Raw genomic sequence first — 72,089 nt, 5'->3', positions numbered from 1 at the left:
ATCACATCTGGGGATCAAACTGTCAAGCGATCTTTCTCAAATTGTCAATACAAACTACCGCTGCTTATTATCAGAACTAAGATCTCTTAGACAGAAATGGCACTTCAGCTCTATCTCCTGGCAGGGGCGCATTGCCGCCTTTAAAATGAGCTATCTCCCTAAATTGACCTATCTGTTCCAGTGCCTCCAAGTTCGGGTACCCAAACACATGCTCGTACAGTTCCAAAGTGAATGCACAAAGTACATATGGCAGGGAAAGCCCCCTCATATAGCCCACAAAACATTACAGTATCCTAGATTGCATGGGGGGTTGCCTCACCATCCATCACTAGATACTTTGAGGCAGTAATGCTTACGCATATTACCCAATGGTGGCGTCAGGGGCTCCAATAGTAAGTGGAGGGATATAGAGCAGACCTCATTACCCTGTAACATCTTCTTGCGAGATCTTATCTTGAATCCTCCGCAAGGAATCTATTTTTTTATAATCCTATCATAAAAGAATGTCTCTCTCGCTCTCTGGGAGCAGCTTAGACACTATAAACAGGTAGCCCCCACCCCTCCCCTATAACTGCTATCTAGGGTCTCCTTACGGGCCTACCTGATTCCCATGCTGTAGCTTGGGCACGTTTGAGTTTTGAGAAGGTGGCAGACCTGTGGTCCACCTCCTTGCAGGGCCATTTTGTTACACTTGACCAGATTAGGGACTCTGTACACATACTTCCCTTCCTGGTTTTTGAATACTCTCGAGTAATCAGTTTTTTTTCTAGTTGGGGTTTCAAACCTTCATCCTCCCGTCAGCTCACATCGTGGGAAGCTAGATGGCAACAAGGGCTTAGACTAGGCAGCAAACCTTTGTCAACCCACTATAGCTTGATGGAAGGAGCAAGACCTGTAGATAAAGCCACCCACATCATGGAATGGTAACAGAAGCTGAATATTTCAGTACCCACCCGGATCTGGCAGCGTACACTCCTATTAACTGTTACCATATATGAGACATACTTTAAACTACTTACACATTGGTATTACGTCCCAGCTAGGTTAGCTAAATTATTCCCTACCGCTACTCCTAAATGTTGGAGGAATTGTGACCAGAAAGGCGATATGACACATATTTGGTGGAGTTGCCCGAAACTTAAGCCACTTTGGAACACTTGCTTCACCATACTTTCTAGATTAGGGATCTCCCTTTCTAGAACCCCCACTTAGGCTCCTGCAAATTGCCCAGGTATCAGGGTTACCTCTGCATATACTTCTTCTCAGCATCGCCAGAGCATGGAAAAGTTTAAACCCCCCCCTCTGAAATTGTCACAGTCATGGCGTATATATATTCTATGGAGAAAAATGTTTTCTACTACTTAGAAAATTCAGACTTGTTTGAAATTATTTGGGCTGTTTGGAAAGCCATGTTTGAAAGCCAATTGTACGGCCCCTCTGCGTTTCACCATCTCCCTTCCACTTAGCAACATTATACCAGAACCTCTCATATATGTTTATAATAGTAGAGGTACATTACCCTACCCACCCCTACCCCCTTCCATCCCCACCCTTTTCTGGTTTAGCATTATTGACTCATTAGGTTCTTCTGTATTCCCATAAGGGAATTGATATGTACGAGTCTTGAATGTTTTTAGTTTACATGCTTATATTTTTTGTGTTCTCTTTGAAATGTTGTGTGCTAATAGGTGCACTGTTGTTCCTGTATATTGAAAATTTCAATAAAAACTAAATTATATTGTTTTTTTTGGTGTTCTGACACACATTACATGATTGACATTTAACAGATATTAATTGTGGGTGTCTGGGGTGCTGTGTGGGTGCCTGTGGATGTCTGTTTGTTTAATTTCTCCCTGAAAGTACAGCTTATGGGTAATGTCAACACAATCTGATAATTAATAACCAACTTTCTTTGTTTGAATGTGAATTTTAATAGCTTCTGGGTTTTTATTTATTATTACATTTCACTTTTGTACTATTTAATGACAATCACCAGAAGCGTAACTAGCAACAACAGGGCCCAGGTTCAAGAATCTAAGAAGGGCACCCCCCACCATCCACCCCCCCTACCCCCCCCCCCCAATAAAAAAGGTAAATTTGATACATACAGAAGGGTGTTACAAATATTAAAGGGCAGATTAAGAGTTGAGCTCTATCGTTAACGTGAGGCGCGTTAACGAGATTGCAGTGTTCTTTACACTTGACTCACTATTACCAATGAGTCACTGTTTAAATTACCGCAAATTTGTTTGCGCAAACATGCTGTAATATACGCTCCCCATATTTCTGGGTGGCAGCATCTGCTCATATTACAAGTTGAAAGTAAATGCGATCGCTCAAATGCAATTGCATTTAACGCTCAAAGTTTTATTCGACCTGAAAGATGGTACTCCATCTTCATCCTGGCGGTGGTCCATCTTCATCTTGGAAGCGATTTTCTTATATACATCACGGCGGTGCTCTTCATCCATCTTTTTAGCTTCCGTCACCAACGTCCTCATCATGCAGTCACCAGCCGCACACTAAAGTTTTAATGCAAGGTACCCCCTTTAATATAGGGGTACCCTTGCATTCCTATTGGCTGATTATCAATTTCAAATTCAAATCAGCCAATAGTATTAAAGCTTTTTCTATTGGCTGATTTGAATTTGAGAATGAGCCAATAGGAATGCAAGGGTACCCCTATATAAAGGGGGTACCTTGCATTAAAAATGCAATGTGAGGCTGTTGACCGCATGAAGAGGACCTTGGGGACAGAAGATAAGAAGATGGATGAAGATCACCGTTGGGATGAAGATAAGAAGATCGCTGTTGGGATGAAGATGGATTCAACTTGGGTGAGTACCATATTCAGTGGGAACTCTTTTTTTATTTTTGGAAATTCATTTTTTATTTTTGGAAATTCATTTTTTATTTTTGGCAATTTGGAAGTTTTTATTTTCTTTAGAAAAAGAGCTGACACTTTAGGCCAGTGCCCTACAAAAGGCCCTTATAAGGGATATTGCTGTTAGTATAGTTTTTTTATTTTGCTGTGGATTTTTTTAAGAAGGGTTTTATAATAGGCATATAACTCTTTTTTAGTTTTGGTAATTTGTTTGTTGTTTCCAATTGTAGTTTTTTTTTTTTTGTTTTTTTTTAATAGTAGGGATTTTTTTCAGTTATGATAGGTTTTTAATTTCTTTAGGTACGTTAGTTTATTTTTTACAGTTAAGGTTAGTATTTTTTCGGGATAACTTAGGGGGTGTTTGGTTAGGGGGTTAGATGGTAATGGGTTACTTTGCTGTGGGGTTTGTGGCAGTTTAGGGGTTAATAGTGTAGTGGGTTACTTTGCGATGTGGGGGTGGTGGTTTAGAGGTTAATAGTGTAGTGCAGGGATGGGGAACCTTGGCCCTCCAGATGTTTCAGAACTACATTTCCTCAACTGGAGTTCAGAGTGCCTAAGCATCATGGGTAGTGTGTCAGGGTTTTTCCCTGTTGTGTTTGCCATGTGCTGCTGGCAGCCATTTTACTCACCTCTCTTCCTGACTTGGTGCATTGTGGTTGATGCTGCTCACTTCCTGCACTTCCTTTTATGGCCAGACTGTTGTGCATCATCCATGTGAGACAGGATGCAGTCTCAGAATTGTGATGTCATTATTTAAAGGGCCTCTGTTCAGTATGCTTTGTCCTTGCGTTGTCTCAGACCTGTTTGTGAGAGTTCCTGTGTATTACCTGGCTGCCTGACGTCCTTCCTGGTTCCTGATCCCTGGCTTGTTCCTGACTCTGCTGTTCTCCTTGTTCCTGATTCCGGTTTGTCTGACTATTCGCTTTGGCTCCTGATTCCGGCTCGTCTGGCTACCAGCTCTGGTTTTGACTCCTGGCTTGTTATTTGACTTGTGGACATTTTATAATGTTTTGCTATTAATAAAGGTGTGATTATTTTTGCACTTCTCGTCTCAGTCTGATTCCTGGCACCCTGACATAGTGTAGTTCTGAAACATCAGGAGTGCCAGGGTACCCTATCCCTGGTGTAGTGTGTTATTTTGCGATGTGGGGGTTTGGCGGTTTAGGGATTAATAGTGTAGTGGGTTACTTTGCCATGTGGGGCTGTGGCAGTTTCGGGGGTTGATAGTGTAGTGGGTTTTTTTGCTATATGGGGTGTGGTGGTTTAGGGATTAGTAGTGTAGTGGGTTACTTTGCAATGTGGGGGTGTGGCAGTTTAGGGATTATTAGGGACTTTGCGGTGGGCTATACAGCAGGTTAGCTGTTATTAGAGTTATTTGAGGTCTATGGAGGAGTAAGTTAACTCAGTCATGATATTCTAACTTCTGCTCTTTGCACGCTTTGGGCTAGTACGCTAGTGAAAAAGATTTACTTTCAACTTGTAATACGGATGCTACCCGACGTGTAGAGTTAGTGTGCAAGTGGGAATGGTAACTACCGCTCTACTCGTACTCTAGCCCTAGATGTTTTTGTAAATACAACTATTACATTATACCTGTCATTTTTGGGTTATAGTTATATCACAAAAGGGGCAGGAGTGGGCTCCTCTACCTTAAAACAAATGTGTTTGTCCCAGTCTGGCGCTGCTGAGTTCAGTGATTAGCAGCTACTTGTGAATTGCTACATCTGAATAACTACTGCTCATGTGGCAATGAAAGGGACATTTAACACCATAAATGGTAAATATAATTGTATGTTCAAAGAAAATATTAAACTCAAATTATTATTATTATTATTATTATTATTATCATCATCATTTATTTGTATAGCTCCACAAAATCTTATAGCGCTGGATTAATATAACTGCTATGTTACCTAAGTTTCCCCATGTTTAAAAGCCTTTTATGTTATCTAATCTCTTCTGCTGATGCCAGTTAGGGAAAGCTATAAATTAGGTACTGGAGCACAATTATAACACTTTTAATGTCCCTTAAAGGGACAGTATACACCAATTTTCATAAAACTGCATGTAATAGACACTACTATACAGAAGAATATGTACACATACTGATCTAAATATCCAGTATAAAACCTTTTAAAAACTTACTTAGAAGCTCCCAATTTAGCACTATTGATGAGGTTAGGCTGCGACACCCAGTGAAAGGGGCCGAGAAAGCAGGAAGAGCAGACCCTCCAGTGCATATGAAAAGACACATTACACAAACAGGAGCAAGCTGGAGCCTGTAGACTTGAGTATGCATGTGATACTTTGGGGCTTGGTTAGGAGTCTGAAAACCAGCACAATGTTATTAAAAATAAACAAAACTATACATTGTTACAAAAACACTCCCAGGTGGACTATATAAATGGATCATCTATAAAACATTTATACAAAAATCTAGTGGACAGTGTCTTTATAAAAGTGACAGCAAACATCACGTAATCTTGATATTGTTTTTCAATGGTCCACCCACAACTTTACTTCTTTGGAAAAGAAAATCTGTGAGTCCATCATGTTGCTTCAGCAGAAGTGGTAAGTTAACAGACTGCAAATTAGAATACACAGATATGTGGCAGAGCTAGGCTTGTGAAGTTCTCAGGATTTTCAGGATTTAAAGGGATATGAAACAGTGCTCATTACGTAAAAGAAGTAATTAGGGATATACATTAAGAAGTCTCATGAGGTTACGGCATTCGTCTATGTTTGGAGACAGATTTTGTCTTGTGAAAGTGCAACACACTAAGATCTGTGCAAATCCAGATCTGAGTGAGTTGCACACAAGAAATAGGCGAATGCCACTGGCGGACACCATCTTCCCCATTCATGACCTCACGAAACTGCCAAATGCGCCTCCCTAAAAATAATTATTTCAATGAGACTGTCATTTTAAACATATGGGGGTCAACCACAATCCCTTTAAATATTTAAATGAATGAATGAATTTTTATTAATTAAATTCTACAGGGATTTTTGTATGTTAATAATTGTATGCGTTTTTCTAAAGGATTGGGATCATCTTCATAGTTAGAGCATTTGTGCAAAAATAAAATGCTCAAATCACTATTTTGTCCCCTTAAGAGTTTGAAATCTGCTTTTGTTATTTGTGGTTTTACACCTCCAGTTTTATTTTGTTTGTTGTTTTCTTGGGGGGAAAAAACACTAATAATATTGTGAAAACCTCTCAGTAATATTACTGACCCGTAAACTATTATGTATTCTTTATAAATACTAATTACTAGTACTAATACATTTTCATTCAATAGGTGGCGCTGTTGGAATTTTCCCAGGCGTGACAATAATGGTTTGAACTTCATGACTTGCAGACTGTATATACACAAGGAAATAGCTTGATTTAATCAGATCATTGGTTCTTCTGTGTTGTGTTCTCTGTGGAATTCTTCTTCTGGCTTCTACAGCACAAACCATACATTCACTGGAATGAAACCTGCACTGGGAGGGAAGGCAGACATATAAATGAAGCATTTGAAGAGTGTTTATGTAAATAGACTTATTTATATTCCATTACTTCAGATTCCTCAAACAGAATATAACTTTGTAATATAAGTTTTTTTTACAGTAGAAATATGAAATATGCATTGCAGGGTTGTACATGAGAGAGTCTTATATTTCAATGTAATACAGCAGTCAGTGCCAACTCCATCAGATACTCTAGGTACAGTGATAAGGGCCCACAATACTTTTTTTAAAATCAGAAGGAAAATAAAACAAAAAAAAAAATTCAATTTTTTTATGACATGTGAAATCCCTAATCTAAACAGATAATGACTTACTGATTAAATTACTTATAATATCTCTCCTGAAGTCCTTAGAATACAATTTTAAACAACATTCCAATTTACTTCTATTATCTAATTTGCTTCAGTCTTTACATATTGTTTGTTGAAGAAATAGCAATGCACATGGGTTAGCCAATCACATGAGGCATCTAGGTGTAGCCACCTATCAGCAGTAACAGCCTATTTAGATCTGCTCTTCAATAAAGGATATCAAGGGAGTGTAGCAAATTTAATAAAATAAGTAAATTGGAAAGTTGTTTAAAATTGCAAGCTCTTTCAAAATCATGAAAGAAACAGTTTGAGTTTCAGGTCCCTTTAAATGGGCATTTGCATGTAATAATTAGTATATACAATAATTAGTGCTTCAAACAGGGCTCATAATCCGATGCGGTAGCATCTGGTCAAATCATCTAATATGTAAGTTAACTTTGAACACTCAAGTTTTATTTTTAAAACTTTATTTATAGTTGATCAGGACAGAGCACAAAATATCATCAATATAATGTCCACAAATGGAAAACATCCACCAGACAATGTCTAGTTTTACATATAATATTGAGCCTCAAATTTAAAGGACCATTATAGTAAAAAAAATGACATGCTCTAGTCCGTGTGTAATTTTAAGACTATAGACCCTACACTACTGGGTGTTTAATACCCCCCACATGGAGGTTAAATAAACAGTAGAAATACCGCTTGGGACTTATAGAGAACTGCTGGTCCTGATCCAATCAGCAGCACTAGTTACATATCTGAGACGTGCCTAGTACTGCTAATTGGATCTCCGGTGCTCCGTGAGTCCCAAGCAGTATTTCTACTGTGTGTTTAACCACTTTGTAGAGGTTAAACACACAGTAGTGCAGGGCCAATGGTCTTTAAATGATATTCTCTAATGGATTAGAGCAAGTCATTTTTTTGCTATAATCACCCTTAAAATAAATCTGCACAGCAATTAGCATGAGCTGATAAAAAAACATCTGTTAAACAGAAGAAGCTGAATATATATAATTCCTTTAGTTAATATGACTTTAATGCAGGAAGACCTAACACAGTGAGTATTTCAGCTACAAGAGAATTTAAAGTCCAGGGACAGAAATCACCCATTACATTTAGCAAAGGCATATAGATCTATGGTGTGTCAAACAAAGTATCCAATCACAGCAAATCCCTTACAATCTTTTAGTGACCCGCACTCGGTGGGAGGCAGTGAAACACAGAAATTAACTTATTGAGTTGAGAATGGAATGCCGCCATCATACTCATGTATGTGACATTTACCTGAGCCTGCAAAATGTTACACACTGATTAGTTAGCTGAGCATAAGCTTATCTGTTCTTATCTGGCCACAACAAATGAGAGCAGGGTCATGGATTCCACCAGGTTTTTAATGGGTTTATGGCTGAACTACTCCTGATTTGCAAAATCTTGTAAAGGGTACTAACAAAAGCTTAAAGGGACATGAAACCCACATTTTATCTTTCATAATTCAGAAAGAGCATGTATTTTAAAATCACTTTCTATTTTACTTCTTTTACCTAATTTGTTTTGTTGTCTAGGAATCCCTTGTTGAAAAGGATACCTAGGTATGCTTAGAGCTGATGACTGTTGGCTGCACATATATGCCTCTTTTTATTGGTTCACCGAATGTGTTAACTAGCTCCACGTGGTGCATTGCTGCTTTTTTCAACCAAGGATACCAAGAGAATGAAGCAAATTAGATAACATAAGTGATTTGTAAACTTGTTTAAAATTGTGTGCTCTATCAAAACCAAGAAAGACAGATTTTTGGGTTTTATGTCCCTTTAATTGCTGTAATATGCTTTGGGTTTATTTTGTGTGGTAAGGAGTTATAGGATCTAAATTACAGCAACATATCACCATTAGCATAGATAGTTGATAAGTGTCCAAAGCTCGCGTCAGTAAATAATAATGGAGCAATTACTTATCTGCTCTTTTAAATGTTTCTATACAAATCTTAAATGCACCTAGGCACATTTAAAATTTGACCCTTCTATCACTTTACATTTTTATTTATTTTTTCTTTGTTTATTAAAAACAACATGAAGTGTTAAAGTCAAATATTTTATGTCTGACTCAATCTTAAAGGGACAGTAATGTCAACATTAAACATATTTGTATTGGATAGAGCATGACATTTTAAACAACTTTCTCATTTACGTCTATTATCAATTTTGCTTAGTTCTCTTGGTATCCTTTGTTAAAGTGTAATCCTATGTGAATTCAGGACCGTTCAAGTGTCTTTAGCCACCTGGCAGCAGTGTTTGCAATAATGTTTATAGCAATGTTATACATAGTTGATAATATAATGCTACAGACTCTCTGTGACAGCAGAGTTTGCAACTATGTGTAACATTTTTTAAAGCATTTTTGCAAACACTTGCCTAATGGCTAAGGACACGTGCACGCTTCCGAGCTCACCTAGGATTACTCTTTAACAAAGGCTAATCTGAATCATGAAAGTTACATTTAGACTGTACTGTCCCTTTAATGCAGTGAAAATAAATTGGAAAAGTTTTTTTCTTTCTAATGTGCGTTTTGAAGTCCCACAGTCACAGCTCGCTGATTGTCAGTTTTTAGCCTCAAATCACATTGCGCACATTATCATATGCATACTTATTCAAACAATATGTGCTTGCAACAATGTATAGCCAGTACCAGGGACCTGTATATTGTACCTCTGTATTATGTCCACTACCACAGTGCCGGTAATGTTACATATAAGGTTACTAGGCTCAGAGCCACAATTAGCATTTGTGGGCCCTGGGCAAGTCAAATATTTAGGACCCTCCAGCACAGTACCCTTCTTCCCCTCCCCCAGCAATTTCTGCCCCCTGTATAGCTCACCCCTGTCCCAAAATTCAGTGTACTATGTAAAGAATAACTCTAAATATTAGACCTTTGACACCATAAACACTTCTTCATAAACTAAATACAAGATGTAAATTCCACCTTCTCATTTGCTCACCCCTGACATTGCAGGGCCCACCAAAGCCCAAAGGACAGGATTGACTAGGCTCTACTAGGGTTGAGACTTTTTTTCTGGAAGAAAAGATCAACCCTGCTCATTAGCATATATTTGCATAAATAATTACACAGCATAAATCAGGAAATAAAGCTGTTAGGACTGATCTTAAAGGGACAATCTAGTATAAATTAAACTTTCATTATTCAGATAGGACTTTTAATTTTAATCAACTTTCCAATTTACTTTTATCATCAAATTTGCTTTTTTCTCTTGGTATTCTTAGTTTAAACTAAACATAGGTAGGCTCATACGCTAATTTCTAAGCCTTTGAGGGCTGCCTCTTATCACATGCTTTTTAAATCTCTTTTCAACACAAAGAGACAGAAAGTACACATGGGCTATATAGATAACACTGTGTTCAGGCACAGGGGGTTATTTAAGATTTAGCACAACACAATGCTAAATGCAAGACAATAGATAATAAACAGTCACAGTCATGTGATCAGGGGGCTGGAAGAAGGTTCCTAGATACAAGGTAATCACAGAGGTAAAAAGTACATTAATATAACAGTGTTGGTTATGCAAAACTGGGGAATGGGTAATAAAAGGATTATCTATCTTTTAAAACAATAACAATTCTATGGTAGACTGTCCCTTTAAATGATTGGTTTATAATTAGATTCTAACACACTTATATGAAGTTTCACCATAGAATCTTTATTTCATTATTTAATATTTATTTTCAACTTCAAACTGAACCTTAAAAATAGCAGCTGTGTCAGTAAAGTACCCGGCTGTGCGCTGTGCGGCAGCTTAGGCTCTACTGAGCATCTGTTTCTTCTCACTCTCATATATACATGTGAGTAGGGTTCCCCTGTGAGTCTGGGATACACGGGAAATCTTTTATATGTTAAACAAATAAAAATAACCTGTTTTTGGCACATTTCAAAAGGTACATACAGGTTGTTATTGTTATATTTTATGCAGATTACTGGTTTAGCTTGTATGGTATGGTCTTTTAACATAGGAAAGGGAAAAGGTGTCTCATTAAAGAGATATTAAACGCAAACATTTATTTTTGTGATTCAGACAGAGGAAACCATTTAAAAAAAGTTTCCAATTTACTTCTATTATCAAATGTGCTTCATTCCCATGATATTCTTTGTTGAAGAGATACCTAGGTAGGCATCTGGAGCACTAAATGGCAGGAAATAGTGGTGCCATCTAGTGCAAATGAAGAACATTCTTGCAAAACTGCTGCCAAATAGTGCTCAAGAAATGGTCAGCTCTTAAGCATACGTTAAATAAAAAGATAGAAGCGCACAACCTGGGAATGAACAATAGCATAATAGCTTGTTCTATAGCTAGTTACCACCCAAGAAGCAGCCTCCTTTTGCTCAACATGCTGAACGAGAGAAACGGAAAAACCCCAGGCGTACGTTTCGTAATTCTTTTATTAGAAAAATAATCATATATTTATATATACAAAATAAAATCATAATAACAAATGCACACAAAATATCTCTTGTTACAAAACAACTGAAATATTGACCCAAACTTTTGTCATAAAAAAAAATAAAATAAATAAATTAAAAAAAAAAATGCAAACATAAAACTTAAATAATCACACAGAATAAAATTAAACATAATTCAAAAACAGACAAAAACAAACTGGAGAGGAAAAAAAAATGTAAAAACTAAATAATCCATTCCTTCCACTTCTTTGTCTTCCAGATGCCTTCAGAATCTAATTCCCCATATCGCCTCCTATCAAAACAAAAATACAAAAATACCTTCCCCACGGATCATACCCACACAATCACCTACAGTAACTACACTTTCTAAAAAATCAATGTATGACGCACATCCCACAACACCTCCTTCACACAACATGCTAACAACCATATCAATCTTGCTTTCTCCTTATCCACACCACTTCCACACAAACCATACATCATCATATTAAAAGTAAAAAACTGCACTCCAGTCAGACCCTTAATCATCCTTTTCAAACTTCTCCAAACATCCCTAGCATACTCACAATTCCAAAACAAATTAATAAAACTCTCACTTTGACAACAACCATCTCTAGGACACTTCTGAAGCCACTAAATGACGCACTCTCTGAAAATCCCTTGTCAGCAAACACTTATGCACACTCATCCAACTAATATCTTTCTGCCTATTCATCGAATGCTTATTACACACATTTTTCCATATCAACACACATTCATTTTCATTCAAACCCCCAATAAACTCAAGACCTTCCTTCTTCTCCAACATTTTCAACACCATTTTGTTTTCACACCACATCTCCCTACTAACATTCTCCAAACCATCGGCTAGATTATGAGTCTTGCGTTATGAGTGAAAAAGCAGCGTTATGGGTTATAACGCTGCTTTTTCACTACCGCTGCTATTACGAGTCTTGTCAAAAAAGCTGTACCGCACACTTTTTTGTCCGTAACGCAAATTAACTTACGCAATTTGCGTAACGTCTTTTTTCAATGGGACTTCCATAACGCCGATATTACAAGTCAGTAGTTATGAGTTTTACGCTACAAAGCTGTAGCATAAAACTCATAACTAAAGTGCTAAAAAGTACACTAACGCCCATAAACTACCTATTAACCCCTAAACCAAGGCCCTCCCGCATTGCAAACACTAAAATAAAATTATTAACCCCTAATCTGCCACTCCCGACATCGCCGCAACTATAATAAACATATTAACCCCTAAACCTCTGCACTCCCGCATCGCAAACACTAGTTAAATATTATTAACCCCTAATATGCCGCCCCTAACATCGCCACCACCTACCTACATTTATTAACCCCTAATCTGCTGCCCCAATGTCGCTGCCACTATACTAAATTTATTAACCCCTAAACCTAAGTCTAACCCTAACCCTAACACCCCCTAACTTAAATATAATTGAAATCAATCTAAATAAAACCTACTATTAATAACTAAATAATTCCTATTTAAAACTAAATACTTACCTATAAAATAAACCCTAAGCTTGCTACAATATAACTAATAGTTACATTGTAGCAAGCTTAGGGTTTATTTTTATTTTACAGGTAAGTTTGTATTTATTTTAACTAGGTAGAATAGTTAGTAAATAGTTATTAACTATTTACTAACTACCCAGCTAAAATAAATTCAAATTTACCTGTAAAATAAAACCTAACCTGAGTTACACTAACACCTAACATTACACTACAATTAAATAAATTACCTAAATTAAATACAATTACCTAAATTGCAAAAAAAAACCCCACTAAATTACACAAAATAAAAGAAGAAATTATCAGATATTTAAACTAATTACACCTAATCTAATAGCGCTATCAAAATAAAAAAGCCCCCCCAAAATAAAAAAAACCCTAGCCTAAACTAAACTACCAATAGCCCTTAAAAGGGCCTTTTGCGGGGCATTGCCCCAAAGAAATCAGCTCTTTTATCTGTAAAAAAATACAAACAACCCCCCAACAGTAAAACCCACCACCCACACAACCAACCCCTGAAATAAAATCCTAACTTAAAAAACCTAAGCTCCCCATTGCCCTGAAAAGGGCATTTGGATGGGCATTGCCCTTAAAAGGGCATTTAGCTCTTTTTCAAGTGCCCAAACCCTAAGCTAAAAATAAAACCCACCCAATAAACCCTTAAATAAAAACTAACACTAACCCCCGAAGATCCACTTACAGTTTTAAAGACCGGACATCCATCCTCAACGAAGCCGGGAGAAGTCTACATCCAAACGGCAAGAAGTCCTCAACGAAGTCAGGAGAAGTCTTCATCCAAGCCAGCAGAAGGCAATGCCCTGCGAAAGGCCCTTTTAAGGGCTATTAGTAGTTTAGTTTAGGCTAGGGTTTTTTTATTTTGGGGGGGCTTTTTTTATTTTGATAGGGCTATTAGATTAGGTGTAATTAGTTTAAATATCTGATAATTTATTTTTTTATTTTGTGTAATTTAGTGTTTTTTTTTTGTAATTTAGGTAATTGTATTTAATTTAGGTAATTGAATTGTAGTGTAAGGTTAGGTGTTAGTGTAACTCAGGTTAGGTTTTATTTTACAGGTAAATTTGTATTTATTTTAGCTGGGTAGTTAGTAAATAGTTAATAACTATTTACTAACTATTCTACCTAGTTAAAATAAATACAAACGTACCTGTAAAATAAAAATAAACCCTAAGCTTGCTACAATGTAACTATTAGTTATATTGTAGCTAGCATAGGTTTTATTTTATAGGTAAGTATTTAGTTTTAAATAGCAATTATTTAGTTATTAATAGTAGGTTTTATTTAGATTTATTTTGTCGGCGATGTCGGGGGCGGCAGATTAGGGGTTAATAAGTGTAAGATTAGGGGTGTTTAGACTCGGGGTTCATGTTAGGGTGTTAGGTGTAAACATAAATTTTGTTTCCCCATATGAATCAATGGGGCTGCGTTACTGAGCTTTACGCTGCTTTTTTGCAGCTGTTAGACTTTTTTCAGCCAGCTCTCCCCATTGATGTCTATGGGGAAATCGTGCATGAGCATGTAAAACCAGCTAACCGCAGCGCTGGTATAGGAGTGCGGTATGGAGCTCAATTTTGCTCTATGCTCACTTCTTGCCGGTTAACACTGGTTTTTGTAAACCTGTAATACCAGCGCTGTAGGTAAGTGAGCGGTGACAATAACGTGCAAGTTAGCACCGTACCCCTCATAACGCAAAACTTGTAATCTAGCCGCAATTTTTTTAATTCAACATTCCATCCTTACATAAAACCATGGAACAGCAAAACATACCGGTTTCTTTCTATCAATCTAAAACAAACCATATCGTCTTAAAATATTTCCACAAGCATTCTTTACCATACAACCAACTATGCAATCCTTACCACTTAGAACCACACACCTACTAACATATTTCACAGCCAAGAATCTCTCCACATTTGGAAAACCCTTACCACCAACATTCTTACTCTTAACAACAACATATCTTTTCAAATGCTCCATACTAGAACTCCAGAAAAAAAGAAAACAACACTCTCAAAATTCTCTGAAAAATCCTCTCAGGAGGCGGAAAAACTAACGATAAATATAACATAATAGGGATACAAACTGATTTAATAACTAACATTTTTCCTTCCAAAGATAAAGTAATTAAAGACCAAAACTGAAGTTTACTACTTACTTTATCAAAAACATTCTCCCAACTTTCCAAGCCTTATAAATCCACATCAAATTTCACACCCAACACCTCAATTGCACCGTCAGTCACAGGCCATCCACAGGAATCAATCTCCCTATCATTATCAAAAACTTTAACTTTACACTTATTGCAATTAACTCTAAAACCACTTGCCATACAAAAACATTCAACCAAAGTTTTCACTCTCCTCAAACCAGCCTGAGTCTCACATACCACACTCACATCATCCATATAACCAATCACTTTCAAACATCTTCCATTACTACCAGGAACAGTCACACCTCAAACTAATTTATCCTTCCTCAAACTAGTTAACGATGGGTCAATGACACATACAAATCAAACAGGAGACAAAGGACAACCTTGAAGCACTCCAGATTTAACACAAAATTCCTCAGTCAAAAAAACCATTAGCCTGAACTTGACTCACAATATCACAATACAAACATGTAAACCATCCAATAATCTTACCAGAAAAACCTAAACATTCTAAAACATGAAACATAAAATCATGTACTACCCTATCATACGCTTTTTCAAAATCCTCTATAGCAACAGCAACAGACCTCATCCTCTCCCTCACATACCACAGTACATCACGTAGTAACAACAAACTTTTAGAAATCTAATGCCCAGGAACAGCACACACTTGCTCTTCACCCACAACCTTACCAATCACTCCACGTATTCTATTTGCCAGCACCTTTGCAATAACCTTATAGTCAACATTCAACAACGTAATCGCCTCCAATTCCTCAAATCTCTCTTTAAATAACAAAACAATCAAACATTTCCTCATTGAAACAGGCTAAACATTCATTTTAAAAACAAACTTACAAACATCCAACATATCCACCCCAATCAAATTCCAAAAACAAAATTCCAAAAACAAGTATAAAATTCAACAGGCAAACTATCACAACCAGGTACCTTACCATTCTTAAAACTCCTAACAACCTCTGCAATCTCATCCAAACTTATATCCCTTTCTAACAAATTATTATCATATTTTTCCAACTTAACCTCAAGGTCTTCCAACAGCTCCTTTTCCAATAAAACACCTCTTGTCTTTTCTTTATACAGCTCACTATAAAACTCACGAACTTCACGCAAAACACCATCCGTACCATTAGTTTCATACTTATCAAAAACACGAACAAAACCAGTCGTTCCTTGAAAAGCTTTCTTAAAATAAAATATTTACTACAAGACTCATCCTTTTCCATTTTCTCCAATCTTGCCATAAAAAATTTCTTTCCTTTTTCATGCATACACTTTTTTAATTATCTTTCTTGCTTCAGCAATTTCCTCATGCACATCAATATCACAATTTCTCAATTCATACAAATACAGCAACCTCAGATACCATTTATCATACAACTCCCTTTCCATTCTAGCTTTCTCACAGCTTTAATAAAAAAACCTCTTTATTTCCACCTTCAACCATTCCCACCACATAAGCAAATTACTAAAATCACACTTTCTTTCACGCCACCTTTCATACATCCAAGCAAACTGACCCATAATCTTCTCATCTTCTAACAAATCCACATTCAGTTTCCAAACACCCTTACCATACTTGATCTTCAAATCACAAATCACCTTACACATCAAAAGGGCATGATTCGTAAAGGGAATCCGCTTCAATAGAAAAATCACCAACACCTAGAAATTTAGATAAAAAACAAAAATGAATTTGAGATTTTATCCCACCACTATCACTAAAGAAAGTAAAACCCTCCCTTGAAAATGAAACAGACCCGAAGGCATCCTTCAAACCGAAAGATTTCAGCAGATCAACTAAAACATTTCCTGAGCTATCCACCATACAATCACTCCCACCCTATCTGTCCCCATTCTTAATAATACAATTAAAATTAAACCTGGCAGAAAAAACTTTAATGTTTCAAAATTAAGCAAACGTTCTTGCTTGGAGAAGCATATACATTAACCAAATGTAAAACAGTCCCACAAAAACTAAAACTAACTACCTGGGACAATATGAACTGCATTTAAGGGATAGTCAACCCAAAAATTACTATTACTTATTTAGATCAGTTAATTAATGATTTTTACAGCCAACTGTAGCCCAATTTTCATCTAAATAAACTTTGCCAGTAAATACACTTACTAGTTCTCAACTGGCCATTATGAACTGGCCTGACCCCTCCTTCTCTGACGTCAATCCTGCACGTTTCTATGTCTCCTACATGCGCAATGCGCCATTTTCGTTCAGTTATAATATGTTAACTTAGCAGCGGCTAACCACTAAGGTGACCCCCCCCCCGGTTTTAAGACTAGAAAACAGATCGTTCTTCTCTTCATAACTACAGCTATACATCTTACAGTTCTTGCATCACGTCTCATACTATTTATTTGTAGCAGCACGCCCGTGTCCAGTTGTCTCGTGCCTTGATGCACACTTTTTTAGAGACTAGAAAGCCGGTATGCACTAGAGCAGGGATATTTACACTATACTGAGTGTACAAAAGAAGAAACATCACTTACCGCAATAACTATGAAATTATCTTTAAGTGAAGGAGGCCCAAATCATCTTATAAAAGATGCCATGCTGGATGTGGGTGCTGATAATGCATATACCGTATGATCCGAGGGCCAAGCTTGTAGTGTAACCACGTCAGGGTAGGTATGGGTTTCATTAAGCCAGAAATGATGGTGCCTTTTCCCATCTGCATGACGCTAAGGCTGTAAGGGTCTCCGTTATATGCATTATCAGCACCCACATCCATCATCGCATCTTTTACAAGTTGATTTGAGTCTCCTTCACTTAAAGGTAATTTTCATAGTTATAGCGGTAAGTGATGCTTCTTCTTTTGTACGCTCAGTATTGTGTAAATATCCCCGCTCTAGTGCATACTGAGGGGGGGTTGCCTTTGTGGTTAGCCGCTGCTAACTGAACATATTATTACTGCGCATGTGGGAGACATATGAATGCGCGGGATAAACAGGACCCTGTAGTGGAAGCTTTGGGAGACGTCAGAGAAGGAGGGGTCAGGCAGCCATTTAAAAATGGCCAGATGAGAACTAGTAAGTGTATTTACTGGCAAAGTTTATTTTGATGAAAATTGGGCTACATTTGGCTGTAAAAATTGTTAATTAACTAATCTAAATAAGTAATAGTAATTTTTGGGTCTACTGTCCCTTTAAGGATAGAAAAACAAAACCCCTTAAACAAACCCCCCCCCTTCCATTCCTATCAGAAGAACAAGACCATACTTTAGGACCATATTCCCAGTCAGCACATTTAGGATGTTCAGAGAGACCACATTCCTGCAAACAAAAAATATTAGCAATACATACAGATAATAACTTAAAAATTGCAGCTCTCATTGCTATAGTTTTCATATACCTGACATTAAGGGAAGAAATGGTCAGAAACATCACAAAAATAAATTAAAGAAAAACAAAAAAAGAGTTAACATCAGGACTCCTTCTTTCCTTTCTTTTTTCTTAGGACTTAAAAGGACAGTCTAGGCCAAAATAAACTTTCATGATTCAGATAGAGCATGTAATTTTAAACAATTTTCCAATTTACTTTTATCACCAATTTTGCTTTGTTCTCTTGGTATTCTTAGTTGAAAGCTTAACCTAGGAGGTTCATATGTTAATTTCTTAGACCTCGAAGGCCACCTCTTTTCAGAATGCATTTTAACAGTTTTTCACCACTAGAGGGTGTTAGTTCACGTATTTCCTATAGATAACACTGTGCTCGTGCACATGAAGTTATCTGGGAGCAGGCACTGATTGGCTAAACAGCAAGTCTGTCAAACAAACTGAAATAAAGGGGCAGTTTGCAGAGGCTTAGATACAAGATAATCACAGAGGTTAAAAGTATATTATTATAACTGTGTTGGTTATGCAAAACTGGGGAATGGGTAATAAAGGGATTATCTATCTTTTAAAACAATAAAAATTCTGGTGTAGACTGTCCCTTTAAAGGAGATCCTTTAGATCTGCCTCTGTGACGTTCCAACCTTCTAGGTTCCCCCTTGCCAGCCTCACAACCAGTAACTTCAGCAAGTTGGTTCACATCTCTTTTATCTAGATAACCAACAGAAGAGGCATCAGAAAAGTCACCAATACACTGGCTTGAGTCAGAGGGAAAGTCTTTAGTAGAGACAGAAGGAAACTCTGAAATTGAAGGGTTAGCATCACTAGCAGTATTTGGACCTGCGCTCTTAACTACTGGAAGATCCAAATCAGGACTCTCCCATCCATCAGAATCTGCACCTTTTTCCCCTGCAGTATCCATATCCTCCTCAGAACCAGAGGACACAACAGCAGACCAATCTATGTTCTCCCCTTCACCAAGAACAGCATCAGGAGCAGGATCAAAAGATGACTTATTGAAGGAAAAATTCTCCGTCCCAGGAACAGCAACAGTATCCTCCACAGAATTGGGCAACAGGGCTTCAAGAACATTGGAAGCAGCTAACAAATTAGATTGAGCAAGATCCACTTCCTGAAGATTAGATTTGGCTTCCTCCACCTTTTCAGCCACAGGAACCACCACAGGAGCATCAGACACCTCTCCAACAGGGACCCCAACTGCAGATTTCTTACACAAAAGAGGTAATATAGAGTTCAATGCCTCATCAGAGACCTCCTCCTCATTCACAGATGGCTCAATCACAATGTAAGATTTTTTTTTGCAACATCAGCGTAGGAGGGCTTCCCTCTATCAAGCCCCTGCGACAGATGACTTGAAGAACCACACAGGTCACAGGTCCGGCGTTTACTACAGTGGGCAACAAGATGATCCTCCTCACCGTAATTTCGACATCTGGCACCTGGGTAATTTTCAGCAATGTGACCAAACAGGTTGCAACTACAACAAAAAAGAGGCATGTCATCATAATATAGGAAACCTCTATTTCCACCAATGGCGAAAGTCTGTGGAGGGTGTTTCTTTCTACCAATACCTAATTCATCTGGCACAAACCACACCCATATGGTACATATGTACTGTCAGCGGGATTCTTCTCTCCCTCTGTACACAGGCAACAAATCTCATGCCTACCAACTCTGGAGCAGCAGCCATATAGGCCGTTGATAGCAGATCTGTAAATGATGCTCATCAGTGAAAGCCACATCAAAAATCCCTCTTGAAGGAAAAGACTGAACACAATGCAAACTTGCTCTTGGCATCTTCAAAACACCCTCCAAAACAACCTTGCTGGACATGAGCCAAACCAATCTTCTCTCAGAAGTCCTCAGCAATCAACACCTGAAGTGTATGGGAAACGTTTGGCACATTGGTAGCCATAATTGCCCTATTGCCTCTTTAGGCTGGATTTCAGAGCACCCCCCCCCCCCAAAAGGAGCAGGATGTGATGTCACTAGTTTGTGGGCGGGGCTTAGGTCCGGTGTCTGTGTCGCAGTTAGTTTTAGTACAATCAACCTGACTAGATGTGAATTGCTATGCTCTGTAATAAAATAGAGTTGTACCATCATTGCTGTGTCCTGCATATGTCCTGCATCTCATGACATGGTGTCAGAAGTTCTGGACTGCGCTTCTCTTCCTGATCGATTGCAATGTCAAAGTTTACCCCACCTGAGCCTTTTGACTTCTCTCAGCCTGCAGCTTGGCCCACATGGTGTCAGCGGTTTCAGCGCTTCAGGATTGCTTCCAAACTGAACAAGGAGAGTGGTGAAGTACAAGTTAATTCTCTTTTATACTCTATGGGGAAAGATGTGGAGCCACTGTTCAATGCTTTTACTTTCCAAGAAGGGGAAGAATTTAATTTTGATATAGTTATGGATAAACTCAGTGCCCACTTTGTGCCCAAAAGAAATGTGATTCATGAGAGAGCTTGTTTTAACAAACGTAATCAGCGTGTGGGAGAATCTGTGGAGTCATTTGTGCGCAGCCTGTATGAATTAGCTGAATTCTGTGAGTTTGGTTTTGCTAAAGAAGAGCAAATCAGAGACAGAATAGTTATTGGAATTGCAGATGCTGAAGTCTCCCTGAAGCTGCAGTTAGAGCCTGATTTAACGTTAGATGGGGCTATTAGGATGGCCCGCCAGAGTGAACTGATGAAAAAGCAAAGTGCTGATCTGAGGTCTGAGAGTATTGTGGATGAAGTGCAACAGTCTAGGAAAACTGCTAGTGAAAGGCACAGTGTGAGCGGTAGATCTAAAGTACTGGAAAGGCCTAGAAGTGGATGGGCGCAACATGGCCGATGCACACGGTGCTACCGGGCTCATGATCAGAGTGCTATATGCCCAGCCAGAGATAAAAGATGCAGAAAATGCAACAGAATAGGCCATTTTGAAGTGGTGTGTAAAACTGAATACATTAAGGAGATGCAGGTGGACAGTGACCAGGAGGGTCAGGAAGTGTCTTTTGTGGGGTCCGTCGTGGAACGGACAAGCTCAGAGGAAGATTGGAAAGTTACTTTTACTGTAATGGGAGCCAGAGTTGATTTTAAGATTGACACAGGAGCAGATATCACTGTAATGTCTTTTGCTGAATTTATGAAACTGCCTCGACAGCCCCAGCTGGCGAAGGTTACTACAAATGTCCATAGTCCTGGTGGCCGCATTGATTGTGTGGGGAAATTTCTTGCCAGCTGTGAGTACAAGCAAAGGAAGTTCACCATGTGGGTGCATGTGATCCGAGGTCAGTGTGTTAACAGTTTATTGAGCAGAAAAGCAGCCTGTGACTTGGGCCTCGTGGCCAGAGTGAATGAGATTTCCGAAGATATTTTTGGCGAGTTGGGCCTACTGAACTGCAAACCTGTCCGTATAGCACTTAAAAGTGACGCAGTCCCATACAGTATTTCTACCCCTTGTAGAATTCCGTTCCCGCTCATGCCTCAAGTGGAGAAAGAGCTTATGCGCATGAAGTCTATGGGGGTTATTGAAGAGGTTGTTGAAGCGACTGATTGGTGTGCCCCCATTGTTCCGATTGCAAAGAAAAACGGAAAGGTGCGCATCTGTGTGGACCTGAAAAGTCTAGCGGCTTTTGGCAGATCCCCCTGGATCCAAAGTGCCGCAAACTGACTACCTTTATCACACCGGTAGGTCGGTTCTGCTTCTGCAGACTCCCCTTTGGGATATCCTCCGCTCCTGAAATCTTTCAAAGGGAAATGAGTTCTCTCCTGAGTGACCACGTGGGCACAGCGGTCGTCATGGACGACATTCTAGTGTATGGGTCTACAGTGGAGGAGCATGATCAGCGTTTAAGTTGTGTGCTACAGGCTATCAAAGAGTCTGGGCTGAAGCTGAATAAAGAAAAATGTCATTTTAGGAAAACTGAATTATGTTACTTTGGGCATATCATCAACGGGGATGGCATCAAGCCAGACCCCGAGAAAATTTGTGCTATTGAACAGATGAAAAGCCCTTCTGATGTACATGAGCTGAGACAGATATTGGGCCTTGTAAATTACGTGGGCAAGTTTCTTCCAGATTTATCAACAGTTTTACACCCTGTCACAGAGTTGCTTAAGAAAGACGTTGCCTGTGTCAGGGGACCTTCACAAGAAAAAGCTTTTCTGCATGCCAAGTCCCTGCTGGGGTCTGCCCCAGTGCTGGGGTTCTACGACCCTTCAAAAAAGACTGTGGTTAGTGCCGATGCAAGCAGTTATGGGTTGAGGGCTGCACTCCTGCAGCTGAATGACAATAAAATACAGCCCATCGCCTACTGTTCCCGCACACTGACGGCTGCGGAGTCAAAATACGCTCAAATTGAGAAAGAGTGCCTGGCTGCAGTTTGGGCCTGTGAGCGCTTTTAGCGTTATCTAGTGGGTTTGGAGAAATTTAGTCTGGAAACTGACCACAAACCGCTAGTCCCTCTAATCAATTCTTATGACATTGACAAAACACCCTTGAGATGCCAGAGACTTTTAATGAGACTGCTCAGGTTCAATGTTCAGGCAGTGCATGTGCCGGGGAAACAACTGGTTGTGGCAGATACACTATCCAGGCTCCCGCTGGCTGCTGCTGAAGAATCCTCCACAGAATCGGATGTGAAAGTGTATGTTGATTCAGTTCTGGCCTCTAAGTCCATTTCTTCAAGGAAACTGGAAGAGATAAAGAAAGAGACATATTTGGACACAGATCTGCAAGAAGTTATAAAGTACATAAAAGAAGGCTGGCAAGAGAGCCGGGCAGCCTGGATGTCTTTAAGTGCTTACCAGCCAGAGAGGTTGCAGCTCACGGAGCTGGAGGGGTTGGTGCTGTTCCATTGTAATTCCTGTCAGCATGAGGAAGGAGATGTTAAACAGGATTCACGATGGCCACTTAGGCATTACAAAGTGCAGAGAAAGGGCAGCTACTGCTGTGTGGTGGCCTGGGATCAGCTCCGACATTGCAGATCATGTGTCTAAATGTGCCTTTTGCCGGGAACGCCGGCCTACTCAGAGAAGGGAGCCCTTGATGTCTACTCTGCTGCCTGCGGGGCCGTGGCAGAAAATAGCTGCTGATTTGTGTGAACTGCACGGGAAAAAGTTTCTTGTTGTGATCGTCTACTATTCCAGGTATTTGGAAATTGCACCCCTGAATGATATCACAAGTCAGGCCGTTATCATTTGCCTGAAGAGCTTGTTCGCCCGCTGGGGCATTCCAATGGAGCTAGTGAGTGATAATGGTATGCAGTTCGCTTCTACAGAGTTCAGTGCTTTCAGCAGGGAGTATGATTTTGTACATTCCACGTCAAGTCCACATTATCCGCAGGCCAACGGAATGGCTGAAAGGGCAGTTCAAACAACAAATTTCATTCTAAAGCAATCTGAGCCGTACCTAGCCCTCTTGTCATACAGGGCGACGCCCATTCATGCCACCGGGTTTAGCCCGGCACAGCTGATGCTAGGACGCCAGATTCGCACCACTTTACCCTCAGTGGGTGTCTTCAAGCCGACTGGCCCTGTTCCTCGGGACGAAGTCCTTAGGAGGGATGAAGAGGCCAAAAAGGGTTATCGTTTCTTCTACGACAGGAGACATTCTGTCAGGCCCTTACAGGACCTGAAAGCGGGCCAAAGTGTCAGAATTAAACTGGACGATGAGAAGAAATGGAAGACGCCTGCTACGGTAGTTGGCCGCTCTCCAGAACCAAGGTCTTATACAGTCCTTACGGAGGGAGGGACGGTTACACGCCGTAACCGAAGACATCTTCAGTCTGTACCTGAGAGTCTGGAACTGGATGTCTCAGTACCACCGCCGGTGGGATCCCCTGTTCTAAGAGAGGTGCCTTCCCCTCAGCAAGACCACAACGGGTATATATCTTTGCCTCCAGCGGACTCTTGTTCACCATCTTCTGTATCAGAGGACAGTTCATGCAAAGTTACATCAAGCGGAAGAGTGGTGAAACTTCCGGCCCGATATAGGGACTGACTTTAGCTAGAACAGTGACCGGAAGTATGGGCAGAATAATCCCATGGTCACTGTGGACTAGGGTAGTCTACCCCGATGTCCAAGTCAGGATGTAATTTATTTGTTCATGTTTTCTAACCTATTTGTTTTTATAATGTTCAAAAACAAAAATGTTGTTGTATACTCTGTTGGTGTACCTTGTTATTTGTTATATGCAAATGTATGCTTCGCCTTTGAAAAAGGGGAAGATGGGATGAGAGCAGGATGTGATGTCACTAGTTTGTGGGCGGGGCTTAGGTCCGGTGTCTGTGTCGCAGTTAGTTTTAGTACAATCAACCTGACTAGATGTGAATTGCTATGCTCTGTAATAAAATAGAGTTGTACCATCATTGCTGTGTCCTGCATATGTCCTGCATCTCATGACATGGCTGATGTCCAGGGATGATGTCACAAGACCAAGGGGATGGCCCTACTAACCAGTTGCTCTACGCCTAAGGAGTAGCCACCACCCCAATGGCAGCAGGAGCCCAAACCCCAAAGGGAATGGACCCCAGGCCAAAGGAGCAGGTCTCCAGGCAGCAAATCTTTCAGCTAAGAGCAGGCACAGAAAACTGCACTTGATCCCAGCCAAAGCCCAGAGAAGCGACCTCAGATGGACATTTCATCCAAGTGTAGGCGAGATGCAGCCATATCCCTCTAGGCACACTGAGCAACGGGTCCACGTCTGGATTCCCGCATCACACTTAGGGAGACTACCCTAAGAGTCATAATTTGCATAAATAAAATGATAGAAGTGCTCAACCTGGGAACAAACAATAAAATAATAGCTTGTTCTATGGCTAGTTACCACCCAAGAAGCAGCCTCCTTTTGCCCAGACGTGTACCCGTTGCTCAGTGTGCCTAGAGGGATATGGCTGCACCTCACTGACGAGGCCCACACTAGGCCAAAACTTAGTCAGGAAAGTGCTACAGGAAAGTTCTTCTCTGTGAAAGGCACATGTTGAGCAAAAAGAGGCTGCTTCTTGGGTGGTAACTAGCCATAGAACAAGCTATTATGCTATTATTCGTTCCCAGGTTGAGTGCTTCTCTCTTTTAATTTATGCAAATTATCGGCTAGATTACGAGTTTTGCGTTAGGCTTAAAAAGCAGCGTTAGCCGGTCCTAACGCTGCTTTTTAATGCCCGCTGGTATTACGAGTCTTGCAGGTACAGGTGTAGCCAGACTTGGCAATACCGCAAATCCACTTACGTAAATTGCGTATCCTCTTTTTTCAATGGGACTTGCATAGCGCCGGTATTAAGAGTCTGCCAAAAAGTAAGCAGTACACCCTCTCTCCTGTCAAGACTGGTACCGCATTTTAAAGTCAGTAGTTAAGAGTTTTACACTACAAAGCTGTAGCATAAAACTCTTAACTAAAGTGCTAAAAAGTACACTAACACCCATAAACTACCTATTAACCCCTAAAACGAGGCCCTCCCACATCGCAAACACTAAAAGAAAAATTTTAAACCCTAATCTGCCAACTGGACATCGCCGCCACTATAATAAATATATTAACCCCTAAACTGCTACGCTCCCGCCTTGCAAACACTAGTTAAATATTATTAACCCCTAGTCTGCCGCCCCTAACATCGCCGCCACCTACCTACATTTATTAACCCCTAATCTGCCGTCCCCATGCCACCGCCACTATATTAAAGTTATTAACCCCTAAATCTAAGTCTAACCCTAACACTCCCTAACTTAAATATAATTAAAAGAAATCTAACTAAAAATTCCTATCATTAACTAAATTATTCGTATTTAAAACTAAATACTTACCTGTAAAATAAACCCTAAGCTAGCTACAATATAACTAATAGTTACATTGTAGCTATCTTAGGGTTTATTTTTATTTTACAGGCAACTTTGTATTTATTTTAACTAGGTAGAATAGTTATTAAATAGTTATTAACTATTCAATAACTACCTAGCTAAAATAAATGCAAAAGTACCTGTAAAATAAAACCTAACCTAAGTTACAATTACACCTAACACTACACTATAATTAAATAAATTAACTAAATTAAATACAATTAAATAAATTACATATAATTAGCTAAATTAAATGAAATTATCTAAAGTACAAAAACAAACACTAAATTACAGAAAATAATAAACAAATTACAGATATTTAAACTAATTACACCTAATCTAATAGCCCTATTAAAATAAAAAAGCCCCCACCCCAAATAAAAAAAACCCTAGCCTAAACTAAACTACCAATAGCCCTTAAAAGGGCCTTTTGCGGGGCATTGCCCCAAAGTAATCAGCTCTTTTACCTGTAAAAAAAAAAATACAAACAACCCCCCAACAGTAAAACCCACCACCCACACAACCAACCCCCCAAATAAAATACTATCTAAAAAAAACCTAAGCTCCCCATTGCCCTGAAAATGGCATTTGGATTTGGATGGGCATTGCCCTTAAAAGGGCAGATAGCTCAAGTTCAATCCTATTGGCTGATCCAATCAGCCAATAGAATGTGAGCTCAATCCTATTGGCTGATTGGATCAGCCAATAGGATTGAACTTCAATCCTATTGGCTGATTGCATCAGCCAATAGGATTTTTTCTACCTTAATTCTGATTGGCTGATAGAATTCTATCAGCCAATCGGAATCTATGGGACGCCATCTTGGATGATATCACTTAAAGGTACCTTCATTCTGTGTTAGTCGTCGGATGAAGAGGATGCTCCGCGTTGGATGTCTTGAAGATGGACCCGCTCCGCGCCGGATGGATGAAGATAGAAGATGCCGTCTGGATGAAGACTTCTGCCCGTCTGGAGGACCACTTCTGCCCGTCTTGGTTGAAGACTTCTGCCCGTCTGGAGGACCACTTCGTCCGGCTTGGATGAAGACATCTCCCGGTAAGTCGATCTTCAGGGGGTTAGTGTTAGGTTTTTTTAAGGTCGTATTGGGTGGGTTTTATTTTTAGGTTAGGGACTTTGGGCGGCAAAAGAGCTAACTGCCCTTTTAAAGGCAATGCCCATCCAAATGCCATTTTCAGGGCAATGGGGAGCTTAAGTTTTTTTAGATAGTATTTTATTTGGGGGGTTGGTTGTGTGGGTGGTGGGTTTTACTGTTGGGGGGGTTGTTTGTATTTTTTTTACAGGTAAAAGAGCTGATTACTTTGGGGTATTAGTGTTAGGTGTTAGTGTAACTTAGGTTAGGTTTTATTTTACAGGTAAATTTGAATTTATTTTAGCTAGGTAGTTATTAAATAGTTAATAACTATTTAACCACTATTCTACCTAGTTAAAAGTAGCTAGCTAGCTAGCTTAGGGTTTATTTTACAGGTAAGTATTTAGTTTTAAATAGGAATAATGTAGTTAATGATAGGAATATTTATTTAGATTTATTTAAATTATATTTAAAGGGCCACTAAACGCAAAATCTTTCTTTCATGATTTAGATAGAGAATACAAATTTAAACAACATTACAATTTACTTCTATTATTTATTTTGCTTCATTTTTTTAGATATCCTTAGTTGAAGAAAAGCAATGCACATGGTGAGCCAATCACACGAGGCTTCTATGTGCAGCAACCAATCAGCAGCTACTGAGCATATCTAGATATGCTTTTCAGAAATGAATATCAAGAGAATAAAACAAATTAGATAATATAAGTAAATTAGAAAGATGTTTAAAATTGCATTCTCTTTCTGAATCATGAAAGAAAACATGTGGGTTTCATGGCCCTTTAAGTTAGGGGGTGTTAGGTTTAGGGTTAGACTTAGGTTTAGGGGTTAATAACTTTAATATAGTGGCGGCGACGTTGGGGGCAGCAGATTAGGGGTTAATAAATGTAGGTAGGTGGCGGCGATGTTAGGGCTGGTAGATTAGGGGTTAATAATATTTAACTAATGTTTGCGAGGCGGGAGTACGGTGGTTTAGGGGTTAATATGTTTATTATAGTGGCGGCGACGATTAGGGGTTAATAAGTGTAGGTAGGTGGCGGCGACGTTGGGGGCGGCAGATTAGGGGTTAATAATTATAATGTAGGTGTTGGCGATGTCGGGGGCGGCAGATTAGGGTTAATAAGTGTAAGATTAGGGGTGTTTAGACTCGGGGTTCATGTTAGGGTGTTAGGTGTAGACATAAATTGTATTTCCCCATAGGAATCAATGGGGCTGCGTTAAGGAGTTTTACGCTGCTTTTTTGCAGGTGTAAGACTTTTTTTCAGCCGGCTCTCCCCGTTGATTCCTATGGGAAAATCGTGCACGAGCATGTTACACCAGCTCACCGCTGACTTAAGCAGCGCTGGTATTGGAGTGTGGTAATGAGCAAAATTTTGCTCAACACTCACTTCGAGTCTTTTAACTTCGGGTTTCTGAAAACTCGTAATACCAGCGCTGCATGTAAGTGAGCGGTGAGACAAAACTGCTCGTTAGCATCGCACAGCCTCTAACGCAAAACTCGTAATCTAGGTGTATGACTCTTAGGGAAGTCTCCCTAAACATGATGCGGGAATCCAGGCATTGACCCGTTGCTCAGTGTGCCTAGAGGGATATGGCTGCACCTCACTGAGGCCCACACTAGGCCAAAACGTACGTCTGGGGTTTTGCTGTTTCTCTCGTTCAGTATAGGATTTCCTGGTATTTCAGGGGTAGACTGTACTGTTAAGTCAGGATCAGACTGATATGCTACAGGAAAGTTCTTCTCTGTGAAAGGCACATGTTGAGCAAAAAGAGACTGCTTCTTGGGTGGTAACTAGCCATAGAACAAGCTATTACGCTATTGTTCATTCTCAGGTTGAGTGCTTCTCTCTTTTAATTTATGCAAATTATGACTCTTAGGGAAGTCTCCCTAAGCGTGATGTGGGAATGCAGACGTAAACCCGTTGCAGTCTAATTTTAGTTATTTTTTTTTTCCCCTTTTCATTCAATTTAGATCTGAAAACTGGGTATTTTCTAGTTCTAATTAAACTGAAAAAGCTCACTGCTGACTTCTTAAGGATATCCCTGAAACTTATATTGATCTGATTTTACTTTAACAGATATGAACTGCAAAACAATTCATTTTATACTAACATAATGACTGGGCTGTCAGCTGCAAACTCAAGCTCATATTGGCTACTCCAAATTAGGTAAGTGGTGGGGGGGGGGGGGGGGGGCGGGGGAGTTTAGAAAACAATTGCAACAAACTAATGTTTTTTTCTACTACAAAAGTATCTTGTAATTATGAGGTGTTTATTGTCTTTTAACAGTGCTTTGAAGAGTCAAATATAAAATAAAGTATATGAGGAAGGGCAGAACTACTTAAGCATTTTTAAACAGGAAAGACGGCCCAAAGAAATGTGTGTTGCATTATTATCATTTATTTGTAAAACAGACTGAACAAACAAATTAATACAGGTAGAATAGGGCACTGCTCCAAAATATCTATTTTTTAACACTCTCTATTCATACAATATTCCAAAAACAAGCAGATAGAGGAGGGGTCAGATGGGAAAGGGTGAGGAGGAAGCAGGAGGAGAAAATGAAATAATAATAATAATAGTAATAATAATAATAATAATAAAAATGAGTAATACCCTGTAAATATGTAAGAGACTAGTACATAAAATTGAATTACAATACAAATAGACAATTAGGCTATCATACAAATCAACATGAGAGATTATTGTACAATACGGACTGGGAATAGCTGAAAAGGTTAGCTCATGAAGAAATAACTGAATAAAAGACAAAGAGCAATGTGTTGTAGTAAATGAATCATACTCAGATTGGACAAAAGTAATTAGTGGGGTCCCTCCAAGGATCAGTACTGGGCCCTGTTTTTATTTATATTTTTATAAATTACTTGGAGAAAGGATTAAATAAGAACAGCTCTATTTTTGCAGATGATACAAAGTTATGTAAAGTGATTAGGTTAGTGCAGGATGTAATTGCTTTACAAAGGGATTTACAAAAATTAGAGGAATAGGCTGGTAAATGGCAAATGAGATTTAATATTGGTAAAAGTAAGGTTCTACATTTTGGAAGTAAAACATGCAGGCTGACTATTGTTTAAAAATGGACTTGACTTAGCAAACCAGAGGAGGAAAATGGTTTAGGCATAGTTAACATAGATAACAAGGTAAAAATGAGTGTGCAATAAAGGGCAGTGGTTTCTAAAACTAATAATATACTAGCATGTATTAAAAGAAGCATAGATGCAAGGGAACAAAGCAAAATTCTGTCACTGTATAAATCATTGGAAGACCTCACCTTGAGTATGGAGTGCAGTTCTGGGGACCAATTTTAAAATTAACACAAAATGAATAAGTTAAATGGAGGATTACCCTAGCCAAATTGTTTTTTTTTTCTCTAGAAAAAGGGCTTTGATAGGTGATTTGATTACTTATATTAAAGGGACAGTCAACACCAGAATTTTTGTTGTTTAAAAAGATAGATAATCCCTTTATTACCCATTCCCCAGTTTTGCATAACCAACACTGTTATATTAATACACTTTTTACTGCTGTGACTATCTTGTATCCAAGCATCTTCTGACCGCCCCTAATCACATGACTTTTAGTTATTATCTATTGACTTGCAGTTTTAGCCAATTAGTGCAGTGTCTGCCACAACTCACGGGCGTGATCACAATGCTATCTATATGGTTTACCTGAACTACTCTCCCCTGTTGTGAAAAGCAAATACAAAAGCATGTGATTAGAGGCGGCCTTCAAGGGCTTAGAAATTATCATATGAGCCTTTCTAGGTTTGCTCTCAACTAGAATACCAAGAGAACAAAGCAAAATTGTTGATAAAAGTAAATTGGAAAGTTGTTTAAAATTACATGCCCTATTTGAAAAATAAAAGTTTTTTTGGGCCTTGACTGTCCCTTTAAATATATGTGTGGCCCATATACAGGTTGGTGGAAGCTCTGTTTATTTCAAGGCAATTATTTGTGTCAAGAGGTCACAATTTTAAGTATTTAAAATTACAGGAAACCTAAACTTTTTCTTTCATAGTTCAGATACACCATACAAACGTATCTAATTTGCTTACGTCTCTTTACTTCTCTCTAGGTAGGCTCAAGAGCAGCAGTGTACTACTGGGAGCTAGCTGCTGATTGGGGGCTAAACATATATGCCTCTGTTCATTGGCTCACCAGAGGTGTTCAGCTAGCTCCCAGTAGTGAATTGCTTCTCCTTCAACAAAGAATACAAAGAGAATGAAGCAAATTCGCTAATAGAAGTATATTGTAAATAACTTAAAATTGTATGCTCTATCTTAATCATGAAAGAAAAAGTTTGTGTTTTTTTACCAAACAGTTTAGTATTTTATTAAATGCCATTACATTATCAATGTAAAAAAAAACACTTTACGCTAAACTGATTGGTTCTGTTGTGTACTCTAATTATAAGCATAGAACTGGTGAGGGCTACATGCTATAGGGTCTGTTCTAAAATCCCTCATGGCACATGGCTGCCACTGCCAGTAGCGTCAAGCCCATGAGATTGACCACAAACACACCTACAATTTCCTTGGATTATCAGCTGGCCATCTAGTAATTTTGTTTAGGACAACTGGCAAGCCTACCCATAGGTGAGAAAAAGTGGTGCATGGTATACTTATTCACTTAGTTCTCTAACATTGAAGTCGCCATTTGCTACAAATACTGATCTGTTTTTAACTTAATTGCCAAAAAATAAAAAAAATAACCTCACTGAAAATCATTAAAAAAGAATCCACTTGATATATCTTCACACCTTTCACTGAAAGAGATTTTAAGAATAAATCAGTTTCTGCCTTAATTTGAATAAAATACAATTTTATAGAATTATTTGGGGGGTAGCATGATTATTGTTTTGGACAATCTTGCCCACTGGCATTTAATGGCAAAGCCCCTCCCACTCCCAACACAGCATTCCAGATCCCTGCCTCACCTTCCTACCATACACATGAGGAATTTGTGACCTGTCTTCAGTCCCCAGCTGCATACTGACAAGGAGAGGAGAACTCTGTAAAGATGAGCTGGAAGCAAGTTCTGTTTGTGTCCTGTGCCGCAGCAGTTGTGCTACTGGCTAGTAAGTAGAAATCCTTATATCTGATAGCTGGAGTCTGTGTTTATCTCTTATACAGAAATGTATTCATCTACCCATGTTCAAGCTGATAAGGGAACTACATTATTAATATTCATAATAATTATTATTAAGTGGCGCTATGCATTGTTGTACTTGGTAATGGGAATTATTCTGTGAGTCTGTATGTAATATTTTTGAGTAAATAAGACTAGTTGGACATTGGGTAGCATTCCATTTGGGGGTGACATTTGCCTTTAAAAATTAGGATGGGGGCTGCAAAAGTTTCTATCAAGTCTGGAGTGTTTTGCTGATAAGATCATTATTTGGTATTATTTCCTCCTGATTTTGTTATTAAAATATGTCTTTTCCCAGCTTAGTTATTTTCTTCTTTTGTTAGAGCAGAGGGAATTACAAAGGGCAGTCTGGCACATTTATGCCTGTTGGCACCTTTAAGATTTGGAGTTGATACAATAATGCTTGGGGTTGCCAAGCTGTCTAACTTGCTCTTATACCCACCACCAAAGTGCTGTTATTGATGCAAATAAAGTTTAATAAAAAAAAAAGGAATTAGGAACTACAAGAACTATAAAAAAGTAGATTGAGAAGAAAAAAAAATCACAGTGATAACAAGAATAATTTAAAAAAAAAAAACAAGATAATATTTATTATGTACTAGGTACATAAAATGCATTACACAGTTACTTATTGACTGCTGAGTTTTCTGGTCTATAAACGGTTCAATTAAAAAGATTTGATAATATATATATCTTTTTACGTTTTATATAACAATAGAAAATGCATTGCATGTCATTTGGGTAGTGAAGGAATTAAAAAGGCTGTTTGCATTGTCTAGAAACCTGACAGGGATTATAAAAGGTGCAGAACTGGGAATTATCTTTATTAATGAAATAAATACCCTATAATTTTTATATAATTCTGATCCATCTTACATATATTACATGTATTACTTTTGCTAGTTTTGCAGGAAGGTGAAAGTGCCGCAGTTAGAAACAGCGATGATGTTGCTGCAGACAAGAAGCAAAGTAAGTGAATATCAACTGCTCCAGAGCCATTTGGATAAACCATACACAGTGCTGCCAGAAATGTACAATTAGAAATGCTGTTAATATTAGTGATATGCTAAATATATGTTTAAGATAGGCCAATTGACAGGCAGAGGGGATCAGTGTCCTGTTTATTTTTTGCCTGAACATAATGGAATATGTATCAGACATGATAAGTTTATAGTTATAAACAATATTATGGGGGAAAGAGGAAGAGTTAAAAAATGTGACATACAACAATAAATAATAAGAAAGAATTAAAGGAAATTTTACTTTTATTCTAGATTTGAAAAGTAAGATTTTCTTGCCAGACTCTGAAGCGTCAAACTTCTTCAAAAGACGAGGAAAGAGATCGCCCAAATCTCAGGATGAAATTAACGGTAGGAATGTTTCATTTAATAGAAAGATGTTTATTTTTCCTCCCCTTAGTTTCCTTGAATTTAGCCACATTCTCACTGATACTAGGAGAAGTCAGCCCTTAAATATTCTTGTTTCCTTTGGGCAAGAATTTACTTCAATTCAATATGATTCTTTTTGTTTCATTCATTTGATATAAATCATAACATAAAAAAATCTTGAACTCTAAAAATATTTTTGCTTAAAAACTATCCTAACCCTTTATTTTGTCTGAACTATAAAGATAATGATGAAGTATGAGTGCAGAAGTATATTTCTTCTTTAGGAAACACAATTTGTAATATTTACAGGAGAAAATGTACTTAATATTTGATTACTTGGATAAGCATTAAATTAAAAACAATATGACACCATTTGGCTATCAGTGTATATCCTCTCACTAGTAGAGTTTTCCTTGTAAGGATAATATATGAAATATTCTTAATTCAATTTTCATTTTAAAATATATATTTATATATCAACCAACTTTTTTTCCGCATTTTCTGATATCTGTCTGTTACAGTACATATTCTGTCATATTTACAATTTTTGTTATTACTAATTTATACGTTGATTAGCTCCATTTTATCTTCTGAACTCTGAGCTATAAAGTCAGCTGATTAATAATGAACTTTTTAGGTTTTGTGAAAATGATTTTCTTTGTTCAGGTGGAGTTGGCACTTATTTACTCTGACATAAATTCCCCTTTAGTCACAGAATATGCTTTTTTTCCCTTTAAGTTTCAGTCCTTCCACTTGGGATGTTTACATTGCCTGGTACAATGCAGAGCTCTCATCCCTCATACTGAGTGAGCACAGAGGCTCTGGTGTGTGTTAGGCAGCAGAAGGAGGTGCAGGGTTGCATGGAGAAAGGCAGGATATGGAAGCACTCACCTCTCCAGTTACACAACTTGCCCTGATTGCTATGCAGAGGACTTTGTATAACTGTGTGATCTACTTTCTCCTTTTCTCGTTCTTTCACTCCCTGAAACATTTTCTCATGGGGCTTTGTGATTTGTCATAGAAACTAATTCTAGATTATATTATAAAACAGGGGCATTCAGCCTTTGTTATGGGGGGGCTACACTGGACCTCTTGGAACTTACAAAAATCTATTAAAGTGACATACTTAACTAACCAACTTTATAATATGTTCCATGTTAAGAAAGACTGAGATAGCTTCTTTTTATTTAAACTCCATGGTTGACACCTTGTCCCCACTCCAGATACCAGTCACCAAGCTTAACAAACAGTTGATTGGTACAGATAGTGTGCACAAGCTATTCTGTCATTCAAGTGCATTCACATAAAATACACACCAATCAGCAGTGGCACATGATATGAGAAGGGAGGTCTAACACTGCAGATCTAAGAGTAAAAAAAAGTAATGAATTCTCTAAAAAAATGAAAGATATTGCAAACTCTTTTAAAAAAATGTATGCTAGACTAAAGAGCCCAATACATACTTTATGCTAGAATGTCCCTTTAATTAAATATAGATAGACAGATACATAATAGACAGATAGATGAGAGACAGTTGAGATCATGAGAGATAGATGATAAAGATAGTTAGATAGATAGATAGATAGATAGATGATAGATAGACAGATAGATCAATAATAGACAGATAGATGGAAATCTAGATAGATAGGTGATAGAGATAGATAGATAGATTGATTGAAGAGAGATAGATTAGAGATAGATAGATAGATACTGTAGATGAGAGATAGATAGATAGATAGATAGATAGATAGATGAGAGATAGATAGATAGATAGATGGAGAGAGATAGAGATAGACAGACAGATAGATAAATAGATAGACAGATAGATGGAAATGTAGATAGACAGATAGATAGAAATGTAGATAGATAGACAGAGAGATAGATAGAGATAGATATATAGATAGATAGAAAGATATATAGACAGACCGACAGACTGACAGATAGATAAATAATAGACAGATAGATGGAATGTAGATAGATAGATGATAGATAGATAGATAGATACACAGGTCAATAATAGACAGATAGATGGAAATGTAGATAGATAGATAGATAGATAGATAGATTCAACTAAATAAGTATTTAGAAAGATATGTACTATACATTTACATATACACAGATATCTAAAAAACTGTTCTTTGCTTTCACACAGAGCAGGTAGGAATTAGTTTCAGAGAAGGCCAGTACTATTTATCAGTTAACTTGTCGTTCTGGGGAACACCGGAAACACAGCATTAACATTTAGGCCTGCATGAAGACCGTGCTCCTTAACTGGTCCGCCTGCTCTGAGGCTGCGGACATCAATCCGCTCGATCATATAGGATCGGGCTGATTGACACCCGCGAGTCTGCAGGGGGCGGCATTGCACAAGCAGTTCACTAGAAACCTCAAGACACACTTAAAGGCAAAGGAGTTTTTGGGGGTTTAATGTTTAAGCACATATTTAAAAAAAAAAACATTAAAAAAGCACACTTTTACAAACTATTTGCAAGCTGGGAATAGGCCCTTATTTATATGAGGATAACCCCTTATTTATATGAGGATAACCCCTTATTTATATGAGGATAACCCCTTATTTATATGAGGATAGGCCCTTATTTATATGAGGATAACCCCTTATTTATATGAGGATAACCCCTTATTTATATGAGGATAACCCCTTATTTATATGAGGATAACCCCTTATTTATATGAGGATAACCCCTTATTTATATGAGGATAACCCCTTATTTATATGAGGATAACCCCTTATTTATATGAGGATAACCCCTTATATATATGAGGATAGGCCCTTATTTATATGAGGATAACCCCTTATTTATATGAGGATAACCCCTTATTTATATGAGGATAACCCCTTATTTATATGAGGATAACCCCTTATTTATATGAGGATAACCCCTTATTTATATGAGGATAGGCCCTTATTTATATGAGGATAACCCCTTATTTATATGAGGATAACCCCTTATTTATATGAGGATAACCCCTTATTTATATGAGGATAACCCCTTATTTATATGAGGATAGGCCCTTATTTATATGAGGATAGGCCCTTATTTATATGAGGATAACCCCTTATTTATATGAGGATAACCCCTTATTTATATGAGGATAACCCCTTATTTATATGAGGATAACCCCTTATTTATATGAGGATAACCCCTTATTTATATGAGGATAGGCCCTTATTTATATGAGGATAACCCCTTATTTATATGAGGATAACCCCTTATTTATATGAGGATAGGCCCTTATTTATATGAGGATAACCCCTTATTTATATGAGGATAACCCCTTATTTATATGAGGATAACCCCTTATTTATATGAGGATAACTCCTTATTTATATGAGGATAACCCCTTATTTATATTAGGATAACCCCTTATTTATATGAGGATAGGCCCTTATTTATATGAGGATAACCCCTTATTTATATGAGGATAACCCCTTATTTATATGAGGATATGCCCTTATTTATATGAGGATAGGCCCTTATTTATATGAGGATAGGCCCTTATTTATATGAGGATATGCCCTTATTTATATGAGGATAACCCCTTATTTATATGAGGATAACCCCTTATTTATATGAGGATAGGCCCTTATTTATATGAGGATAACCCCTTATTTATATGAGGATAACCCCTTATTTATATGAGGATAGGCCCTTATTTATATGAGGATAACCCCTTATTTATATGAGGATAACCCCTTATTTATATGAGGATAACCCCTTATTTATATGAGGATAGGCCCTTATTTATATGAGGATAACCCATTATTTATATGAGGATAACCCCTTATTTATATGAGGATAACCCCTTATTTATATGAGGATAACCCCTTATTTATATGAGGATAAGCCCTTATTTATATGAGGATAACCCCTTATTTATATGAGTATAGGCCCTTATTTATATGACGATAATCTCTTCTTCTTTTGACTATGGCGTTTAGAAAAAACACACACTATTTATTATAATAATTTCGTTGTAAAGTTCTTAAAAGTCATGATAGATACATAAAATAATGGTTTAGTTAGAATCTGCTGAATAAAACAATATGTTATATGTGTGGGTTTCTCACTACATTGGGACTTAGTTGTGAGCATCATCTAACAACTCTAAAACAGCTCAGCACAGGGGTGGAAATGGCGCAGCAGTTAAAGGGTTAAAGGGACAAGGACACATGGAAGACCACATGTGTTTGTAACTGATGCCACCAGCTTCCCACTATGAAGAAGATCTTCTTTAACTACAAATAGTGTAAACAAATCAGGGTCGCTTTTAAACAAGGTGCTGCGCTTGTAAATTTAAAGAGATTATATTATTATTATTCTAGATTATATTATAAAACAAGGACATCCAGCCTTTGTAATAGAGGGGCTACACTGGACCTCTTGGAACTTACAAAAATCTATTAAAGTGACATATGGGAGTCAATTTAACAAAAGGCGAGTGGACAACTATAGCGAATCATGTCCGCCTGACCTTGCTAAATGCCGACAGCATACGCTGTCGGCATTTAACATTACACAAGCATTTCTTGTGAGATGCTTGTGCAAAGCCGCCCTCTGCACATTCCTGGCCAATCGACTGCTAGCAGGGGGTGTCAATCATCCTGATCGCTGCTTCTTAACCTATTTCTTCTGGTGAGTCAGAAAATTTGGGGGTAGAAAGCAGCATTCACTGCTTGTTAAATCTACCCCTTAGTGTCACATAAATGACTAAGAATGCTCTTTAGAAATGGTCTGCTGCTGCATGTTTAAAAGTATGATTTATTAAACATCCCTTAGTTTTTATCCCCTATAAAAGTGCCTTTGTGCTTCCTTGTATGACAACACCTGACAATGACTTTTGTTGTAGTAGATAATGCCATTTATGCCAGCACCACCATATTGTCGCTTTAAAGGGACATTAAACCAAAAAAAAAATATTTTGTGATTCAGATAGACAATACCATTTTAAAAAGTTTCCAATTTACTTCTATTATCAAATTTGCTTCTTTCACATGTTGTTCTTTGTTGAAGAGATATCTAGATTGATAGCATGCCCATGTCTGGAGCACTACAAGACAGGAAATAGTGCTGCCATCTAGTGTTCTTGCTAATGAATAACATTGTTGCAAAACTGCTGCCATATAGTAGTGCAGACACGTGCACACTCCTAACTCCAGTACTCAAGTACCCCTAACAGGCCAGATTTTTATGATATCTTAAGTAGAGCACAGGTGAAATAATCAGCTGATCAGTAACCATGGTTACTAATCTGCTCTCAGTCCATCAGATGATTATTTCACCTGTGTTCTAGATAAAGGGTATTTGAGGACTGGGGTTGTTATAAGCAACTAATAGAACTCTCTTTGCTTTTGGGAACTGTTGTTGTTAACCACATATGTAAAGTTTACATCTTTGTCCCATTTTAAATAATGACAGTTGCATTTTTATTTCTGATGCCCAGTTCGGCTCTAGAGCAGATTCTGCACTTGTGTAAGTCTGCTACAGCAGATTGGTTGGCATCCTAATGTTTCACAGCTGCTAGGAAATTTGAAATAAATTTGCATAAATATAATTACTTTTGTCATTATGCAAATTGTTCAGATAATTAAAGATAGCTTTTTACTAATATTATGGAAATATTACTGTGTGTATGAATCACTGCAATTTTTGATGACTTTATTACTGAGAAATTCAAATGATAGATAAAGTAAAAAAATATAGTGCACATTGAAGTGGAAAAAAGCAATCTAGTTGTAGGTGGGGAACCTGAATTTCATGAAACACAAATAACCATCAGTAGTTTTCCCTGATGTCTTCTTTCTGCCTTCTGATTAAATGGCCATCTTCCACAGAATACATATGGTTACTGTAGAATGCCAAAATGATACCCAACCTCGCCACCACCTGAACCCCCACAGGACTGTCAGTCTCTGCTCAGCATCACACAACTAGAACCTTTAATTGACCAGACTCTTCCTATTGGACCACACAACTCTGCCCATGTGACCCAATTACGCATCAACACTGCAAAAACTCCATCCCTCTTGATGCCCAGATGCAGCCCGGAGCCTCTAGGTTTCTGAGATGGGAGGGACTTTGTGTTACTAAATACTAAAAGGGACAATTTAAAGCTCTTTATATCAATCAGGAGTGTTCTCTGCATTTCTCTGGGAGGGACTGATGATCTAATTCTCTCCGCTCAGGTTATATGATCTAAAGGTGCTATCTGTACGACGAGGTTCCTTAAATAATTTAAAAAATGCAAGTTTTGGATTAAGAGATGTTTATCTAGTTATGCAGGACCCTGGGTGTGAAGAAGCAACTCCTACATTACAATATAAGGTCTAAAACATAATCCCAAAGAGTTTGAGTGATTTCACTCCATGCCAACAAGCTTTTGATCATCTAGCCCTGAGAGTTAGATGCGATAGAAAACAGAACTCCTGCAACTCATCTCACCTTGTAAAAGTCACAAATTCACACCCTAACCTCTCCCATGTCACATCAAGCCCCTCCCATTGTCCACCCCAGATTCTCCCATTATGCACCTTGATTATCTCCCTCTTTTGCAACAACTCCACCCCTGGGCACATTTTATTCCAGTCACTAGTGGGAAATGTTGGGAGCCTGAGGTCTGTTGTTGGTGAGGTGTTGGTGTAATATGTTTTCCTGAGCATATCCGAGGTCTCTTCATAGATCTGAACATAATATAGAAAACAATCTCTTGTTCTCCTTTTTCTACATTATACCTGAATTATCAACTAAATACAGTATATTAAAGTATTATATACTTTGGTTAAGGAATGATTATGCAACATCACAGGGAAGTAAATTAGCAGACTAAAAACTTTGACAAGTAAAATAATGCATATTTTTATACATCTGTAAAATCACTATTTTATAAATTTAGCACACTGCTCTCTTCTATGTGTGTGCCATCTTTGTAGCTGCGAATGGCAGAGCAAAATATGGTAAAAACATTACTGCTGACACATAGCATGTACAATGCCTACTTTTCTGATATATTTATCTAGGTATAATTAGAATAAATAAGACTTTTCTTTTTTGGATTTAATTGTTTTCTTTGTTGAAGAGAAGTCAAATAAAAACAAAATGTATGCTTACCAGATAAATTCCTGTCAGGGAGAGTCCATGACTTCATTCCTTACTATTGGGAAATATAACACCTGGCCACCAGGAGGAGGCAAAGACACCCCAGCAAAAGGCTTAAATATCCCTCCCACTTCCCCTATCCTCCCAGTCATTTGGCTGAGGGAACAAGGAAAAGTAGGAGAAACATCAGGGTATAAAGGTGCCTGAAGAAAGTATAAAAAGGGAGCCGCCCAAACAAAATATCTTACGGGCCGGGTCGTGGACTCTCCCTGCCAGGAAAGAAAGGAATTTATCTGGTAAGCATATATTTTGTTTTCTTTCCATAAGACAGGGAGAGTCCATGACTTCATTCCTTACTGTTGGGAAAACCATACCAAGCTCCAGAGGACACTGAAGGAATAACGGGAGTGAACAAAAAGGAGGCGGACCCTTATCTGAGGGCACCACAGCCTGTGAAACCTTTCTCCCAAAAGCGGCTTCAGCCAAAGCAAACACATCAAACTTGTAAAATTTAGAAAAAGTATTTAAGAAGGACCAGGTAGCCGCCTTACAAGTCTCCATAGAGGCCTCGTTCTTGAAAGCCCAGGAAGAAGCTACTGCTCTAGTGGAATGAGCCACAATCCTCTCAGGAGGCTGTTGTCTTGCTGTCTCATAAATTAGGCGGATGACACTCCTCAACCAGAAAGACAAGGAAGACATAGTGGCCTACTGACCCCTATGTTTACCTGCATAGATGACAAACGAAGATGAAGATTGTCTGAACTCCTTAGTAGCCTGAAGGTAAAATTTCAAGGCATGAACCACATCTAGATTGTGAAGCAAATGTTCCTTCACCGTGGAAGGATTGGGACACAAGGAAGGAACAACAATCTCTTGATTAATGTTCCGATCTGACACCACCTTAGGAAAGAAACCTAACTTAGTACGTAAAGCTACCTTATCGGCATGAAAAACAAGGTAAGGGGGATAAAACTGCAAGGCAGAAATCTCCAAGACCCTGCGAACAGAGGCAATAGCCAACAGAGACACAGTTTAATGTCAACAGTATGCATTGGCTCAAACGGAGCCTGCTTCAACACACGAAGAACAAGGTTGAGACTCCAAGGTGAAGCCACCCTTCTAAACACAGGCCTGATCCTAGTCAGGGCCTAAACAAAGGACTGCAGCAACACCGACAAGGCTGATAGCTGACCCTTCAGGGAACTAGCAGATAGACCCTTATCCAGTCCATCCTGGAGAAAGGATACAATTCTGGCAACCTTAACCTTATGCCAAGAAAAACCACCCTCTTCACACCAGTGCAGATAAGTGTGTAGATGCGTCGAGTAACCAGCTTACGAGTTTGAATGAAAGTGTCAATAACACTCTTAGAGAAACCTGTCTTGGCTAAGACTAAGCGTTCAATCTCCACCCAGTCAGCCTCAGAGAATCTAGATGTTGATGCTGACCCTGTAGTAGTAGGTCCCTTCGACAGGGTAACCTCCATGGAGGAGATGAGGACATTCCCACCAGATCCTGCAAAAGTCCTTTGCAGCCAGGATGGAGCATTTAGAATGACCGGTGCTCGCTCCTGCTTGATCCGAGCCACAAGATGGGGGAGAAGAGGTAATGGAGGAAATAGATATATGAGTCTAAACCTCCAGGGAACCGCTAGAGCATCTATTAGTTCTGCTTGAGGATGCCTCGATCTCGACCTGTACCTGGGTAGTTTGGCATTTAGACGGGAGGCCATGAGTTCTATCTCCGGCATCCCCCATCTGGAGCATATCTCTGCAAATATCTTGTGGTGGAGAGACCATTCCCCCAGGTGAAAAGATTGCCTGCTGAGGAAGTCTGCTTCCCAGTGGTCCACACCCGGAATGTGGATGGCTGACAGCATACAGTTGTGGGTCTCCGCCTATTCCAGGATCTGAGAAACCTCTCTTATTACTAAGGAACTCCTTGTTCCTCCCTGATGGTTGATGTAGGCTACCAAAGTTATATTGTCTGATTGGAATCTGATAAACTGGGACAAACCCAGAAGGGGCCAAGCCTTCAGGGCATTGAATATTGCCAGAAGTTCCAAGATATTGATCGGCAACGTGAACTCCTCCGGAGTCTACAGACCCTGTGCCTTCCTGGCACCCCAAACGGCTCCCCAGCCGGATAGACTTGCGTCCATAATCACAATCTCCCAGGAAGCACATGCCTTGGGATAGGTTATCTTGACAGAGCCACCATGAGAGCGAATCTCTCGACAGGCTGTCCAATATTATCTGTTGGGACAGGTCTGAATGGTCGCCGTTCCATCGTTTCAGCATGCATAGTTGTAAGGGTCTGAGATGGAATCTGGCAAAGGGAATGATGTCCTACAAGACACCATGAGGCCAATCACCTCCATACACTCGGCCACCGAAGGACTTAGGGAGGTCTAGAGGGCAAGGCAAGCTGATGTAACTTGCAATGTCTCTGATCCATTAGAACAATCTTCATGGATACCGAGTCTATAACTGAACCTAGGAAATTCACAATGCTATTTGGAGTAAGAGAACTCTTTTCCAAGTTTATCTTCCATCCATGTGACCAAAGAAGACTTAGAAGGAATTCCGAGTGCTCCCTTGCTAGATGAAAAGATGGTCTCTGTACAAAGATATCGGCCAAGTAAGGTGCTACTACAAAACCTTGTGTTCTGGCAACCGCTAGGAGAGCTCCCAGAACCTTTGTAAATATTCTTGGAGCAGTAGCTAAGCCAAACTGAAGTGCTATGGACTGGAAGTGTTGGTCCAGAAATGCAAACCACAGGAATTGAAAATGATCCCTGTGTATCGGAACGTGAAGATATGCATCCTTCAGGTCTATGGTAGTCATAAATGGTCCTTCCTGAACCAGATGAAGGATTGATCTTATTATCTCCATCTTGAAGAATGGGACGCTTAGAAATTTGTTTAGGCACTTCAAGACCAGAATTCCCTCCTTCTTAGGAACCACAAAGAGGTTTGAATAGAACCCCAGACCTCTTTCTGATGCAGATACCGGGACAATTACTCCTAAAGAGACTAGGTCCTGTACGCAACCTAAAAAGGCAGTCCTCTTCCCTGGTCTTGTAGAAAGTCTAAAGAGAAGGAATCTGCCCCTGGACAGATGGGACTTGAATCCTATCTGCTATCCCTGAGATATGACCTCCAGAACTCAAGGGTTCTGAACATCCTGAAACCAAGCATCTTAGAAAAGCGACAAACTGCCCCCTACTCGATCCGATCCTGGATCGGGGGCCGCCCCTTCATGCCAACTTGTTATTGGTGGGCTTCTTTGTCTGTTTGGACTTGTTCCAGGACTTAGCCGGCTTCCAAGTACTCTTGGGCTGCTCGGGCTTGGATAAGGATTGAGATTGTTGGGACATGTCCGAACTAAAGGAACGAAAATTCGACGACTGACGTCCCTTAGGTCTGTTCTTCTTTTCCTGTGGCAGGAAGGCTCCTTTCCCTCCGGTAACCGTGGAAATGATGGAGTCCAGACCTGGTCCGAATAAGATCTTCCCCTTGAAGGGGAGAGAAAGTAACCTGGATTTAGAAGTCATATTCGCAGACCAAGACCTCAACCAGAGAGTCCGGCTGGCTAGAACCGCAAAACCTGAAGCCTTTGTGTTCAGGTGAATAATTTGCATATTTGCATCACAGATGAAGGAGTTAGCAATTCTTAATGCCTTAATTTTCTCCTGAATATCCTCGAGGGGAGATTCCACCTCAATAAGTTCAGACAGAGAGTCGCACCACTAGATAACAGCTCCAGCCACTGTGGCTACTGCTGCCGCAGGTTGGAATAAAAATCCTGTGTGTTGGAATATTCTCCTCATGAAAGTTTCCAACTTCTTGTCCATAGGCTCTCTAAAGGATGAACTATCCTCAAGGGAGATAGTAATATCCTTAGCTAGCGTCGAAATGGCGCCATCCACCTTAGGTATGGAACCTCACAATTCTATTTGAGAGTCAGGGACCGGAAACAATTTCTTAAAAGTTGCAGAGGGAGAAAAGGAAGTTTCGACTCTTTCCCATGCGTTACGAATAATCTTCGCCATACGAACTGGTACAGGAAAAGTCTGTGGGACCTTCCTGTCTTCGTAGACCCTGTCTAACCTAGGGATCTTAGGTTTCTTAAGTAGCTTAGCCTCTGGAACCTCTGTAGCATAGACAGGACTTCCTTTAATAAAAAATGCAAATTTTCAATTTTGAATCTAAAGGAGGGTTCCTCCGCCGGAGGAGACGTAGTAACAGATGTCTCCGACATCACCCTCTGACGCTACATAGGTTAACTCATCCTCGAATAGCTGAGACATACAGGCTATATCCGATAGGAATTTAGATGACTCTAAGTCGGGAGAACTATGTTTAACCTTTCTCTTACGTTTCCCAGAGATAGGTAGGAAACTCAGGGCCACAGACACCGCCGATTGTAGCTGCGCGGTAAAGTCTGCAGGAAAAAGGCCCCCTCCAGATGGAGAATTAGCTGTGCAGTGAGGAACTGCATGTGAAGTGGTTTGAGTAGACAGGGCAGAAATCTCTCAGGTCATAGAATGCTGAGAAGTTGATGGCTCAGAGGGACTAATTGCGCTATGGGTATTGGCAGAGTTAGCTCCCTTCTTAGATTTTAAAACAGTGCTTAGGCAATTGAAACAAAATTGAGCAGGCGGGCAAACCACAGCCTTCTCACAATATAAACAGTTATTATTATTCACTATAGAAGGAGTGGAACCCTCTAATGTAGTATCAGAGTCCTCCATAGCTTTGGTATTTAATTCCACAGATGGAATAAAAAACGTTACAAAACAAGCGTTTTTAATATTAAAAGGCACCTTTACAATCCCAATCGCTGGGGCACTCACCACCTCCAAGACCCAGACAAATGATCAGTGAAACGCTCTCCTCAGAAGTGCTGTCTGCAGCAGGATCGCAAGGAAGTGAAAGAGGCCGCATCCGGTCACATGGTGCGCAAGACAGGACTTCCCCTGCTATGCAAAAGAGTGTTAGGCTAAGCTAATATGAGCTGTGCAACACTCAAAAATGAAAGTGAAACCTGTCTGTTCCCATGCCAAAAGCACACAGTATTATGACCTCAAACCTAACGCAGAACATAAAAATCCCCATAACTGTTCCCAATAATCTCCCTAAAGGAGATATTAACCCTTGATCCTATTGAGGTATAGAGGAGTCACACTGTGAACTTATACAGGAGTCCCTGCTATAACAATAAAGTGGACTTACCCTCTAGGATCCATGCTGTGGAACAGATACAGCCTCTCAAGTGTGAGAGCCTTGTAGCGACGCTCTGACAGGGACCTGAGTGATTAAAAGCAAGCAGTGAAACTTGTCAACACTGATTGCTCAGGAGCTAACAGCCTGGATGGTTTCGCAGAAAAACATTCCCTGCATCTCCATCTTTCATCAATACTCTCATTGAGAGGTTTATATGATTACTTAAAACTCCAGTCCTCTCTTGTAAGGAACATACCCATTACAGGACTATCTGAATCTTCTGACACTTCTCTGCCACCTCCTCTAGTGACAAAAGGCAAAAAATGACTGGGAGGATAGGGGAAGGATATTTAAGCCTTTGGCTGGGGTGTCTTTGCCTCCTCCTGGTGGCCAGGTGTTGTATTTCCCAACGATAAGGAATGAAGTCATGGACTCTCCCTAAATATGGAAAGAAAACACTTTTCTACTAGCATTGTCACTTTAAAAAAATCCTCCCACTTACATATAGTTTTCATTGCTGTTGTAAACTGTGTAAACTGAAGATAACAATAATTATACACATTTAAGTCCATGGATATGTTTTATGTTACCACCAGTTAACAACAGCAATGGAAACTAGGCCTTAGTTTTTAACCAGTATCTAAGGGGTACTATGCTGCACCCCCTTTTATTACTGTGCCATCGGTGGCTCTGAAATGAATAGGTAAGGACCTTTTTTACGTACTCAGTGTTCTGTGCAGAGAAGGGAGAGATGGGAGATTTAAATAAAGGCAGAAATAGGTAGCAGATGACCAGGTCACCCTCTTCTACCCCTCTCACCCCATTTCTCCTGCTCCTTTCTACCCATTCCAGTAAGCTTCCTTTCTATTCTATGCTCATTTAGGTAATTTCTGTTACTGGTTTAGTGGTTGCATAGACAGGAAACCAGACCTGAGTGTGGTAAAAAAAATCAAAATATCTGTTAATGCTGCTGCGGCAATACCACTTCCTCTGCCATCAATTACAGAGTACTCAGACTGGTTGTAATATTTATTCACAGTTATCCAAGTGGTAAAAGGAGAAGAGGTTACACTAACCAAAATCTCCACATGTAAAAGCCACTAAGTATACCTTGCATTATGTGAATCCGGCCTAGTGTATACTGTGTGGCATAAACAAATCACCCAAAATTATAGTGAACTCAGTAGCGGCTTGCCCAGTACTCTGCCTCTTAAAAGTCGCCTCTTCTAAAGTGCTAAACAAACATTTATTATTATTTTGAACAGAGCATTTATAGCTGTGTTCTTCTAAATTAATACATGGGATTCAGATAGAGCATGCAATTTTAAGCAACTTTCTAATTTACTCATAGTATCAATTTTTCTTTGTTCTTTTGCTATCTTTATTTGAAAAAGAAGACATCTAAGCTTTTTTTGGTTCAGTTCTGGACAGCACTTTTTATTGGTGGATGAATTTATACACCAATCAGCAAGAACAACCCAGGTTGTTCACCAAAAATGGGTTGGCATGTAAACTTACATTCTTGCATTTCAAATAAAAATAAGAGAAGGAAGAAAATTTGATAATAGGAGTAAATTAGAAAGTTGCTTAAAATTTCATGCCCTATCTGAATCACAAAAGAAAAAAAATTGGGTTCAGTGTCCCTTTAATATTACACCTCTCATGCCCTGTTTATTTACTTAATCCCCATTTATAGAAAATGCTTAAAGGGACATGAAACCTAATTTTTTTTCTTTCATGATTCAGATAGAGAATACAATTTTAAGCAATATTCCAATTTACTTCTATTATCTAATTTGTTTCATTCATTAGATATCCTTTGTTGAACAAATAGCAATGCACTTGGGTGAGCCAATAACATGAGGCATCTATGTGCAGCCACCAATCAGCAGCTACTGATCCAATTTAGATATGCTTTTCAACAAATGATATCAAGAGAATGAAGAAAATTAGATAATAGAAGTAAATTGGAAAGTTGTTTAAAATTGCATGCTCTATCTGAATCATGAAAGAAAAAAATGTGGGTTTCATGTCCCTTTAAACTATCTCATGCAGCAATGCTATTTCTAGACTTTCTTTTTCCTGACCCTTCAATGTAAACTAACTGGTGTGACGTGAGTCACTGTAGTGCAGATGACTGAAAAAAAGGGAAAAAAGGGGAAAAAAAACATTGCCCTTCAGATCTGTGCAGAGACTGCTTTTCTCAGTAGTGCAATTTTACAGATTTGCTTAGTAGACACAGCTACCAGAGTTATGTTCTTCTTCTTATTTATTCATCCTTCACTGGATTCAAGCAATTATTTCATTAATTAAAAAATAAACAAAAATTAACATGCTGCAGTTTTCTGCGCCTCCCTGGCACCAGTCTCGGCTGTCAGTCAAGCTCCCTAAATATTAGGTAGCTCTATGCATGTGCTTATATCCTGCATAATGTGTGCTGAAAATGTAACAACAGCCAAACACTGTAAATGGTGGTTTTCTTGTTTACATTATTGTATGAAAATATCTGATATGTAATGGTTGAATTAATAGATGACAAACACATTTTCTGTTGGTCACTGAAGTGCTGCCTCCTTAGTAAAGTGCTGCCTAGGTCCATTGGACCCACTTGGTCCCATGATTGGGCCAGCCCTGCAAGTATGCAAAATGAAGGATTGCATGCTGAAACACGCTGAGCTGGGAGAGACAGTGAGGATGCATCATGTTGTGTAAGCAACCACAGTGTAGCATGCATCAGTGCAGACATGTAGTATACACTCCAGCCTCTCTGAGGAAGTGGAAAAACAATATTTACAGAGATAAATGACAAGGAAATCAGGCAAAATAAATTATGAATATACCTAGGATTGTTTGTGTTTTTATCACTATGCTTAATTAAACTTGTTTGGGACATTTAAATGTAATTTACAATGATGAGTAGGTTGGTTACAATTAGCAAATAATTACCATCATGGCTGTATCATCAAGGTTTAGTAGTAGCCGGTTGTGCTGTAATTTATTTTTATAAAATATTCTCATTTTGTGGCTATTGTTAAATTGGTGCAAGGTATTTCTCTTACAATGGGTGATAGATATTGTTGGCAAATCACACATGAATTCATTAGAAAACTATAGATTCGGAGACTGGAGACTATCTATGTATAGTATTACTTATTTAGCATTTGTATTTGTTGTATTGTCAAAGCAATTGTTAATGTGCACATTTTTTTAATTCTTTTTCTGATTTTATACATTTAAAAATCTTTGTTCCAGTTGAGAACCGACAAAAGCTGACAGCAGACGAGCAAAGGAGAGAGTACTACGAAGAACAGAGGAATGAGTTTGAGAATTACGTAGAGGAAGAACAGGATGGTAAGGCGCAACAGCATGACCTCGTTATTTAGGGGTTTTCAGGGGTGGTTTTAATTATTGTGTCAATCCCACATATGTTATTTATAGTAATCACTTAATGGTTACAGGACCATTAAATACAATATAATTGCATAACCCACAAATGCACAATAAAAATACAACACAATTTCACTTACTCTATCTACTGTATCATGTGACAGCCTTCAGCCAATAACAGACTCATATACATATACACTGTGAACTCGCACATGCTCAGTAGGAGCTTTTTAAACTGCATGCTCTATTGATAAGAGCAACAGGAAATATATGTTTGTGCACAACTCATCTGTAGGGATGGATTGCTTATTGGATGATAAGAAAAAATCATAATAATCTGTAAAGAGATTTTTAGTGGGTTGATCTGTATCTAATTAAGGTCCCTGCTCTAATATATTAATAGTATTTGCATTGTGGAAAAATCCTATACATGAATTTGTGTGTTCTTGGCTTCCATTTTCTATGGATTTTTATTGCAATAGTGCATCTGCATAATTAGTTAAAGGGACGTGTCAAAATTAAACTTTCAGTATGATGTCATAAAAATGAGCTAAGGGATACCGAGAGAAAGTGGTGTGGATATGTAAATTTTTTTTATTAACAAAGGATATACCAAGAGTTAAAGGGACAGTCTACTCCAGAATGTATATTGTTTAAAAGATAGATAATCCCTTTATTACCCATTCCCCAGTTTTGCATAACTAACACAGTTATATTAATATACTTTTTACTCTGTGGGGTCAATTTATATAGCAGCGGATGCTGTTTCCGACCCACTCCGCTTCAGTTCCGCCTGAAGCGAAAGTTAAGAAGCAGCGGTCCTAAGACCACTGCTCCTTAACTCGTCCGCCACCTCTGAGGTGGCGGACAGAAATCAGCCCAATCGAATACGATTGTATTGATTGACTCCCCCTGCTAGCGGACGATTGGCCGCAAATCTGCAGGGGGCAGCATTGCACCAGCAGTTCACAGGAACTGCTGGTGCAATGATAAATGCAGAGAGCGTATGCTGTCAGCATTTATAGATGTGCAGCGGACTTGGGGCGCGATCCGATATACGGCGTAGTTTGCGGCGCAAGCGAGGGAACCCGCGTCGCCCGCAGTTTCAGCTCGCAACTCGAGCTATCCAATATGCGGCGCCGTCAGTTGCTAAAGTGGCGTAAGTCTGACAAAGTAGCGATGTCCAGAAATCTGCGTAAGTACAGATTTTTGGAGTCGCCAGTGACTTGCGCCACGTTAGAAACTGCCGGCACCACAAAACCTGACTAAAGTATGAAATCACCCGCACTGTCTAACACGCCTCCTAAACATAGCCCGACACGTCTAACCCTCTATCCGCTATCCCCCCTCACTAGCCTAACAATAAAAAAAGTTATTAACCCCTAAACCGCCGCTCCCGTACCCCGCCGCAACCTAATAAAGTTATTAACCCCTAAACCGCCGCTCCCGTACCCCGCCGCCAGCTATATTAAATCTATAACCCCCTAAAGTGAGCCCCTAACACCGCCGCCATCTACCTTACCTACCCCCTAAAGTGAGCCCCTACCCCGCCGCCATCTATTTTAAAATTATTAACCCCTAATTTAATCCCCCTACCCCGCCGCCATCTATATTAAATTATTTAACCCCTAAAATACTAAACTATCCCTACCACTAAACCTAAGTCTAACCCTACAAATAGCCCTGAAAAGGGCTTTTTGCGTGGCATTACCCCAAAGTAAACTGCTCTTTTGCCAGCCCTTAAAAGGGCTTTTTGCGGGGCATGCCCCAAAGAAAACTGCTCTTTTACCAGCCCTTAAAAGGGCTTTTTGCGGGGCATTGTCACAAAGTAAACAGCTCTTTTGCATCTAAGCTAAATCCCCCTACACCGCCGCCAGCTATAATAAATGTATTAACCCCTAATCTAATCCCCCTACACCGCCGCCAGCTATATTAAATACATTAACCTCTAATCTAATCCCCCTACACCGCCGCCAGCTATATTAACTATATTAACCCTAATTATATTAGGGTTAATATAGTTAATATAATTATTATATTATATATATTAACTATATTAACCCTAATTATATTAGGGTTAATATAGTTAATATCGTTATTATATTATATATATATTAAGTATAATAACCCTATCTAACTCTAACATCCCTAACTAAACTCTTATTAAAATAAATCTAATATTAATATTATTAATTAAAATATTCCTATTTAAATCTAAATACTTACCTATAAAATAAACCCTAAGATAGCTACAATATAATTAATAATTACATTGTAGCTATGTTAGGGTTTATATTTATTTTACAGGTAAATTGTTAATTATTTTAACTAGGTATAATAGCTATTAAATAGTTATTAACTATTTAATATCTACCTAGTTAAAATATTTACCCAATTACCTGTAAAATAAATCCTAACCTAAGTTACAAATACACCTACACTATCAATAAATTAAATAAACTACAAATATCTATCTAAAAATACAATTAAATAAACTAAACTAAATTACAAAAACAAACAAACACTAAATTACAAAAAATAAAAAAGATTACAGCACTTTTAAGCTAATTACACCTATTCTAAGCCCTAATAATAAATAATAAAATAATAAAGCCCCCCAAAATAAAAAAAATTCCCTGCCCTATTCTAAATTAAAAAAAGTTCAAAGCTCTTTACCTTACCAGCCCTTAAAAGGGCCTTTTGCGGGGCATGCCCCAAAGAATTCAGCTCTTTTGCATTTCAATAAATATACAATACCCCCCCCCAACATTACAACCTACCACCCACATACCCCTATTCTAAACCCACCCAAACCCCCCTTAAAAAAACCTAACACTACCCCCCTGAAGATCTCCCTACCTTGTCTTCACCACGCCGTGCCGAACTCCTCATCCGATCCGGGCGATGTCTATCCAAGCGGCAAAGAAGAATTCTTCATCCCGGCGATGTCTTTCTCCAAGCGGCAAAGAAGAATTCTTCATCCCGGCGATGTCTTTCTCCAAGCGGCAGCAACGTCTTCTTCCATCCGGCAGCATCTTCCATCAAGCGGCATCTTCAATCTTCTTTCTTCGCTCCGCCAATGCGGAGCATCCATCCCGGCCGACGACTGAACGACGAATGAGGTACCTTTAAATGACGTCATCCAAGATGGCGTCCGCCGAATTCCGATTGGCTGATAGGATTCTATCAGCCAATCGGAATTAAGGTAGAAAAATCTGATTGGCTGATTGAATCAGCCAATCAGATTCAAGTTCAATCCGATTGGCTGAACCAATAAAAGTAATAGAGTTTATTACTTTAGGGGGATTAGATTAGGGGTTAATAATATTAATATAGCTGGCGGCGGTATAGGGGGATTAGATTAGGGGTTAATAATTTTTATATAGGTGGCGGCGGTGTAAGGGGTCAGATTAGGGGATAGATAAGGTAGATGGCAGCGGTGTAAGGGGTTCACATTAGGGGATAGATAAGGTAGATGGCGGCGGTTTTAGGGGTTCACATTAGGGGGTTAGTTTATGTAGATGGCGGCGGGGTACGGGAGTGGCGGTTTAGAGGTTAATAACTTTATTAGGGATTGCGGCGGGGGATCGCGGTTGACAGGTAGATAGATATTGCGCATGCGTTAGGTGTTAGGTTTTATTTAGCAGATCGCGGGTGACAGCTAGATAGACATTGCGCATGCGTTAGGTGTTAGGTTTATTTTCTAGCTAGTTTAGGGAGTTACGGGGCTCCAATAGTCAGCGTAAGGCTTCTTACGGCTGCATTTTGTGGCGAGGTGAAAATGGAGTAGAATTTCTCCATTTTCACCACGTAAGTCCTTACGCTGTATATTGGATACCAAACTGCGCTGGTTTGGTATACCTGCCTATGGCCCAAAAAACTACGGGCGACGGCAGAAATATACACGCGTAACTTCTAGGTTACGCCGTATATAGGATACCAAACCAGCGCAAATATTGGCGTCACCGGCTTTTGCGGGCGACGATTTTTATCGGATCGACCCCATGATCTGTAATATCGGATCATGTCCGCTTGCACCATCATAAATAGGCCCCCAGATGTACTTTTTACTTTACACAATGGTTCTTTTTACTTAAAAGAAGAGTACATTCACAATTAAATGTTTGTGATTCAAATAGAGCATGCAATTTTAAAGGGATACTAAACCCACATTTTCTTCTTGAATGATTCAGATAGAGCATGCAATTTAAAGCAACTTTCTAATTTACTCCTATTATCAATTTTTCTTCATTCTCATGCTATCTTTATTTGAAAAAGAAGGAATGTAAGCTTCAGAGCTGGCCCATTTTCGTTTCAGTACTTGGGTAGAGCTTGCTGCTTGGTGACTAAATGTAGCAAACCAATCAGCAAACTCTACCCATGTGCTGAACCAAAAATAGGCCGGCTACTGTTCTTACATTCTTGCATTTTCAAATAAAGATAGCAAGAGAACAAAGAAAAATTGATAATAGGAGTAAATAAGAAAGTTGATTAAAATTGCATGCACTATCTGAATCATGAAAGAAAAAAATTGGGTTTAGTATCCCTTTAAATGATTTTACACTATGTTTCTAATATCAAATTTGCTTTGTTCATTTAGTATCCTTTGTTGAAGGGTAATCCTAGGTAGGCTCAGGGGCAACAACAATGCACTACTCAGAGCTAGCTGAGCACATCATGTGAGCCAATGGCAAAAGGCATATATATCCAGCCACCAATCAGCAGTTAGCTTGCAGTAGTGCATTGCTGTGCCTGAGCCTACCTAGGTATGCTTTTCAACAAATAATACCAAGAGAGCAAAGAAAAAATGATAATTGAAGTAAATTAAAAAATAAAGTTGAATCATAAAAGATTTGCTTTTTACTTTACTGCATGAACAGTAATTAAAGGACTATTAAATACAGTAAAATTGCATAATCAACAATTATATAAAAAAAGACACTGCTATAGCAATTACTCTGAATTCTTTTTATAACAAATTTAAAAATGTCCTCCTGTATCATGTGACAGCCATCAGCCAATCAAAGACACTGTGAACTCTTGCACGTGTGAGCTGGTGCCTTATAAAGTGTGTTTAAAAAAGGAAAGTCTCTTAAAACTGCATGCTCTATCTGAATAATGAACGTTTAATCTTGACTTTAGTGTCGCAGTGTCCCTTTAAAGAAAAAAAAATGTATTATTTAATGTTAAGTTAAATCAGGTTAAACTGGAATTAATAGCAACAGGAAATACATGTCTGTAGGGATAGATTATTTATTGGATGATAAAGGCATCTCCTACTGCTCTGTGGAGGACAGATATGTCCTATAACAAAAACACAGGAAAATGTATTAAAAAAAAAATAATACATCTTAAATGTCATCTTTTAGATGCAACAAATAAAAAACACACATACAAAGTAATACAAGGATGTTACCTAAACTTAAAGGGACGTGAAACACAACATTTTTCTTTCATCGTTTAGATAGAAAATACAATTTTAAAGACGTTTTCAATTTACTTCAAATTTGTTTAGTTCTCATGTTATTCTTTGTTGAGGAGATATCTAAATAGGTATCATGCACATGCCTGAAGCACTACATAACAGGAAATAGTGCTGCCATCTAGTGCATTCTTGCAAAACTGCTGCTATATATTCATGCAGACACGTGTACACTTCTATAACAATAAAACGAAGCAAATTTGATAATAGAAGTAAATTGGAAAGTTGTTTATAATTGAATGTTCTATCTGAATCATGACAGAAAATGTTTGGGTTTTATGTTCCTTTAACTATTATACAAAAGAAGAAAAAAAAGTAAAAAGGTTGACACATACAGTGTATCATTAACAGTAGGGGATGAGGTAGGGTTGCCACCCGTCCTTTAAAATACAGAACACTGATAAGTTACACATGCTGCAGGGTGTGCAGGGAGGAATATGAATAGTGCTGTCCAGAAACACAATACATGTTCCTCCCTGCACACCCTGCAGCATGTGTAACTCATAAGTGTCCAGGAAAACATGGCTGAGGTGGCAACCCTAGGATGAGGTAAAGTTCTAACAGATAACTGTTTGTGTTAGCTCCGTGTAACGGTGCAGAGTCAGACTGGCTGGTTAGACCTTGAAAAAAATAGTTGTGTGGTAAAATAATTTATCCTTTGTTACTTATAAAATAAGTATTAAAAAAAAATCATTTTTTGTTTAAATGAAAGTCAATCCTAGTGTTTTTGAAACGCTAGGATTGACTATTGAAGTTAATAAAGGGGACTTTCAGTGACGTATAAGATACTTCATATATAAAGCTCCTTTATTTGTTTCCACCGATCACCGCTCTGAGCTGCTCTAAGGAAACCCACGGCAGATCGCTGTTTTGCTTGAGAGGATTTACTGCACGCGGCTATTGGCTAAGAGGGGAAAACGTCAACTCTTAGCAAAAATTTTTTTTTTTTTTTTTTTAAATGTTTTTTTATTTGAGGCATAAATTAAGGCATACAGATATCAAGATACAGTAGGACATAAATATGGTACAGATTATGCATCACAGATTACAACATTCAGTTCGACAAAAATACTGTACATCTTGTATGCCAATCACCCTACCACCCCCTAGATGACACTAGAGGACACTTTTGGACCTCACAACTCTAGAACAAACCTGTAGGGGGGCAGTTTAATTAGAGGAGACCACTTTTGGATCTCATACACCAGACCTCATTTTATATTTTAAAAGAAGAACAGAAAAAAACAACATCTCTAACATTTTCAGAAAGTACTATTATATACAACTTGCATCTATTGGGTCTACCGGACTGCTAGAACTTCATATTATTTAATCTATGACTAGGAAAGTAAATGAAGGGTAGAGGCACATATTTACCATATAGAAAATGGTTCAATATCTTGTTAGCTCTCAAACAGGAAAGAGAGATTAAGGGGTATTTGGGGGCACTGGGGTTGAGGGTGGAAATAGCAGTGTGAAACATAAGGGGATATTTTTCTATAAATGAGAATGTGCGAAGGACATATTGACAGCATATTTGGCAATATCATTGTGTGTCAACTGCGCGCAGGGATTAACACGCTATGAAAAAACTCAAAACATCAAATGCGTCTCAGATCCCTGCTAAGCCTGGGCACTGTTAATGACTGTACAGTGGGGTACATCAATTCTATCCTACGTCACTTGGATATTTATACTAGGTCAGTGATAGTGACATTAATTCAAAAAAGGCAGGGTACTAAACTTCCTATAAATTAAATGCGTGCATACACTTATCTGAATATTATAGACAATAGCGTTACATATGGTATATGGGGTATTTTCATAAATTCTGCAACACATAAGTTCAGTAGCAACAGACCCGTCAATAGGATGTCACATATGATCGGTGTCCTCTCCAAATATATGTCTTTGCCCACGAGTATAGTAAGCCCCTTTCCAGAATAAAATGGGCCATTATATTAGTAGTCCTTTAGCATTTCCCGGGTCATAGAATTTGATTAATAGTCCCGGGACTCAGAGCCATTTCAGCCCACACCTTGTCTTTCATCAAGAACAGCACTGTCCAGAGCCTCCAGCCCCAGGTACCAAAACTCCCAGGACCAGGAATCTCCACCCCGCCTGCGGCCCGCAACCGTAACCCCAGAGCTCCACTCCCCACAAGTAGGAAAGAGGTCCATACCTGTGATGGTTCTTAGTTCGGCAAAGTTCGTGCATAGGCAAGTGAGGGGAACCTCCCAGTGGAGATCATGAAGGCCAAGAGTAGCAGAGTCCAAGTCCCAGACGCTTCTCTCCATGGCGCTGTCTTCAGCGAACGCACAAGCATCGTCCCACGTGGGAGGCAGCATAGCCGACACATCCCTTGTCAGAGTACAAGTCGTGGGGGTTCCACGGGGCAGATCACATTTGCGCCACTGCCGTCCTTTATCGCCTCTGCTCCCTCCATATTGAAATTTACTGTAGGGCTCAGTGTGAGAGATAAATGCGCCCCTTCTATAGACTGAACTTCAGCCACCTTTTCTGTGAACTCGCCGGGAGGGGAAGCTGGTTCTATCATTTCCCCACAGTTCTCTCCTTTGTCAATTTTCCCCTTAAAACAGTCCACAAGTAGCTGGTGTAGATTTTGGAAGTGCTCGTCCAATAGACCCAGCAGTGCCTCCTCGGTAATCATTTCCATTGCAGAAAAAAGTTTATACAGCAAGTAACGAATCTGGGTGGAAAGATTGCACTTGTTATCCTATTCTAGGATATCGTAACCCCGGAGTTCGGGGGGGGGGGGGTAATAAAACGGCAGCCCCAGACCTACGCTCCACAAGTCATACAGGAGCTTCTTCTATGTCCAAAACTCACTGCGTAGGTGCAGGAACTTGCAAAAATGGCTTCCAATTTTGAGAAGAAACTTGTCGCTGTAGCTGCCTCAACGAACATAGGCATGAGCTCTGTCAGGGTATCCACTCTTAGAGTATAGCTGTCAACAGTTATAATTAGCTGCTTCAGAGTAAGAAATATCGAAATTAGCTATGAAAAACACTTATAATTAGTTTCAGGCTCACAGAGCTTCATTGAGACACGTCTTGCCGCATTGAGTGTAGGCTCCGCCCCCCGCAAAAAATATTTTTGCCGTGGGCTTCGTTAGCAGCTAAGAATGGTGATCGGTTGAAACAAATAAAGGAGTTTTCTACATAAAGTATCTTATACTTCATAAATGAAAGTCCCCTTTATTTGTTTCAATAGTCAATCCTAACGTTTCAAAAACACCAGGATTGACTTTTACTTTAAATAATTTTCCTGTGCCGAATAAAACAAGCATTTTAGAAAAATCAATAAATATTTTCAGTATTACTTTTTTTGCTATGACACAAGCACAGCGCTGCATTCAGAGGATTCAGTGACCAATCTATGCTATTTGAATTCTACTGGGGTCTTATATATTCCTGTTGAGTCTCATACAATATTTTCCTGCACAAACGCATCTATTCAAAAACACGCGCAACATATTTTAAAGCAGGTTCCCTTTAATCTGCATCATATTTTGACGTCTTTTCAAAAAGAAATGCATTAAAAATATGCTGCCAATATTCAACCAATGGAAAAAACAAACAAAAACAAAAGAAAACAAGCAGAGAACTGGTGGGGGGTTTTTTCTGGGGTTTTTCTTTCACATATTTTTTATTTTTTTATTTTTTTTCTCATTTTCTGTAACCTAATTTAAGGAGTCTTTTGTGAGCATAGAGACATAAAAAATTATGACATCTTTAATTTAAATGCTGTATTATGCATAGACAAGATAGGGTCGACAACTGTTCTAAACAAAAATACTGGAGATGTCAGTGACTTGCTGGTAGGTGGGGTCAAATAATGCCTCCCAAAAAGTTCTAACTGAGCCCTTGCTCTTGATCCCACAATGTATATTTTTCACAACTGAGCAATCATTTTACCCCTTGGCTGCCAGCAACATATACATATTTAGTTTTACCATTTTGGCTGCCAGTGATTTGACCCCCCTTGACTGCTCCTCACTTCTTCCCATATTATTAATGCATTGAGGCATAGGAAGCCTTTTACATTTTGCTAACTTTAAAAAAAATGGACATTTAAAGGGACACTGAACACATTTTTTTTCTTTTGTGATTCAGATACAGCATGAAATTTTAAGCAACTTTCTATTTTACTCCTATTATCAAATGTTCTTCGTTCTCTTGGTAACTTTATTTGAAATGCAAGAATGTAAGTTTAGATGCCAGCCCATTTTTGGTGAACAACCTGGGTTGTTCTTGCTGATTGGTGGATAAAGTCATCCACCAATAAAAAAATGCTGTCCAGAGTCCTGAACTAATAAAAAAGCTTAGATGCCTTCTTTTTCAAATAAAGATAACAAGAGAACGAAGAAAAATTGATAATAGGAGTAAATTAGAAAGTTACTTAAAATTGCCTGCTCTGTCTGAATCACGAAAGAAAAAAATTGGATTCAGTGTCCCTTTAAGTTCCCAGTATTTTTTTGAACATTTTACTGGACAGCCTGCTAAAATACTGGACTGTCCAGTTGAATACTGGACACCTGGAAACCCTATATACAAGCTCTATTTCCTCTATTACTTACAATGGTGCTGGCTGTAAGTAGGTGGTAAAGATTTGCAACGAGAATGCCTAGCTTTCCAAGACAATATGGCAACCTGAAGTATATTGCAGCCGCACTTATTTTCATGCGTCAGCTGAAGACCTGTGTATATCAGCTGCACCACTTAATTATGAATACCGGCTTCTGATTTTGAGGCGAGTTTTGACGCAAATCAGCCTCTGATCATAACGATGATCTTTTAATCCGAGTCATATTTTGTACAACTAATTTCCATTTCTAGCCCAGATATAATATGCAGTATAGATTAATGCTATCATTGGAGAGGCTAAGCTATCTATTATAATGCTGCTTTTTAATCATATTTACTGTTTGAGGAGGTCCAAAAGTGACTACTTTCATATTATGTTCTCTTATTGGTTTCTATATGATGAATGGCATTTAACATTGTAGCATTTCTGCAGTACAGATGTATTAGCAAAAAAAAAAAAAATCAAAGATCACAAACCAATTCTAACAAACTGAAAGAAATCTGAATTTTTAGAATTCAATCATACTAAAATGCTTCAAAAAAGTCTAAAAAGAAATAAATATAATTGAGAAAATGTCTATGAAGGCAGCTATTACTTTTACAGAAAATATAAGGTAAAATATTAAAAGTTAAATGACTACCGTCTACAGTATAGAAGAGTACAGATCCCCCTTGTCTAATACTGTTACACCCTATTTTGGAAATAACGCTCATCTGAAAAACAGATATACCGTGAAGCTAGACCTCTGGCTAGACAGTGAAGTCATAAGCAAATATAAAATAATCCATTGCAGTTTTATGAAGGCAAACAAGTCTCACAACTGACCAAATCAAGCTACAAGACATTTATTTCCATATATTTGTTTTTTTCCCCCCAAGACAAAAATGTTAAATAAAATAAGGGTGTGCTGAGAATTATGTTTGTTAACCCCTTAATGACCACATCACTTTTCCATTTTCTGTCCGTTTGGGACCAAGGCTATTTTTACATTTTTGAGGTGTTTGTGTTTAGCTGTAATTTTCCTCTTACTCATTTAATGTACCCACACATATTATATACCGTTTTTCTCGCCATTAAATGGACTTTCTAAAGATACCATTATTTTCATCATATCTTATAATTTACTATAAAAAAAATTATAAAATATGAGGAAAAAATGGAAAAAAACACACTTTTTCTAACTTTGAACCCCAAAATCTGTTACACATCTACAACCACCAAAAAACACCCATGCTAAATAGTTTCTAAATGTTGTCCTGAGTTTAGAAATACCCAATGTTTACATGTTCTTTGCTTTTTTTGTAAACTATAGGGCCATAAATACAAGTAGCACTTTGCTATTTCCAAACCATTTCTTTTCAAAATTAGCGATAGTTACATTAGAGCACTGATATCTTTCAGGAATCCCTGAATATCCATTGACATGTATATATTTTTTTTTAGTAGACAACCCAAAGTATTGATCTAGGCCCATTTTGGTATATTTCATGCCACCATTTCACCGCCAAATGCAATCAAATAGAAAAAATTGTTCACTTTTCACAAATTTTTTCACAAACTTTTGGTTTCTAACTTAAATTATTTACAAACAGCTTGTGCAATTATGGCATAAATGGTTGTAAATTCTTCTCTGGGATCCCCTTTGTTCAGAAATAGCAGACATATATGACTTTGGTGTTGCTTTTTGGTAATTAGAAGGCCGCTAAATGCCACTGCGCACCACACGTGTATTATGCCCAGCAGTGAAGGGGTTAATTAGGGAGCATGTAGGGAGCTTTTTGGGGTAGTTTTAGCTTTAGTGTAGTGTAGTAGACAACCCCAAGTATTGATCTAGGCCAATTTTGGTATATTTCATGCCACCATTTCACCGCTAAATGCGATCAAATTAAAAGAAACGTTAATTTTTTCTCAATTTTAGGTTTCTCACTGAAATTATTTACAAACACCTTCTGCAATTATGGCACAAATGGTTGTAAATGCTTCTCTGGGATCCCCTTTGTTCAGAAATAGCAGACATATATGGCTTTGGCATTGCTTTTTGGTAATTAGAAGGCCTCTAAATGCCGCTGCGCATCACACGTGTATTATGGCTAGCAGTGAAGGGGTTAATTATGTAGCTTGTAGGGAGCTTGCAGGGTTAATTTTAGCTTTAGTGTAGAGCTCAGCCTCCCACCTGAAACATCAGACCCCCTGATCCCTCCCAAACAGCTCTCTTCCCTCCCCCACCCCACAATTGTCCCCGCCATCTTAAGTACTGGCAGAAACTCTGCCAGTACTAAAATAAAAGGTATTTGGCCCTTTTTAAAAAAAAAAAAAAAAAAGCATATTTACATATGCTGATGTGTAGGATCCCCCCTTAGACCCCAACCTCACTGATCCCCCACCAAACTGCTCTCTAACCCTTCCCCTCTGCAATAATGGGCGCCATCTTAGGTACTGGCAGCTGTCTGCCAGTACCCAGTTTTGTAACAAAATGTGCCTTTTTTTTTTTTTAATTCCCTTTTCTGTAGTGTAGCTTTCCCCCCCCCCACCGAGACCAACCCCCAACCCCTTCCAGGACCCTTAGATTGCATTTTAGTGGGTTTTTTTTTCAAATTTTTAACTTTTTTTTTTCTGTAGTGTAGCGGTTCCCACCCGCTCCCGCCCCGTGCACGCGCCCGCCCACCACCCCCGTGCACGCGCGCGCTCCCGTGCGCGCCCCCGTAGCTCCCGCCCCCCTCCACTCCACATAGCGCAACGATGGCCGCCACCCGCCTCCCACGTAAGCTCCCACCCACCAACGATATCGGCCATCGATGTCCGGTGCAGAGAGGGCCACAGAGTGGCTCTCTCTGCATCGGATGGCCAAGGGGGGTTATTGCAGGATGCCTCCATATCGAGGCATCACTGCAATAACCGGAAAGCAGCTGGAAGCGAGCAGGATCGCTTCCAGCTGCTTTCCAGACCAAGGACGTACGCCACACGTCCTCGGTCATTAACTGACTTTTTTTTGAGGACGTGTGGCGTACGTCCTTGGTCGTTAAGGGGTTAAAGGGACAGTATACACCAATGTTCATATAACTGCATGTAATAGACACTACTATAAAGAATAAGATGCACAGATACTGATATAAAAATCCAGGATAAAACCTTTTTAAAAAACTTACTTAGAAGCTCCTAACTTAGCACTGTTGGTGAGGTTAGGTCAGTGAATGGGGCTGAGAAAGCACGAAGAACAGACACTCACCCCCGTCCTTCATATGAAAAGACCCTTTAGACAAACAGGAGCCAGCAGGAGTCTGTAGACCTGGGTATACATCTGACACTGTGGGGCTTGGTTAGGTGTCTGAAAATCAGCACAATGTTATTAAAAAAAAATAAACAAAACTACTACATTGTTACAAAAACACTATATAAATGGATCATCTTCAAAACATTTATGCAAAGAAAAATCTAGTGTACAATGTCCCTTTAACTAGTTTGGTATATCTGTACGTAGCTTTCTACCAGAAGCTATAGCCTTCTTGTTAAATATAAATTCAGTGCTCCCTGACTAAATTGTTAAAGGCAAATGAAACCATTTTTTTGTTGTCATTCAGTGCATAGTTTTGAACTTTCCAATTTACTTCTATTATCAAATCTGCTTTGTACTTTCTTTGTTGAATAGGCTACCTAGATAGGTAGCGTGCACATATCTAGAGCACTAAATGGCAGGAAACAATGCTGCCACCTAGTGCTCTTGCAAATGTATAACCTAGTTAAATTGCATTCTTGTAAAACTACTGCCATATAGAGCTCCAGACACATTAACACTCCTGAGCCTACCTACCTTGTTTCAAAAAAGGAAACCAAGAGAATAAAGTAAATTAGAAAGTATAAGTAAGTTGGATAGTCTATTTAATTTGTGTTCAATTTGGGTTTTATCTCCCTTTAATTACAAATATTGTAAACTTTGTTACATGCAAATATATTTAATAGAAAGAAAAAATCCCCCTCCCCTTTGAATAAAAATTTGTTGTTCAACAAGAAAAATAAATAAAATAAAATATTTAGATATGCTTCACGTGCATACGCACAGTAAAAGCTCTCATAATAACTTTTACTAAAAGCCTTTTTGCTAATGCAAATATATTGCTAAAATATTTATATGAAAAAGTGAAACGCATTGATATACATTTCAGTTTGGGCTGGAATGTCCCTTTAACATGTTTCATGTATATAACTCTTGCTCTTTCATATACTTGATAGACAAAAAAAGAGTATAATTTCCCTTTAAATGTGTGTCACTGATTACGAGTAACTAGACTAATGGAATGTTAGTGACTAAATTCTAATGTATATTAGAGCATTTCATGCTTGATTATTTTTTTTTGTAAAACTAAAAAATTCTTCTACTAAAACCTATCCCTATTTCAGCAAAAATTTTACTGAACATGTGACATATAGCGCATCCATGCCGTGTGCACCCACATAGCTTGTACCTGCATGGAGAGCCATAACTGACACATACTGCAACTGTGATTACGTAAACCGCTGTCTATTCACATGAATGGATGATCTTTATGTCCTGTGCACAGTAAAAGCTACTACTGAAACAGTGGATGGTTTTTAAAGGGGCATTAAAACAGTCATGCACCACCCTTCTCAAAAAAACTAGACGTGCGTTTCATTTAGTTCCGAATTGAAATTCGGACAAATTTGTCAAATTTGGAGCTTCGGATCGATTCAAATTTCCAAAATTACCGTAGCACCGAAACTAACAAATAAATCCAAATTAGTTCAGATTTATTCGTTACATTCGGCTGGCCATGGAGTAATCACAAATACACTAGTATTGTACAGTATATTAGGTTATATCACTCTGCTATGGTTTACACCTAATATTACAGTACATAATACTAGTCTAATACACAGCACATCCCACCTAACACATACCAAATTACGAATCGAATCCAAACCGAATACATCCGAATTTATTCAAATCTGAAACAAATGCATTCGAATGTATCCGAATTCAAATCGATCCGAAAACAAAATTCGAAAACATCCAAATCAATCTGAAACAAATTTTTCCGCCACACACAAGTCTACAAAAAACTAACACCTGCTGGGTTAACTACTGCCACTGTAAGCGCCCACAACATTTCCAAGAGACAGAGTGAGGAAATCTCTCAGTTTCTAATCAAACATGTAGCTTGAAAATTGTGGTGTGTCAACCATAAACATAATTAGTGTAAACTACAGTTCCTTTTTATTATTTGTTATGTTTATGTCATTTCTCAGAATTCATGAATAAAGTAGGCTTTTCTCCAGATTTCTACTGGCCCTAGCTCTCTAACTAGTGGAATCTCAAACTCAATATTAAGCAGAATGCTGTTAGGGTAAATGTTAAAACATTACACTTTCTTACCTCGTAGAAAAAATAAATAAGAGAAGCCTGAAATGTTCTACATGCACACTGTACGTACCTTGGTACCCCCTAAAAAAATTAGAACTGAGACTCAAACCTTTCCCATTCTAAATTGACCCCAAAAGTGATGTTTATCATTACGTTAGAACTTAAGTTCTAAGGATCAAGAATGTGCAAAATGTTTTTATATGAACACGTACCTTTTAATGTGATCTAGAGATCAGTTTTTGTCCCAAGGAGCTAGGACCATCCTGAGCTGAGATATTAAAGGGACAGTCCTGCACCCTTTCTATATTATGCAGCAGGAACGGTAAAACAGTTATTTTTAAATTAACCTCTTAAGGACATATGACGGAATTTTTCCATCATAAAACAATTGAGCAAACTGAAAGCTGTGTCCTTAAAGGGTTAATATTGTTTCTGGCCAGTTTGAAATGGCTGCCAAGCTCTGCCCACTGATGACATAACGATCTGGGCTGCATATGGCTTCCAATCACAAAAGGCTCACTAGTTGGATTCAACAGACTGTCAATGCTATTCAGCAGAGTGCATAGATGCAGCCCAGATCGTGATGTCATTGGTGGGTGGAGCTTGGCAGCCATTTCAAACTGGCCAGAAACAATATTCATTTAAAAATAACTTTTTTTACTGTTTCTGCTGCATGATATAGAAAGGGGTGCAGGAGACTATTTGTAGCTTAAGACTTTAAGATGACTAAGGTGTAGACTGTCCCTTTAAAGTTTCCGTAAACATCTGTATAACCAAAATTTGTAAATAATAAAAAATAAAAAAACTTGTGGTTTTGCAATACTAATAAATAAAAAAATAGTCCTGCAACCAACTACTGGACAACTTGAGATGAATTGATCCAGATTTTAACATGATGGCACCCATGACTAAAGTGAGACAGAATAACCCCCATACTATACTTATAAAATGTATTTAGTGTTTAACTTCTCCCTTTAATGAATCTCAGCAAATTTTTGGTGGTAAAAAAAAAAAAAAGAAAGAAAGAAAAAGTGAAAATGTCAAATATGAAAATTACAGTGTTTATAATTTTATATTAAACATAAATATTTTCACTGGATTCAGTTTTTGAAGATACATACAATTTATATTAACGGTTACAAAATGTTTCTCCACAGAGCAAGAAGAACGCAGCCGAGAACAAATTGAACAATGGCGCCAGTGGCATTACGATGGCTTGTCACCTTCCTACCATTACCAGCGTCAAAACATTTAAAATGTATAGGAAAACTAACTACTAATAGATATAATCTTTTACTTCCATACAAAACCTTGTACTAAAAACAGACATGTAGCTAAAAAAAGATTCAGAGCAGTATAGTATAATAAAGATTCACATTCACACACGTTAGTCTTATAGATTCTAATATATCTTGTGTGTTACTTATCCTAATTGTTCGTAAAGTATCATTTCCTTTTGTAAAATTATGTTTTCTTCTTTACTGCAGTAGGCGTTTTCAGTGCAAAATATTTAAGTGCATAATAGCGCATTTACGTAATCTTTTTGTTCTAATGGTATAAAAGTATCTATTTGGAAAACAAACAAATTTTTAAACGTAAATAATATGTTATACATTTTATGTTAACTTTTTTTTTTTTTTTTTTTTTTTAAAGGTGGTAATCAAACTAGAATAACATCAGAAAAATGTTGTTAAAGTGAATATAAAAAAGAACAATAAATGTCATTGATACATGTTTGTTTACTGTGTCACGATTATTTAGCTTTGCTGTTAAAGGGAACCAATCACCTTGTCTAATAAACAATAGGTTTGCTTGATCCAATTTCCATGTTGATAAAAGAGTGAGTGACACTAATGAGCAACATATTGTAATCACTTATGTTTTTAGGTTATATGTATTTAAAAACAGGTGAGTAATATTATATTGTGACAATGGCAGAATCATTGAAATGGCCATTTCCATGTTTTTTGCTTTACAATGCAAAATGTTACGTGCCCACGTAACAAACTGGGATTAACTTAAATTCCTGAAAAGAGGAATTGCCAGTCCTCGAGTGTTCCCAAAGCAAAAAAAACCCCAGCATTTCAATGATAAATTTAAGGGCCCATTATATGTACATGTAAATAACATGGTGCATGTTCCTTGTCATTTAAATCATGTTATTTGTGAGCTGCTGGTGCAATGCTGAATACGGAGAGCGTATTGCTCTCCACATTCAGCGAGGTCTTGCGGCCCTGATCCGCACTGTCGGATCAGGTCCGCAAGACCTTTAATAAATTTACCTCAATGTGGCTGCAGATAAGACATCAGGTGTTATGCAAAGGAGATTTAAAAAAATATATATTAAGAATTCTAAGAAGCGATATTATACAGAGAAGCGTTCAGCACGAAGGACAGAGGTGTCGACTCTTCTGATGATGTGGAATTTTTGGGCTATGAACAAACGTTGTGGTGGTACTTGGGCAACAAGTTGTTATAAATTCCATGTGATTAAGATATTTTTCCAGATATTTGTATGTTAATATTTTTTTTCATGGGGAGATTTCTTGAAGCAACTATCTTATGAGCTGCAAACGTTCCTGCAGAGACCTATGAAATTTGTTGAAAACCTTAACCTTAAAGCAGCAGCTGTACTTTCTATCAGCATATGTGGGAAAGCAGAGATGGGAAAGCTGCATTTTATATTTTAATAAGGTGGCCTCTAACAGTCCAATGCAAGAGACTCTACTACGTTTTTTTTTTTAATTAGATTAAGCCTTTCTTTCATAGGTGTACATCACTGTTTGTATTTTCAATTAAAATAGTAATAATATTGTTGCTTCTTTAGAGTATATATTGAAATTGTATATTCATTTTTATTTACCCATGAAGACTTTCTGTTTTGATCCATCACCATGATCTAAAACAGGTCACAAATTGTAAAGCTATTGGTGTCACTTATACAGGTACAAGTCTCCAAATCCAGAATTACAAAATCCAGAATTATTCTCAAAGCCAGACTTTTTCATTCATATTTTCTTAAAAATAAAATGATTAAAAATTAGCACTTTTGTTCGTCAGTAATTCAATCTTCTCTGCCTGCATTTATCGACAAATCCTAGTCTACATTTATTTAAAACTATCACCATTCTGATTAGAGTAATGCACTTTTTCTGATGTGACTGGGGCCGATTTAACAAGCCCCGCAATGCTGCCTTATGCGGCTGTTTCCAAAACAGGAGTTAAAAAGCAGCTGTCTTAAGACCGCTGCTCCTTAACACTTCCGCCACCTCTGAGGTGGCGGACAGCAATCCGCCTTATCGCATATGATCGGGTTGATAGACACCCCCTGCTCGTGGTCGATTGGCTGCAAATGTGCAGGGGGCGGCATTGCACAAACATTTCTAGTGAAATGCTTGTGCAATGATAAATGCCGACAGCGTATGCTACAGCGGATCATGCCCACCCGCACATTGATAATTCTGCCCCATGTATACAAAATGAGATAAAACTACCTTTAGGTTGCATGCATAAGCTGTATGACAACATGTAAATATTGCCTAAATTACATAAGATATTGTTGTTTACACTTGGTCCCATCCCCTCTCCAAGCTGTCCCATTTTACAGATGCAGAAATACAATATTCCAAAATTCAACCCTTTTTTGGTCCCAATCAGTTTTGATAGAGTTTTCTACCTGTATTTCTTTTAACAAAATAAATGGCTGTGGCGCTCATATATATTATGAAGACTATATCAACAATTTATCATGAAATTTCACGTGGTTAATGTTCAGAAGATTTATTTGCATTTGCATGCTTCATTATCCCCATTGGTGAACAAGCTTGAAGAGTGGAGGGGATGAGTGTGAAGGACCAGTGAGTTAGAGATGTAAAATTTACGGAAATTTTTAAACCAAGGAAAAAATGCAGTGTGGAGTTCTTTTACAAATAGAAAGTCATTTTGTTACACTGGGAACATAAAATGCAGTATATATACAAATATTACAGATATACAGATATAAAAGTACAGCTTATTCAGCAACTAAACTAAACTTGCTTTTTAAAACTTTATTTTTTGTTACGAATGGAATAACAAGGTCTATATATGTTAAGAACATTTCAACTATATATGAGAACAGGTAACCACCCCACTTTCCCTCAAAAGCAACAAAAAAAGAAAGAAACTATCAACATAAAAAAATTGCAAATAAAAAGGTAAGTAACTGGCATTATTTGTGCAAGTAGGATATGGTCATTGGGGGTTGTAAGGACCACCTCAATATTTAAGCTCCATAGCGAGGTTTAACTTTAAAAAAATAAATTGAGAAAAGGAAACAGACACAACATATACATGCAATTTAATCTATCTCGTTTTTTGAACTACTGCTATCATTTTCCGTTTCTTCTTCATATTTGTCATTTTTCTCATGGACTTCTAAAAACTTAAGGGGCCCCATTACATATGCGGTGTCGCCCGCAAAAGCCAGCGACGCTGGTTTTTGCGCGGTTTTGGTATCCAATATACAGTGCCGCATATAAAAGCGGCACGTATATTTCACCCGTCGCCCGCAATTTTTACCCCCATAAGCTAACATGGGACCGCGTTGCAAATCGGTATCCAATATTCAGCGCAAGGACTTACATGGCAAAAATGGAGAAATCTTACTCCATCTTCACCTCGCCACACAAGGCAGCCACAGCAAGCCTTGCGCTGAGTATGGGAGCAGCGTAACTCCCGAAACTGCCTGCAAAAATAAACTAACATCTAACGCATGAGCAATATCTACCTGTCAACCGGAATCCCCCACCGCAATAACTAATAAAGTATATTAACCCCTATATCCACCATCAAACCCACATCGGAACTAATAAAAGTATTAATCCCTAAACCGACAACACCCCCACAATGCAATATGCCTAATTAAACTATTAACCCCTATATCCTCCATCAAACCCACACCGCAAGTAACCCCTAAATCCGCCAACCTCAACATCGCAAACTATCTATTAAAGTATTAACCCCTAAACCGCAAAAGACCACATCGCAAACTACCTATTAAAGTTTTAACCCCTAAACCGCCAAAGCCCACATTGCAAATAAATAATTAAATTACTAAGCCCCCTAACCTAACACCCCCTAAATGAACCCAAATTACCTAAATTACAAAATACTAAAGTTACTATTGAAATAAAAAAACTAACACCATTTTAAAAATAAAAAATAAACTAAGTATAAATTAAAGGGACAGGCTAGTCAAAATTAAAATTCTGGTGTAGACTGTGCCTTTAAGATACAATTACAGAAAATAAAAAAATCTAAAATTACAGAAAATAAAAAACAAAATTATCACATTTTAAAAAATGATGCCTAATCCCTATGAAAATAAAAAAGCCCCCCCACCCCAAAATATATATTTTTTTTAAAACCTAAGTCTAACCCCCAGATTGATACTAACCATTCCTGAAGTCTGGCGGAGAAGGTCCTGTCCCATGCAGTGAAGTTTTCTTCCAAGCGGCGACCTCTTCTTTCTTCTTCCAGGAACAATCTGCCATGGAGCGGAGGGCGGAGCTGCAGACCGATGACCGCAGAGCTGAAGACCGGCGACCCTGGAACTGAAGACCGGTGACCCTGGAACTGAAGACCGGCGACCGCAGAGCCATGGAGCGTGGAGGATCCTTTGTATCCGCTGTACACTGGATAGTGAATTCAAGGTACATGATTAAATATGCGTCCCTTGAATTCCTATTGGCTGATTTGATTCTTCAAATTCAAATCAGCCAATAGGATGAGAGCTACTCAAATCCTATTGGCTGTTCAATTTGGAAGAAGACTTCACCGCATGGGACAGGACCTTCTCCGCCGAACTTCAGGAATGGTGAGTACCAACCTGGGGGTTAGACTTAGGTTTTTTTTATTTAGATTAGGGTGGGCACTTTGTAAAAGAGCTAAATGCCCTTTTAAGAGCAATGCCCAAACAAATGCCCTTTAGGGCAATGGGTAGTTTAGGTTTTTTAGTGTTAGGTTCTTTTATTTGGACTTTGTGTAATTTGACTTTAAAAGAGCTGATAATCTTGGGTCAATGCCCTGCAAAAAGCTGTCAGTATATGAACGGGTTATAATACAATATATTTAATAATTGTTCTTTAAATTCTTTATATTAGTTAAATTTATAAACACATTGAATTATATTTCTAGAAAACCAGATATGAATCAAACTACAAGTTTAAACTGTTACAATATTTTTTACAAAGCAAACCAAATGTACCTTTAGAATTAACCTTATTCACAATAATCTCCCAAGTCAGAGTTGCATTAAAATACCAAAATGAGATACCAAGATATGAGCCACTAACCTTCAGACCAGTACAATTAAGCTATTTAGCCCACAAATGATTCTATACAACTCTAATTAAAACACCAGACGTTATATATATATTCTTAATGTAAACAGCCAGTTTATATTACAATTTATCGAAACTGAAATAAATTCTTAATTATCTACAATTTAGACAAATTCTTATATATATATATATATATATATATATATATATATATATATATATATATATATATATATATTTGCAAAGATAAATTACTTAGCATTAATGGCTGGTTTTAAATTACACAGGATTATGAAGGCAAGCTAAAATACAAAGTGCCCTTTTAAAATTACTAACTGCAATTTAGTTATAGTTATCAAATACTTTTGATTTAAATATTATATATATATATATATTTATTGGTAATTCAGTTTCTAGATCTTCTTGTTTCACCTCATATGAAATAATGGTATTTGCAATATGGATAATAAAAAGGTAGCCCAATTTTGCTTAAAGTGTCCCAACGCAGCAAGTTATCAGTCCAGAGTTCAGCAAAAAGTTAACCAGCCTCCTTTCTCCACTTGCATTCAGCTTATATTATCTTAATCATTGGTAAAACAATATGATAGGCCCTTCGGAAGCTTGTCTACGATTCGTCCCTGGATCTGAACATCTCATAGGTTATTTTGGGAGACGTCTCCCTGACTGGCTCTGCATGTGTTCTAATAGACAATTTATTTGGCTGTCATACCAGTTCCAATCCCCTAGGGGGCAGCAGACAACCAGCAAATACAGTCTCACCATCAATCACTGCTAATCCAAATAT

At 38.3% G+C, this 72,089-nt stretch overlaps 1 protein-coding gene across 1 annotated transcript; it reads left to right on the top strand.

The window, feature by feature from the left end:
* Positions 1–32,153: 32,153 nt before the first annotated feature.
* Positions 32,154–66,693, top strand: UCMA (upper zone of growth plate and cartilage matrix associated). The gene is made up of 5 exons (XM_053716482.1): positions 32,154–32,305; positions 33,280–33,345; positions 33,651–33,746; positions 49,360–49,458; positions 66,119–66,693. Exons 1-5 carry the CDS (start codon positions 32,248–32,250, stop codon positions 66,214–66,216), a joined length of 417 nt encoding a protein of 138 aa, XP_053572457.1. The 5' UTR covers positions 32,154–32,247; the 3' UTR covers positions 66,217–66,693.
* The last annotated feature ends 5,396 nt before the right edge of the window (positions 66,694–72,089 follow it).

This window comes from Bombina bombina, chromosome 6 (assembly GCF_027579735.1).
Source record: "Bombina bombina isolate aBomBom1 chromosome 6, aBomBom1.pri, whole genome shotgun sequence".
NCBI classification, from domain to species: domain Eukaryota; kingdom Metazoa; phylum Chordata; class Amphibia; order Anura; family Bombinatoridae; genus Bombina; species Bombina bombina.
This window is presented reverse-complemented; position numbering and strand designations above follow the sequence as displayed.

Bases quoted from the DNA above. Each gene is read 5' to 3' on its own strand.
- UCMA (XM_053716482.1), top strand. From the start codon at position 32,248: ATGAGCTGGAAGCAAGTTCTGTTTGTGTCCTGTGCCGCAGCAGTTGTG. The intron at 33,346-33,650 runs GTAAGTGAATAT...CTTTTATTCTAG, and splicing joins TGCTGCAGACAAGAAGCAAA to ATTTGAAAAGTAAGATTTTC. The intron at 33,747-49,359 runs GTAGGAATGTTT...TCTTTGTTCCAG, and splicing joins ATCTCAGGATGAAATTAACG to TTGAGAACCGACAAAAGCTG.